General features: G+C 46.2%; 1 protein-coding gene across 1 annotated transcript; it reads right to left on the bottom strand.

Annotated features, from left to right (window-relative positions):
- Positions 1–19,519: 19,519 nt before the first annotated feature.
- UBE2H (ubiquitin conjugating enzyme E2 H) lies at positions 19,520–67,524 on the bottom strand. Its single transcript, XM_088141457.1, has 7 exons — positions 67,159–67,524; positions 35,747–35,823; positions 33,730–33,804; positions 28,041–28,080; positions 26,429–26,481; positions 25,585–25,713; positions 19,520–23,497 (listed from the first exon to the last, which is right to left on the bottom strand). The coding sequence occupies exons 1-7, from the start codon at positions 67,209–67,211 to the stop codon at positions 23,373–23,375; spliced, it is 552 nt and encodes a 183-aa protein (XP_087997583.1). The 5' UTR covers positions 67,212–67,524; the 3' UTR covers positions 19,520–23,372.
- Between the last annotated feature and the right edge of the window lie 4,352 nt (positions 67,525–71,876).

The raw sequence follows: 71,876 nt of genomic DNA, 5'->3' as shown, positions 1-71,876 counted from the left end.
ACTTCAGAGTCAAACCAACAATAAATCGCGAAACCCCGTAGATCGAGGAAGCCCTTGTTTTCGGGACGCAGCGGGGCGAACTCGCGGCTTGGAGGAAGCGAACCTCGCGGGGCTCCGAGGGGATTCTGGTCGGCTGGAGTTTCCTGGGATCGCCTCGGAATCGCCCCCTTTCCGGGAGAACGAGAAGCCGTGGAGGGGAGAGAAAATAGGAATTAATTAATTACTTGCAGAGAAAGATCGGGGCTCACTGTCGTATACATTTGAGTCAGTAGCAGGATCTTGGAAGAATAATAATAATAATAATAATAATAATAATAATAATAATAATAATAATAATAATGTGTTGTTCTTTCCCCTTGTGACCCCTTCAGATGTTTCTCCAGCCAATGGATTCCAATTTCTAAGCGAAAGTAGAGTTCCTATTCCGGTTAACATCCTGGGCACATTCCCACGTGCTGGGAACTACCCTGTATTTCTACCCCAGTGACAAGTGTCAGCGGCGCCCAAGGGAGCTGCTTGCTCCTCTGGCGCGGCGTATGCATGTACCTGGGTTGGTGCTTTCCCACGTGCGAGTCAGCCTCGGGAACCAGCTTCATTACCTTTGGAAAATGTGGCCGGCCCCCCGCCCCGCCGCTGTCCTGCGAAGGAAACTTAGCCATGTTATCCACATTCATGGAAAGACGCGTGTATATGTGTTCACACGTGCTTGGGAGTTTTCTCAAACCACCATCTGCAAGCAGCGAGGGAAGAGTGATCGTTTGGAAAGAAAGGGCGAGCCGGGCGGGGGGGGGGGGGAAGGCCGCTTCTATAGAAATGTGTCCAGGAAGCCACAAGGAATGGAGGATACCAAACCAGTTGGATCACTTGGCGGAGAAAGACGCCCCGCCCCCCCGCCCCCCCCCCCCGCAGTGGGATCGGATTGCTAAAAGCCTGGCCCGCCGGGGAGGATTAAAGCGGAAAAGCTTCAGACCGGGTGGGGGGGGGGCGGACAAGGGAGGGGGCCCTGCTGGGGGATGAGAAGGCTGGTCGAGGAAAAGAGGGCGATCGGGTTCTGGACCCCCCTCCCCCCCACCCTTCCTTGCTTGGTCCCCGGCGGCGGCTCTCTTCTTTCCTGCAGACACAACGTTCACCGTAATAGGAGGTACTTCTGCACAGCAGTATTTTAAACGTATTATTCTTATTGCTATGATTATTCCTCCTCCGCCTCCCCCCTTTTGTATAAGGGTTTTTTCGTTTGCAGGAAACCCCGAAACGGAAGAGAAGGAATGACAGTCCGGAAGGCATCCGCGATTTTGAGAACATCACAAGCAGCTCCTTCAGGAGAAAAGGCGTCGCGGGGGGGGGGGGCGAAGGGAGCCCCCGGGTAAGGTCGCCCCCTGAAAGGAACAGCATCACCTCCCGGCTGGCTGGCTGCAAGAAACGCCCTCCGGGGCCGCTCCCAGCCAGCCTGTCCGAAGAGACCGGCGCACACCGGCGCCTTTACTCCCGAGAAACCCCCGGCTTTGTACCCCCCCTGCCCTCCTCCTTTGGGGGCTCCGCTGCCTGCGAAAGCCACCTGTGTGGGACTCCCACTGGCTTACCTGAGCTGAAATGCACCCCCCCCCGGTGCAGAATTAAATTGCAACGGGAGAAAAATGCAACGAAAGGCAACTTGCGGGGGCGGGGGGGGGGCGGTAGGAAAGGCCGGGGCAGGCAGAAAGTCAGCGAAACTCCAAAGCCTAGTTTAAACTCAGACCGAAACCTGAATGTAAAGGTGAACCGTGTTTTCTGTCCTTCAATCCGTTTCTATTGCCTTCTGGCTTCCAGAGCTGGAACCCCCCGGATGTTCCTTTGGGAACCAGAATCTTTCGCTTGTATAATAAATAAATAAAGATAATAGCATGAGACCAAGACTGTGGTGCACTGAGGTACTGTACAGGGTTTTTCTTCACCCTATAACTAAATTTCAAAAAGAGAAGAAAACAAAGCTGAGTCCTGCAGTTGGCGAAAATCAGATTTTTAAAACATGAAGCATGCAAAATTAAACACACTTTCAACAGACACAGAATTACGGTAGTCAAATCATATTTATTTGCATGGTAAGCATTTTAAAATATGTTAATATTTTACTTATATAAAAGCGCAGTCTTCCACTCTTTCCATTTATTTTATCTGGGGCATGCAAGAAATTATTTTGATCGTTTGTAGCTTAAGGATAACCTCTCTACACATAGGATTTTAAAAGCAGTGCTTTTTTTCTACCTCTGTATTTTTAAATTGAAATGAGAAAATTTGCAATTGCAATTTAAAATTTAAGTTAAATAGGAGCAAAGATTTCCCAGCAAAAAAATGCAACTACCTTGTACTGCCACATCCCCGCCCCTGCCCCCAGGATTAGGGTATCACACTGGAGCTTGTGATGCTACCAATAGCAAAGAACCCTGAGCACGTGCAGAATGCTTTTAGACTCCCAGTTTTAGCTTAAATTATTTTTCTGTGAACAAGTTCCGCAAACAGCAACTCAGAAGAGAGAAGGTGAGTAGGTTTCGGCTGAAGACACACACATGGGGGAAGATGAGGGTTAGAGCAATCTTGGGCTGTTCACACGAAATGCTGAGTTCAGATTCGCATAGCAAGGTCTGATTCACACAAGTTGTTACGACAGTGATGGGGGTTCCCCACAAGACACAGTAGCGTGTCATTGTGAAATCTCTTTGTATCAAGCTAGCCTTCTGATGATGATGATGATGATGATGATATTATTATTATTATTATTATTATTATTATTATTATTATTATTATTATATAGCCCTGAACTTCCTCTTCCTCTGCTTCTGACAAGCAAGTAGATGCTCAGTTTTGTCAGCATTTGGGCCCCCTCCGCTTGCTCCAGTTCTAAGGATCTAGTCTTCATGGATGTGAGTCAAGGTAACTAACTCCTGTATTATATCCCTGGTCAAAATTATACCCTCCCTCGACCCTCACGTTCTGCCATTGCCTGTGCCAGCCTGGACGATAATCAAGGATGAACAGAGTCCCTTCTGGGGACGCCTGAACAGCGCAGTTAGGGTTTCCTTCTTTAAATCCATCCTTTTAATTTCTTCCATTTTCCAAATGAGCTGACCTGAAAGGAAACACGATTGTAGCAATGAACCACAGTTTATGAAATCAGATCAAGCCTGAGTCGAAGAGAACCTGGTATGGGTACTGGACTGTGGAAGTGGCTGCCATCTTGACTTTTTTGCCCGCTGCTGACACATCTGGGTAGAAGAGAATCTGTGTGTGTTTATGAAGGACAGTGTTTCTCAACCTTGGCAGCGTGAAGATGTGTGGACTTCAACTCCCAAAATTCCCCAGCCAGCCAAGCTGGCTGGGGAATTCTGGGAGTTGAGGTCCACACATCTTCACGCTGCCAAGGTTGAGAAACACTGATCCAGGGTCTTCTGACCCAAACAACTGAACAATAGCTAAGACTTTGGAAAATGCAGCCAGTGGATCAGACTAATGTTTGCTATTCTCTTGTCTGCAAGACGCATCTGGGCACTCAGAAATCAGGCTGGTGCTTCTTATCCAGCTTCTCTACGCACTGATAGACTGCTTTTGTACATGGAGGTCCCACTGAGCAGACCTCGATAGAAGCCCTTGACCACTCTGTAGGCCAAGGGCACCCACGTCCGTCCTCCTGCCACCCGGGGACTACCATTTCCCCAATTCCCCAATTTTCGCCCATCCTGGGGACTCCAATCCCAGTCCCTCCGCAGAGCACCCAGTTCAGGCAGGGAAAGGCAAAATTTCCCCATTGGTTTGCTTCCTGAAATCAGGTCCCTGCTGCTGCGGTAGGAGAAGCAAAACAGAGGCTGAAAGGGAAGAAGGGCCCTGTCTGGAGACTGTCAGCTGGTTCATCCGTTGCTGAGCATCCTGGCAGGTTTCATTCTCTGCCCCCCCAACACCTCCGCCCCCACCCCTTTCTGGGAGGCAGGGTGGGATCGTGTTTCTGCACTCCTCCGGCGAGCTTCCTGTTCCCCTGGCGAGGCCGGTGGCAGATGCCACAGGGAAGTGTTGCTGCTGCTGGCGACCCCGGGTGGGGGTGGGGAGTTCACCCTGTGCCAGATTACGATCGTGCTTTGCCCTAAGCCATGGTTTCCTTTAGGGCCAAAGGCCGGCCTTCCACTGCCAGAGCTCCGAGCGCGGAGAAGACGGTGATCTCATCCCAGCGAAGCAGAGAGTTGGAAGATGATATTGTAAAATAGGGGCTCGGCGATGCCATCAGAGGCCTCTTGGTCGTTCCTGGTGGACTCGCTTTCTTTGGAGGAGGAGAGCCGCGTTAGTCTGCAGGGGCAAAAGAGGAGGACCCTGTTGGCACTGCTTCTGACTCAACATTTTTATTCAAAGGCATCAGCTCTCGTGAGCTGCAACGCACTCCAGCAGAGGCACAGGGTGGCCTGACATAATACACAACTACAAAATATATATAATATATATATTTTATACAATATATATATATATATATTTTTACCTGATTTGCAAAAATTGGAAGGAGTCTGGTAGCCCCTTTTCCGATTCACACATTGTATGCAGAGGCATCAGCTTTCGTGAGCAACACCTACTAATGTGCTGGTTGTAGAGGAAAGATTATTCAAAGCACCCTTCTACAACTGGTCCTCGTTTAGCGGCCACAGTTGGGACTGGCCACTCGGTAGTTAAGCAAAGTGGTAGCTAAGTGAACCCGTGGTTGTGCTTACGATCTTCCTTCAGCTTTCCTTGGCTTTGCAGACCTGCGAAGGTCATCAATGCGAGGATTGGTTGCAAAGTGACTTTTTCATCACTGCTGTAACTGTGAACGGTTGCTGAATGAGGACGACCTGTATGTGGCTCTGCAGACAGAGGGGAGGCTGACCTGTTTGTGTTTAGTTGCAACCAAGCTCAAAGTGCCTGTGGATTAGGTCTTGCCTATTAATCCAATGGACCCCAGGCATGTGGAAGGCACAACAGGCCATCCTGGTCATTGAAAAAGTCAAAGATTTGCCTTATGGACTAATTACTTAGTTAGCAGGTGACCTCTCTTTGTCCACAATGGGTAGTTATAGAAGATAATTCTCTAAATGGGAGAAACATGGAGGCTCTCCTTGGGATGAAAACTGGGTGCCCTGAGAGTATCTTGTGCCCTCTGGATGGGTTAGACTTTAATTTGTTGAGTTCACCTGTACAGGTTAGACCAGCATAGGTGTTTGGGTTTTACTAACCAGGGTGAAGATGGAACGTGTGTGGTAAGATCCTCCTGCCTGTGGCTAAACACAGCAGCTCAGACCCAAGTTATTTCAGCTCCTGCGCTTTTGGGCCTGCTGCCATAACCCTGGTTCCCAACTCCCTTCCTCCTGTTGTGCCTTCAGGCCTCCTTCTGCAAATGAAGTATTATAAATATTTCACAACTGCAAGACTATCGCCTGGAAGAGGGAAAGTTGAGATGTTGGTCTCCTTTGGTAACAGCTGGGCGATTGTAGCATCTCATCTCAAAGAAAAAAGGAGGGAGGAAGGAAGGAAGGTGAAGAGAGAGAGGAGGGAAGGGGAAGGAAGGAAGGAAGGAAGGAAGGAAGGAAGGAAGGAAGGAAGGAAGGAAGGAAGGAAGGAAGGAAGGAAGGAAGGAAGGAAGGAAGGAAGGAAGGAAGGAAGGAAGGAAGGAAGGAAGGAAGGAAGGAAGGAAGGAAGGAAGGAAGGAAGGAAGGAAGGAAGGAGAGATAGGGAAGGGAGGGAGGGGAGGAAGGAAGGAAGAAAGTGAGCTGGGGGTGGGGGGAATAGGGGAGATTCACATGTTCAAGCCATCTGCTGGGGAAGTTTTAATTTGGATTCCTGCCCTGAAACGGGGCAGAGGTTGGACTGGATGTTCTCGCGGTTCCATGCCAGGAGCTTTTGAGACACAGTGGAGAGAAGCCACTAAGCCGTTAGCCAGGAGGGCTCCGGGCCACAAAATCGCCTCTCTTTCACTGGTGGGGCAGAGGGAGACAGCTGCTTTGGATCATGTGAAAGTGCAGCCTGATTGAACTGTGTCACAATTAGGTGGTTTTAGTTATTTCTTTATAGTGCCAACCGGGAGGGGCTGAGAGGTTAATTGGGGATTCTGTGCTATGGAGCAAGGGTTTGCCTGAATGCAAAATGTCTTTATGGGGGTGGAGGGGGGTGTCCGAAGTCCTATGGCACTTGGCAGCCTCCCTGCCCAATCTATCACACAGAGATCAAGAGCCCAGCCCGTCTATTTTACAAGGCTGGAAAAGCACGACCCAGAATAAACGTTTGGCTCAGTTTGTGTGATTTCTCCTAAATCGAAGCCTTCTCAGTGCATCGTTTGGGGAAAGTGGCAGAGAAAGTGGCCATTCGCCAGATGGCCTCCCTAACCCTCCCTTGCTTCCTAAACGGCCCGCTTGTCTGAATGAAGCTCGTCCCCTCCCTCCCCAGTGACCCCCTCCCGGCTCCTGGCATTCATCAGAACATCATACATTAATAATGGCCACCGATCTGCTCCTCTTTATTTTCCAGCTAGGGGAAAGGTTACCAAACGTAACCTGAACTGGTGGCACAGAGACGGGCTTGAATATCATGGAATGGTCTCGGTTTCCCGGCTGGTTCTGATCGGGTGGAGAGGGCGAGGGGAAGAGCGTTAAAAGTGAGCCTGGCACTTCACCAGCTGCCAGCCTTGGCAGAGAGAAACAGGCAGGCCCAGATCTGGCGAATGGTGCCTTGGGAGTAAAGAAAAGGCTGCCACTAGGAAGTTGCCGCCCCACTGATGACTGGGGGCACAGTTTTAGGGGGGGGGGTTAGGAAGGCTCCCTCAAAGAGCTTGGTGACCAGTTGCCAATCCTGCCCTACGTTTGTACCTGCATTGGCCAATCAGGTGCCTCCTGGAGGGCCCCTGGCAGAGCAGAGCAGGAGACCAGTTCTTCCCTCTTGCTTCTGCACTCCAGACACCCGCAGCGTTCACACAACAGGACCAACCAAACCAGCAAAACGCCCTGCAGCTGGACGTGTGCAACATGCCCAGCTTCATGAAGGTTAACCTTGGCTAGCATGTTGCACAAGCCCAGCCTGCATGGTGAGCGTGCGATTCAGTCTTTTGTGCAAACTCAGAAAGTGGGTTAATTCTGTGACCAAGATAATTGAGTTGTGTGAATATGGTCCATTTTACAGTCCTGTTTCACTGTTCCAGGCAGAGAGTGGTATCCATCTCTACAGTCCATTTGCTGCTTGGCCGTGAGAACTTCCATGATTTGGGTAAATGATATTATCAGACTAATCAATGAATGGTTGATGTCATGCAGCACATCAGCCTGGGTGGAACCATAGCTTGGTAGCGTAAGGAACAAAGCTGGTAAGGCTGGGACCAGGGATTCCCATGACCATGATGTCAACCTGACCAGGTGCTAGCCAAGGCCATCAAGAGAAGACCCAAAAATCCATTAACTCGGAAAGGAGAGAGGCAGAAGCATTGAATTTAAACCCTGGAGCACAAACTTCTGAACGCTGCAGCAGGCAAATTTTCCATGAGTTTATGGTTTAGTTCATGTCTGCAAGGAAGATTGGAACCTTGCTTGGCCACATCTTTAAGCCTTCTGAAAAGGGCCACACCTGGATTCAAGGTTGAATGTCTAGAGCAGTATTTCCCGACCGTGGCAACTTTAAGATGGGTGGACATCAACTCCCCGAATTCTGGGAGCTGAAGTCCACCCATCTTAAAGTTGCCACGGTTGGGAAACATTGCTCTAGGGGCTAAGATTCACAGCCAAGCTTGGTGTGACACGGAAAAGGCTGGGAATCACATGTTTGGTCAAGCTGAGGTGCCCACAGGGGGTGTCAAAAAAGAGTCAAGAGGTCAGCCTTGACCCTGCAATTGAAGTGACCCACCTTAGAAAGGGCTGGGCTTCAATGGTGCAATCACTACCATCTTGACTTATTTCTCCCTCCCCAGCAATGACTCTGCCTGTCCATATCTTGGTCAAGCTTTCTGCATAGCCATGTTGTCTGCAATGGGGCTCTTTCCAAGGAAGACTCACTCATGAGCACCTTCTCCTATTATGTTCAGCTCCTATAAGACCCCACTCTTGAGTCAGACAGTAGACACTTCTGTTATCAGCAATCTAACCATCCGTGGACCGCTGGGATATGTTGTGGAGGCCAGCAAATGGAGTCAGGTAAGGAATGCCTGCATAACGGATGCTACTCACACAGCAGGGCAGGCACCCTTTTCAAAGAATGGGGCGGGGGGGGGCTGAAGATCACTTTGGGTGAAGGTGCTAGTTTGAGTCTAGAAGGTCACGTGAACCTGGACCTTGTGGCTTGTAATCCCCAGTGGATGGCTTGCTACGGGAGGGACAGAGACCAATGTTTTGGTGGCTAGGGGTGTGGGTGGGGGGCGCCCAGTATTCTGGCAGAGCTCAGAGGCCACAATAGTCAGAGAGAAGGGTACACATGGAGAGGACTAGGCATTTTCCCATCATGCGCGGGGGCTTGGATGTGGCTCTTCATCTGATTTAAAAAAAAAAAACCACGTTAAGCTTGTTTGGGGGATTCCATCGCAGTTTTTCCAGGTTCCCTGCTCAGAATTGGCTGCCGATAGACACTGCCCCCTTTTAGTCATTGTTGGGAGAGGGAGGGGGGACTGGGAGCCCGAGAAGAGGAGGGCAGGCTGCTTTGTGTGTGGGGCACCTAGCCCGTGGTGGCTCAGCCAACAAACGGGTTTAGCAAGCCATGTGCAAGCCCTGGGGGGAGGCTGAGACAGGGTGCCACCACCCCTCCCCTCCCCCTTCTCATGTGCCAGGTTTGCTCTTGCTAAAGGATCAAGCCGACCTCTTGCTGAAGCCAGCCTCTGTCTTCCATCCATAATGGTACCCACTGCAGCATCGCCCCCCAGCCAAAGGCCCAAATGGCAGGGGGTTTCCCCTTCCCCACTCCTTCCATTACGCAGGCTATTCCAACTTTTTATATTTTTTCTCTTTCTCTCCCTTGCTCCCGAGGCCTGTGAAATGATGCCAGGGCTCCACTTCATGGAGCTTCATGAGTTCCCAGGGGTATTTGGGGATGGTAGTGGGGGGTCCTTGTTTATTTAGTTATTTATTTAATACCTTGTATGAGGCCACCTAATTCTGTGACAACCCTGGCCGGTGTACAGTAAAAGCAACCCTAAAATACAAGGAATATTTCTAGATCCCTGTCAAAAGATGAAGATGAAGCTCTTGTTCTCCCTGGGGAGATGCAGAGATACGCTTGCCATTTTGAAGAATGCTTTGCTCCGTCTTATTTCTCACCGTGATCCATTCAAAGAAAGTTCATGCCTTCGACACATCATTGTTCCTCCAGTTCCTGCACATAAATACAGTCTGGATGTGCCAAACCTAGATTCTAAGTAGCATTGCAAATAGCTAAAGGGGCTTTTCTTAAGCAATGGGGTGGGAAAAAAAGAGAAGATTCACATCTTTCTGGAGGACCTGAAGTGCATTCAAGGAAAAATGCAATCTTACTCTCCCAGAGGGGTTGGCTGAAGGCAAAGGAGGCCTGGATTATCCTCTAGAAGGGCAGGACAGTGAAGAAGCTGGATGGTGCTGGAGAAGACTCCTGAGAAGACCATGGACAGCCAAGAAAGCGAACTGATGGATCATTGAACAAATCAGCCCAGAGTTCTCACTCAAGGCACGCATGACCAGGCTGAGATTATTCTTTTTTTGGACACATTATGCAAAGACCCAGTTCTCTGGAAGGTGGAAGGAAAGAGAAGAGGATGACCAGCAGCAAGGTGGAGGGACTCAGTTACAGTGGCGATGGGGCCACCATTGGGAGACCTGAAAGACCAGGTTAAGGATGGATTCTCCTGGAGAAAATCTATATACGCAGTTGCTAAGAATCAACACTGATTCTGGGACAGGAATAATGGATTTAAATGTCAAGAAGGCAGATTACAACTGAATGTTCAGGAAAACACTTTCTAAGAGTAGGAACAGTTGAGCTATAGAACCAGTGACTTGGAGAAATGGTGAGCTTCTCTCTGCTGAAGATGTTCCAGTGGAGGCTGGACAGTCATCTGCCTGGAATGCTTTAATCTGGATTCTGTGTGAACAGGAGGCTGGATTAGATGGCCTCAGGAGTATCTTCTAATTCTATGATCACCAGCTACAGCTTTCTAAAGACATGTAAATTTGCTCTGCCAAGAAGGTCTGAATTCCCACCTTGTAGAGTCCAGAAGCAGGTGGTTGGTGACAGAGAGGACATTCAGTCTAGCATCTGGCTGAAACCCATATCCTCCCTCCGCCACCCAAGTGCTCTAGGAGTGTTCTCTTCCAAAGCTGAAAAGGGTCTCTGTTTCCTGTCACCCTCCAGACTGCAATCCACCCCCCATCATTTTCCTGGCCAACATGGACACTGGAACAGGAATGATGGATCCAACACATTTCTACATCCCAGGATTGGAGGAAGTTGTCCTTGACGTTCCAAGAACAATTTTTGCATGATGTTGCCTTGGGGGGGTGGGGGGTGGGGGGCATATCCTCCTTCATTCAGGCTTCTAAATTGAGGGATTCCACTGGGTGGGACACATTAGCCCACTTCTCAAGCCACTGTCCTCTTCTCTTCTTGATGTCCCTGCTGTGGCTTCCCCTGGCTCTACCTTCCTAAGTCACCATAAGCCACCTCCACACCACCAGCTCTTCATTAGGAATCAGGACTGAGCAAGGAATCAGGCCAATCTCTCCTCCTAGCCCCCCACCCCTTCCTGGTTATCATTTTCTGCAGAGGACTAATTGGCACCATATAGGTCCCAGCAGATGGCAACAGGGCTTGGCTGATCTGATCTTGAAAAAACTAAGATCCCCAGGAAACCCAAGATTTTAGCTAGACTGGGAGGTTGCAAACATATCCTGGAAGGAAAAAATCTTACATTGTTGCCTATGAAAATGCAGTGGATACATCTAGGAAGTCACCAGGACTTCAGCTCGCTCAACCCTAGGACTTCTTAGCCTTTCAAAAAGTCTTCTGGAGCAAAAGAAATGGGTGCAACAAGAGCATTATCACCAGAGGTAGAAGGAGCCCCAGCCCAGTCCTGTCTATCCGTTGCAGTGGAAAACAATCCAAGAGTTTCCCGAAGTCTGAACTAGGAGAGGTTTATTATGATAGAATGAGAAGGCATGTCATCTGATGCTTGAAAGGTTTTTCTCCGTTTGGAGACGATCTTCCCAAAGCCCCATCACATTTTGGGAGAAGAAGTTGCTCAATAACTTCTTGAGAGGAAGAAGAAATTCTCCAATCTTTTCTCTAAAGAAGGACTTCTCCTTTGAAATGACAGAGGGAGGGAGGGAGGGAGGAAGGAAGGAGGACATTGGAAGAGTACTTCCTTGGATTTCTTGGGAATTTGGGGGGAGTAGCAGAAGTTACAGTCCACAGACCACTGGAAAGGGGATGCCCAGTGAAAAACAGGGCATTTGCACATACCCTTTGGCACCGTGTAGCTAAGAGGCAAGAATGCCATGATTCATCCTGGAGAAGATCACCACATTTCTCTCTTCCTTTGAAATCAATTTCAAAAGCCAAATATTTTTCAACAGCTTGGATGAGCATGAGGGTTTGACTTATATACACGCAAAGGTGCACTGGATGGTGGGGAGGGGGGAGGAAAAAGAAGGGGTTTAATGACTGAGTCTTACAAGTATAATTCTCCAGGGGAATTCAGCAAGAGCAGAAATGCCTACCACCTGTTCTCCGCAGAAGCTACCAACAGAGAAATCTCCAGTTTGAGCCTCACCTTGCCATGAATATAATAGGCAACTTAGTACAAGTAGTGAGCCTTCTTTCTCAGTCTTGCTCATCCCCCCCCCCCAAATATAAAGAAGACCAATGTTGATCTACCTTACATGAAGGCTTGCAGCTAGAAAATCCATATGGAATGTTCTGAATGGTATTTCAAGCAGTTCACATATCAATCTTTGCAATAAAGATTATTTCTTCTTCTTCTTCTTCTTCTTCTTCTTCTTCTTCTTCTTCTTCTTCTTCTTCTTCTTCTTCTTCTTCTTCTTCTTCTTCTTCTTCTTCTTCTTCTTCTTCTTCTTCTCTCTCCTTCCTTCCTTCCTTCCTTCCTTCCTTCCTTCCTTCCTTCCTTCCTTCCTTCCTTCCTTCCTTCCGTTTGGTGTTACCTGTAATAACTAACTGCCACATGTTTGTTAGCTAAGGTAAGAAAGCCTCCACACTTTCTGAGACCCAAATACAATCAAGCTCCTTTCTTACTTTGAATCCCAGATAGTTTACGCTGGAGTCTCCCATTCAAATGTCCTTCTTTCAGATCAACAGCAGAGGGTCTCCTGGCCCTCTAATTACTACAAGGTTTTAAAAGCGACTACTATAAATGTTTTTTTTCATGGTTTGGAAAACATATGCATTATCATGCATATCGTTTTGAATAAAGTTCTCCCAGAGATCAATTAGCTTCAGTTAGGTGGTTTGGTCACAAACTTATCCAACTTAATGATCTTCAGATGGCTGGACTACAATCTCCCAAATTGTGAAAATTGTAATCCAACCCATTGTAAAATTGGAGAAGGCTGCCCTAGGACCTATGCCGTGTGCTCCAATTTAATCCTGGAGACGGCCGAGAGTCGGTCTTGTAATTGTGCTATTACTTCTGCTCTCTCCTCTGTTTTAATGAATTGGCCTGCAGCTTACAAAAGCTGATGTTCTGAGTAAAATTAGATCATTGGAAAAGGTGCTACCAAGCTCCTGACTTTTTTTTTTTTGCAGGTAACATAGTGATAAATATTTTGCTGTTGTTTCTTATCAGTCTAATCACTCTGTGCATTGACCTGCAGCTCACAAAAGCTGATGCCTTTGAATAAAATGCGTTAGTTGGAAAAGGTGCTGCCAGGCCCCTTCTGATTGACGCTCCATGCATGCCATCTGTCGACCAGTCAGAATATTGCTGGCGTTATTGGAATACAAAGAGACGGCATTCGTGGGAATCAGCCTCATTGTGCTCCCATCCAGCACGGCCTTCTCCTCTCCAAGGAGCCCCAGAGACCCTCCTGGTAGTGCAAAAGCAACGAGGGAGCAGTCCAGCTTAGGTGCAATCAATGATTTTCTCTATGTGCAATGCCAGGATGCCACTCGCCTTCCCGTCCACCGTTCATAATTTTGTCACTTGGCTGGGCAGCCAGCAGAGAGGGATTGGTAGAGCTCTAGGAGATTTGCAGAGGATCAACCAGGAGAACTTGTTCCAGATTGCTTAATAAAACCAAATCTCTCTCCCCCACCCCCCACAAATTAAATAACCAGTAAATCTTCTCAATACAAGCTCAACTCTTGGCGACGAGACAGAACATTCCATACATTTTGGTATCGTTTTCTTTTTAGATGCTTTTTGACTTTCTGGAACGGCCTACAGCCCTGAGATTTCCTGCTTGTTCTCCCATCCAAGGACTGTCCAGATTCAACCCTGCTTAGCTATTTGAGATCAGCTGTCCTGATGCTGAAATGAAGAAAATGTGGGTGGTGGTGAAAGTGGACGGCTCTTGATTTACATTCAGCTACAGTACTCTGAATTAATCCTTGGGTTCAACCTCTTTCAACATACTCCAAAACCTGCATTAATCCCAAAATGTTATCAGGACCACAAAAGTATTGCAAGAACTGTTCTATCTTAAAACATTCTCTGAGGGATCCAATAGATCTGGAAGAGATGTATGTACGTACGTAGGTATTCGCTTAATTAGCCAAATGTTTAAGTTGCAAAAAAAATCTCTACTGTTTTTAAAAATCTGGAGCTACTCTTTGGGTAATACAGGTTATTCCAATTCACTGTTCCAAATTGCTTTGCTATTACCCAAATTTATTTTTGAAATCTTTAAAACATTTTGAAGAGAAACAGCTGGTTTTCTTTCTATAAAGGCCACCTCCAGCAAATTTGCAAGAGCGGTTCTGTAGGTCAGACGGGATAAAAAAGAGGCTTTGCAGTGAAGTAGGGAGTGAAGAGGTCTGATAGAACTCCATTTTTTTCTGCCTTGCCCTGGGCTCTGGGTAGTTGTTCACAGAATTTAACAATATCAGTGCACATTAGTGATTACTATAAATCAAACAGTGCAATCATTAATGTAGCCTGTACCCTTTAAAAAATGCAATTTATGTATGTATGTATGTATGTATTTATTTATTTATGCAATTTGTATAGCCAATCTCAATCCAAGTGACTCTGAGCTTGTTCTGTCATTACAACTCTAAAAAACTGGCAACTCGCAGCAATTCCCATTCCTCCATTCCAAACCTGTTGTCTGGAGCAATAAAGAAGAGTCTTCTGCAGGACCATGTTTTGGTTACTTGAAAACCGCTGGTGAAGCACAAGAAGCATTTTATAGAAAAGAGACAGCGGGCGAAGAGAAATGGCTAACATATCAAGATTTGTTAGTACTTTTCTCCTTCTAATTTCAGGCAATGGGGGTGGGGTGGGCTGGAAGAGGTCTGCCTCCAGTGAGGGGGCTTCCATCTGACTCATTCAATAGGAAGCAGATCTTTAGGGTGACTGGAGTTTTAACAATCTCTCTCATTTGTCACATCAAAATGAGAACTCTGGAAGAAGTTTGGGAAGTCTGTGGGAGCTCCTTTCAAGATATGGGAGACTCTGAGCTTTGCGACCCTAATAGGGTGCCATCAGTAAGGCCCTGGTCCTGAGACCACTGTATAAATGGGCCACTAGTCAGCATCACCACTAGGTAAAGCAAAGTAGCCAGGTGTGCTCCTGAGAACTGGCTTGTCTTAGCAACCAAGCAGGGCCTGTTGCAATTTTACCCTTCTAGGAAGCCTCTAAACATAGTTCATTGCAAAGTGTGGGTCTACAGGTTGTCAGGTAGAGGAAAAAAGCACCTGTTGTGTGGACTGGATACAGATCTAGTCACAGGAGGGTCTCAAAGCAACGTCTTTCCCATTAGCACTGAACCGCAGTCTACCACCCATAGCTGATTTTTCACCTTTAACGTGAAGGACGCTCAGATAGGACCTACCGCTGCAGCATTCCATCCCAGCTAGGCTTAGCTCCCATCAACCCAAGCCACAATGGCAGCCCTGTTGGCTGGGGATGATGGGGAGTTGTAGTCTCCAACACACCACTTGAGGATGGGTGATCTTGGGAAACTACTGGATCCACTGGCATTGGGAACTGGCAATGGGAAAGAGATGCATCTGGGACAGAGGAGTAGGGATTGCAAGAAAAATAAAAATAAGAAGTCAGCCCTGGAGTTGGAAGGGCCCACTGCCGCCAGACTCCTTGCTCAGGGCCTAAATCCAAATTAAAGTCTCCTTGATGGGTAGCAGTTGCTTGAACACCCAGCGAAGGAGGCCTCCCCACCTCTTTGGGTTATGGATTCTACCGTCAAATTGTTCTTCTTGTTAGGAAGTTCTCCCTAACAACCAGAAACAGCTTTCCTGTAACTTAAATTATTTTGCCTTCCTGAACTCTGGAAGAGAGAGAATGCGGTACATCTTTTCTGGGTGCTATGCTATCATCTTCCCACCTCTATTCCCCAACATCATTTCTCAAGGCTAAACACGCCCAGCTCCTTCCACCTCTCTTCATAGGACTTAACTCCTAGTCCCCTGATCATCTTCACGCTTCTCGGAATCTGTTCCACCTTCTCTGGATCCTTCTTCAAGTGTGACATTGTTAGCTCTGCGAGGTAGTCCAGACAAGAAGCACAACCAGGAGGACTAGCTCTATCTTATTGTAAGGTTACATTAACAGAATCTTGCAAGACTGAAAGTATTTTCCCCCTCCTTTCCTTTCACTCTCCAGAAAACTAGGGAGGGTCCCTTCTGAAACGTTCCCCAGGCCCTCCCTCCTTCTGTGGACCTTTACATGAAGATTGTCCTGTCTGCAGCTCTTCCTCCTGTCCTCCAAGGTCATTCCCACATACCATTACAGATGTCCAGAACTGGACACCCTCCTTGAGGTGGGGCCCAACCAAAGTAGAACAGGGGGGAACGGACTTTCTGTGATTTGGAAATTCTACCTCTGCCGATGTAGCCTAAAACTGCATTTGCTTGTTTTGAGGCCACATCACCTCCAGAATACCCTGGAACTGGAAAACTTACTTGGGGCAGCTCACGTACGTGATCAGCACCAAGCACAAGTCTTATTTTCTCAGGTTTTTAACACATTTGCTACCTTGGGATCACCGAAGGGGATACCAAGATGATTATTATGAAGATGTCCCATTGAGTCATTGTCGACTCTTAGTGACCACAAGATAGATTTTGTCCATGATGATCTGTCCCTAACCTGCTCTTTATTCAGGTCTTCCAATGGTGCACCCATCACTATCATCACTGAGTCCCTCCAACTTGTTGCTGGTTATCTTTTCTCTTTCCTTCCACCTTTCCAAGCATCAGAGCCTTCTTTTCATAATGTGCCTGAAGTAGGATAATTTGAGCCTGGTCATCTGTGCATCTAGTGAGAACCTTGGGTTGATTTACTTGATGATCCATTGGTTTGCTTTCTCAGCTGTCCATGGTATCCTCAGGAGTCTTCTCCAACACCTAAGTTCAAAGGCATCAATACTCTTCCTATCCTGCTTCTTCAAAGTCCAACTTTCGCTTCCATAGAGCATCACAGGGAATACTATGGCTTGCACGATTCTGATACCAAGATGGGAGCTTGAAATTGCCTTGGACACCAACGCACACCCTCCTGGAGATGTAGCAGTATATTCAAGCCAGCCTTACCCAACCTGGTGCCATCCAGATCCATTGGGATTGCAACTTGTAGGATTCCAGTCTCTGCAATGCTGGCTAGAAATTCTGGGAATGGCTTTATGCATTTTAGTAAATATATATCGAGCTTAGGTTCAGCAGAACCTAATTAAAAAAGTGGTGTTTTTTTCTCTTAGTCCAAAGGACAGAATTCCTCCCTTTCTTGCAATCTGTGACCTGTGGTGTTCTGCTGCGTTCTGCGTTTCTCTGGAGATTAAATCAGAGCCCCGTCCCATCCAAGCCTCTGCATCATCAAAACTCACACTGAGAAGAGGACCTGTCAGTCTGTGGCTGGTGCTCATTGTTTAGAGCTACGAAGCTGCAGAGGAGAGGAAGGCAGAGACTCAGGCCCCCAAAGAGGGTAAGCAGTTTGCAAACCCCGAGGAGCAAGCAGGATTTCCAGGCCTACGTTACCAAGGGAACTCAAAGGCACATGAGGTGGTGCTGATGGCAGCTGGGCAGCTGGGTGGCTTTAGGGCAGAAGACTATCCACTGGTGCTTTCCAGATGTGTAGGTTTCAGATAACATAATCCCCAGCCAACGTAGGCTTTGCTGGTTGGGGAATATGGGGTTTGGAGACTGCTTCAAAGGCCATTAAGTGAAGAGCTTTATGAGTGTCCTACCAACACTTCTAAGAGAAAGGGTCCATTCGTTATGCAGGTGAGGCGTGGCTTAGCATCCACCGTGGATGACCTGTTTGTCCACACATTAACACTGCAAACCACTTTCAACAGAATGTTGCTCTTGCTAGGATAATACCCCCACCATTGACGGGGATGGGAGAAAACTAAAACGACTCCTGGCCCTTGGTTTTGTGGAGAAAGCCAAGTAGGGAAGGGAGATCAGAAGGGCTTATGTAACCCAGGCAAGACTCCCTGCTTCACTAAACTTGTTTGGCACCTTACCTTGGTTTGGGCCACCTGGTAGGCTGTGTTCTTCCAAACCAACCCTTTTGTGGTTTACTGTGATGAGCTGGTTTACAGGACATGCTAAGAGAGTGGCTAGATGTCCCCTATACAGATCACAACTCCAGCCCAGTTCCTTTCCCTTTGGAGCTGGACAAGCCAGTTCCTGGCCAGGCCTTGCAAATCACTCCCCCACGGGCTTCCCAAACTCCAGATTTGGCTCCTCTTGAAAACTGAGTTTGCAATTTGAGGGACCCTTGGCCTGATCCACTGTGGCAGTCCGGTCCAACCATCCTTGCAGTTGTGCGTGGGGCAGGGAGTGGGGGGAGGCAGCTGGTGAATCCCTAGGGAAGCACGCAGGCCTTCAATCTTTTTCTGCATATTCTGGAGTCACAATTGCTGGAAAACATTTTGAAGCAGGGAACTCTAAAAGAAGCAGTGGTGAATGCCCCCAGATAGGCTTAATGTTTAAAAACAGACATCCAAGCGATCCCAGAATCACTCCTATAAATGAGAGCGCCTCTGAATCACCCCCCCCAAAATGGTAACTGTGGAAGCCCCCCCCCCAATAGCCAGTTAATCCAGCTGTAGCACATCCCTGTTTTCTGATCTCCAGCTGACCTGGAGACCTCAGGACTGCTCACGAAGCTTATCAATCTGCGCACAGAAACGTTGCTTCCGTCTGATGCTGTGCGAAGGGACCGCCCTTCCAGACGCTTGCTTTTCAAGCCCTAATGTCATTCTCCGATCCAAAGCAACCTTTTATTTATTTAATGAATTTGAATTAATTAGCTGCCCAGAGTACAAAAAATCTGATCCAAAAGGGAGTAAGTTGGCTTCCTCCAAGCTTCCCTGCCAGAAGCAATTTTAAATCAGGGTCATTTATATATAATAATATATATATGAATGAATGAACGAATGATCCGGTTTCTACCCTCCTAACTGAATTTGCAGTTCTCTGGTGGGATTGTGTTGCTTTTTAATAACGGGACGCTTCCTTTTCCAGTAACAAAAATGCAGGGGGAGGGGAGGTTGCCAAAAAGCAAATGGCTGATTTCTAGCTAAAGAGGCTAATTTTTAACTTCTTGAGTTTGCCCCCAGTTCCCTTGGCACCAACAGCCATTTCTGCTCCTGGTCCGTCTTCCACACCTCCTTCACCTGCTTTCTCACTGTGTGTGCCAAAGCTCATGATTTCAGAAATATGTGAAGAGGCTCAAAATGACTGAAAACACCGCTGGGTGCCCATGCTGCACAAAACCATAGTTTGCTTCATAGTGACTTGTTGAAAAGAAACACCGCTTCACACAACTTATTAAGATAAAAACCGAATGAATTACATTAAAGCTCACAGCCTGGGTAATCTCTGAACTGCAGGTGGCCTCCGTGGACTTCTGTCACCCCAAGATTAGACTGTTGAAATCCATTTTGACCTGGGTTTTTTTTTTTTACAGAAAGCAAAGGAAGTAGGCTTGTTAAGCCTCTGCGAGATCTTTTGGAGCCTACTTTCTCACTCAAAGCAGCCAAATAGGTTAGTTCTGCCTCCTTAAAATTAAAGTCACCTTGTCTCTTGCAGGCCTGGCTGGCCTCGAATAAGAAAAATTTACAAGTAAGGTATTTGGCTGCAGAAAAGATGCCTCGCGGCCACTCAGTGCAATGGATGAAGCCAGCCGATCGAGAAATAGTCACAGAAAGGGAAAATGCACTCACAGCCCAAGCAGTGTACCACGGCGGGAGCTGCTACAGAATTTGGTGTGTGCGCACATGTGCGTGTGCACGGCAGGAGAACCTATTCCGCACTGTCACTCCGCCAAAGGGCCCTTAAAAGAAGAAGAGAGCTCAAGACTTAATTCCTCTTACAGTAATTACCAGTCAAGGGGCCAAGGTATATACATATTTTATTTTTTAAAAAGTTTACAGTTTCTTTAATTATACACAACTATTCTGAGAGGTTATAATTCTTGGAAGAGGCATTCGCCACAGGGCCTGGCCCCCCCACTACGTCATCGCAATGCAAAGAGGGGCAGCTCAGACGCCAATGGAAGGGCTGGACATCCCGTTTGACCTCTTCAAGTATTCACACAATGTACCAAATACACTCTGGGAAGTTAAACAAAAACAAAAAACCTGGCCATTTCTCACGTGGCACCCACCCCTGCTTCCAGTGCCAGAACAACACAGAGCTAGAGAAATCCATGTACTAGATCCCAACCTGGAATGGTGCACGTTGCAACGGCCACCCCGATTAACTCTACCCATTGCTACTCATTCCAAATCTAGCTGCAGAACACTAGCGTAGTCCAAAAGCTAAAATATTTTCCATCTTTCTTGTTCAAGCCTCCTCCCCACACCGAGGTAGGAAGACACCAACCAACCAGGGAAACGAGAGGTTACAGAAGCTGTCCCAGAACTCTTGATTTTACATCTTTCTTGACCCATCTACGCTCAAACCAAAAAATAAACACCTCCACGTGCTACCCACTTGAATTAAGGGGACAAGACCAGGGTCATCCGGTCAGTGTGAAGCGGGCCCCTGCAGCTTCACTTCCATATACTTTATTTAGCAACTTAAGATACAGGAAGAGCTGCTTAAGACACTGCTCAACAGGTGAATCGGGGAGACAGTTAAGAGAAAAGATGGAAGAAATTTTGTGTGCTTCAAGGAAAACTTTGAAAGCCTCCTGAAGACGGGGCTAGATTGCAAATCAAAAAGGATGCGGGAAGTTTCCCAGGCAGATGGCTTAGTGCTCAGAGGGATTCGCTCAGCAACAATTAAATCTGAAGATTGGATTGTCATCTCAACAGGCAGTCTGAGAAGGAACATCAGCACCGCCAGCGGTTGGCAGTTATGACGACGGTGTAATCAACTGAAGACTGCTCACCCAACAGCGAGCGAAGATCTTAGCAAGCCAGAGAAAGAAAGGAAAGGGGTTGGGGAGGGAAAAGGAACAGAGAGCAACCTGTTCCAAGATCAGTGATGTGAAGGAGAAAGAGCTGAAAATTGCTCCATTTAGCTAAATGCTTCCGAGGTGGTTCCTCACAAACTGTTTCTTTCAAGCTTGATCCCATGAAATCACAAACATTTGGCCAACCATGATCACTAGGTTAAGTCAATACATCAAAGAACGTCAGAATTGTCTGCAACTGTCTGTGTGTATAAGGCTGTGTGTGTGACACCTATGTTCAAAAACCAATTCTAGCTGACCGTAAACCTTCATCTGAGCCATGAACATTCAAGAGATGAGATCCAGTGACAGATGCCAAAAAAGGCCTTTGCGAACCAAAGACTTGGAAGGGAAAACAGGAGTCAGGGCTAAGTTTGGGGGGAATGTCGTGTAAACATGGGTCATCTGTTGGAAATCTTTTTTTTTTCTCTCCTTAATTAAAACCAGAATTGTGGCTTTGCTTGGGGGAAAAAAGGGTGTTAATTTACGAGTGCAGCGTTGTCAAAATCTCAAAAAAATATCAGGATTCAGACTTTATTTTATTTTTTTTTAAAAAAAGAAAGATTACCTGCATAAAGGGAATTAGAACACTAGCATTTATATATACAATCTTGGGGAGCAGAAGGGAACCATTTATTTTGTTTAAATTGGTACTCCTATCATGATAGATAGCTTGGCACTCAAGTCTAGGCCTAACGGCACCTAAAGGTCATTGCACAGGTAGACCAATTAGCAGCACATTTAAGGCAGACCATCCCCATCGTGCGCCCTCCCCCCCCCACCCCCTGGCTGTGCTGGGATGGCAACTGCAGGAGGGCACCAGGTAGGGGGAGGTAATCGAGAGGGTCCCGCTAAAGGGGCAGCCCCTCCATGTCTTCCATCAAGACCCGGAGTGACGAAACGCAGTCTCCTGTTGCACGGTCAGTTCAGCTACTAACCGCAGCCCAATTTCACTGCTTTTTCAATGTTTAAGGAAAGGAAAAGATTATTACTATTAATATTTTTTGCTTTATGCCCATAGTTCGAATACTTGGTAAGCTTTTGCTTTATTAAAGGAAAATAATCATGCCAAAGTTAAGTTCTACTTTACAGATCTTTCCAAAAGGGAAGAAAGCAAATTGATCACGGTTTAAGATTGTACTCTTTTGTTACCCCCCCAAAACACACACAAACTCCCCGACTCCAAACTCCGATGGCATTTAAGAAACAACGGGGGGAAAATAATACAATTTACCAAGCTTCTCTTGACATTCAACATTCTGCTCGAGTCACCCAAGTTCTGTATACTGATCCTAGAAGATGCACCAAACCCACCCCAACCCCCCCTTCTCAACATCCTGTCCCCAAATTTCTAGAAATGCAGAGGAAGCAGCATCCAGGGCGCAGCTCCATCCCACCGGACACTCTTGCTATGATCCATATTCAAGCATCATCAACATCCCAGGTAGGCGTTTCTGGTCTGAGGCTCTTTTCCCACTGGACGGAGGGGCGGGAGGGACCCATCACGCACTCAATTAGCCAAGGAAGGAAGGAATTCTCATTTGGGGCACCTCAGACACCGCCTTCGTTATCCAATTCCCCCCTTCTTTAAGAAGAGCACCCTTCCAGCCCATCGTGGTGGGATCTCTCAGACTGTCTGGCCTGCTCGCACAAGCACGGCAAACGGAAAGCAGAAGTGATGGCAAGCACGGGCACGGGGAGGGGGCAGGGTGGGGCGAGGAGGAAATTGTGACCAGGGACCACAAGCGCCAACGCAACCTTTCCCAGGCTCGGAGCACTTGGCCAAATCCACCCGGTCAGAAAGCTCTTATTGAAGTTCACCTTGACAGTGTTTGCAGAAACATCAAGAGAGCGAGAGGGTGTGTGTGTGTGTAGAATTACTACTGCTGGTGGTTTGGACAAGGGGACCAGAATGGATTGGGTTCAGTGTACTCCGAGTTAGCTACCCCACCCTTGGGCAGGGCTCCCTTAAGGAGAGAAGGGAGACAGACTGCGGATCCAGAGGAACGAGGCGACTATTCCTTGAGACGCCGGCTTTCGAAAGTTTCCCCAAGCAAACTAGATACCACCACCGCCATCGCTACCATCACCAGTCTAAGCAGACAGGAAGTCCATTAAAAGAAGCATCCTCAGAATCACCGCTGCTTTGTAAAAATCGGACACTTCGAGAGCTCCATGCCTTCAGTTGGTGGACTTTTTTTTTTTTAAAGAAAAAAAGATGAACTCCAAAAGTGTACGCAGCCAAGTTGAAATGAAGGAGCACCGTTGACTTCACTGCCTCATCTTTCCATCATTTATCCCCCCCCCTCCATATTTCTCCTTTACATTCTGAAAGTGCTGTTCCACGTTTGCATCCAAGGGTGTCTGCTGTCTTTGGAACGCTTAACTAAAAAAAAAAAAGGAAAGAAAAGGAAAGAAAAAAGAAAAACCAGGAAAAAAAAAAGGGAATATCCAGACCCTCTTCCGAGCAAAGCAGCAGCTTAGGGTTGACTCAGCTGAAATGGAATTATGAATGGATGCAAGCATGCACCCAGGTTCATATTGCTACCAAGTGGAATGTCGGAAATGCACGGCAATGCATTTTGGGCTCTGAGAAATGACCAAAAAAAAAAAAAAAATCAAGAACTAAAGGGTGATATATATATATGTATATATATCTCAATGCTATTATTCATAAAAACCTTGTTTAGTAATAAAAAATTGCTTTGTTTAAATATGAATATTATAGTCTGCTTCTCAGCGCATGGTTAGGAAGTCAGTCTTTCCGAAAAGCAGGACGCTGCTTCTACTACAATTCCATATCCTGGGCTTCGTCCTCTGAAAAGTCAGACATGGAGCTCTCTGAAGAGCTGTCTCCGGTCCCTTCTTCCTGCTCTTTTAGTGCTTCTTCTGTTGCATATTTCTGAATGTATTCTGAATGAAGGGTGGGGGGGAGGAAGAGGGGAAAAAGAGAGGAAATGATCAACTCAGACGTTCCAAGGTCAAAGCGCAGGTATTCTGACATACACGCAGTGCAAAGACACGCTTGATCCCTACTGGTACAAGGGGCATCCAACAACCCAACATTGTTGGATACTCCTTAGACTGACATTTGTTCAAAACAGTTACTCTTTGCCTTATTTGCAGAGTACAATGGAGTATCCACACTCTCACGTCTTCCAAGGCGATAAAACAGAAAGCCAAGTGGAATAGTTTTATACATCTGCCCACCCCATCAGATCTGGCAGAGAAGGCATGCTGTGGATCCCGTCTGCCAGGGAATGCCATTTGGCGGGTCCCAGGAGGCGGCCCTTCTCTGCGGTGGCACCCGCCTTGCGGAATCTTCTCCCCCCGGGAAGTGAGATTAGCTCCATCCCTCTCGACATTCCGTGAGTCCCTCAAGACCTGGCTGTGTGATCAGGCCTGGGGCTCCCAGGGGACCAGGGAGACTACGATGGCTCCCTTATTGATTTTATCCCCTCCTGTTTTGTGTGTGTCTTTACTGTTTTTTATAGTGTTTTATGTATATATTTTTTAATTGTTGTACACCGCCCAGAGTCACCTTGTGTGAGATGGGCGGCTATATAAATATGATAAATAAAATAAAAATGCAAAATGGCACAGCTGGGAAGAACAAGGGGACTGACGGGGCCTGCTCTAAAACTCAAGGTGGCAACAAAATACCGGAGCTACCACTTCGAGGTGGGGGCAGGGATATGAAGAATACTTTGGAATTGCTTCCAGATGCATCACCGTAATGTATGACCTAAGACAGGAGAGTCCTGGGCCTTAACCTCAGCTTCTGTGCTAAGGCAAGAGACAGAAGGGAGAGTTCGGATAAAGGGAAGAGGTGGTTAAATATAGGTTAGGAGTATGTGAGCAGCAACAAGACGTATCAGCAGAACGGGGAGACCCCTTGGATTTGCTTAGCGTGTTTGCCAATAGCGTTTCCCATTCTGCTCCTTTGCAGCTTCTTGCCTGACGGGATGGAGCATTCAGAAATGCAAATTTCTCTCCACGCGAGATAATCCAGCAGGCTCCTTCATGTGCAGAAAAGTTCTCGGACAGAGGCACAGAGGGCAGATACCTGCACACAGCTGTCCTGCCTGGCCTTCTCAAACATCGGGCAGGGCACAGTTATTTCAAAGCTCTATACCTCACAACCCTTTTAAATCCACCGGCCAAACAAAAGACCAAACGCTCCAGAAAAGCAAAGCTCAATTCAAGGATAAGGTGTAATTAAAAAAAAAAAAGAGCTTAAGCCACCTTGGCACGCTACGTAAGTGAAATGCTTCCATGCACGTGTGAAATGCAGCCTTTGAAAAGATGGTGAACTACAATTCCCAGCATCCCTTGCTATTGCCCACGCTGGCTGGTGCAGCTGGAAACTGTAGTTCAGCAACTTCTGCAGCACCACCAGTTGGACACCCAAAGCTTTGATGTCCCCAGGCCAAGAAGGGTTTAGTGGTCCCTTGGGGGACAGAAGGAAAGCTATCTGCTCTTCCACACACAGGGTGCCTCCATTCCTTCTTCCTCCCACCTTTCCTTTTCAAAGAGTGATACCTCAACCGCTGTTGGGGCTGGAGAGAGCGGCTTTAGGAGACAGGTAGGAGAAAGCCCATCTTTCTGCCCACAAATGGCATAATTTCAAGCCACCTCCCTCCAATGCGGATTTCACCAGTTTCAGGTTATGCCTCGCTCATCCCAAAAAGCAATTCCCCCTGTGGGAAAGGGATGGGAGGTAGGAGGAAGAACTAAAATGGACTGCACACTTCGGAAAGCCCGCTCTGGGACTGTCAGCTGGTCCGTCCTGGGGCCAACCCTGTGAACTTTAGCCACAATTCATGGTCCGGGCAAGGAGGTTTAACCTGACTGGGTTGCAAGATTTCTAGAATGGCCACCCTGGGAGAAATGCCACATTTGCCCTGGAATGAATAGGATAGTTGGGTACGTGTTTTCTCTTTACTAGGTAAGACCCCATAACATAACCCTCTTCCTTCGGCCTTCCACCCAAGTCTTACCTTTAATTTTCTGTTTGTATTCTTCTGGTCGGTGAAGGTACATGGCTGCCGCGTCACCATTAAGGGGATCTATGGGGTTGGGATAGGCCAGCAACTGGGGCAGGAACGACTCAAATATATTGGTAAGATCTGAAAGGATCAACACAAAAGATCTGAAAAACGACGTGTTGTATCTGAACCAGACGGTCAAAAGAGTCTTCTATTCTTATCTGGTTATGTTTACATTGCTTTTCCCACCTCCCTGTATGGAGTCCCAGATGTTCTAGGATGGTGGTTCTTCAACAGACCCAATAACCCTTTTCCTGATCTTGAATAATGTCATGACCTCCACAAAAGGATCAGAGTCTGTTGTTTTACATAAGTGTCTCGACAGAGGCAGTCCCCAACTGATCCCCCACTCCCAAACAAGCAGTTACAAATTGCTCCATTACCCCCAGGATATGCCCAAGTGACCCACAGTGGTTTAAGAACCATTGCTCTAGGAGCTGTGCAAAAATGAATGGGAGGCCCAGCACACAAAAACAGAGGAACAGGAAAGTGGGCAACATTTGCTTAACCTAACGTGGGACGAAAAGCTTTTAACAGAGCACTCACATTAGAATAACCCATTTGGGGAGAAAGATCTGTCTCTCTCCCCCCACCATAGTCTTTTTAGTAGTGCAAAGGTTTACACGCTGGCTTCCAAGGACGCCCCCAACCATTTCACCCAAAGGACTCAAGTCCCGCCAGGCTTCAATCAGTGTCATGCAAAAGTTGTTGGCCACGCCTGCACGCCAAGGGGTGGACACGCTTCTCCACTGCCTTTTACAAACCACCCCCAACTTCTTCTTGTTTTTAAACTCACCATAGAGAGCTGTCCAAGTCTGATTAATTACATCTAGACATACAGTTCCTGACCTGGAATAAACAGACAAGAGAAGTGGTGGCTTCAGTTATAACTAAACCCTGACAATACAACACAGAAACTAAGAGGAGGAGCTGGCCAGTCCTGAGTTCAGATCCTGCCTCACCAACAGCGTAGCCCAGGGGATGAACGTGGACCGTGCGACAGGTTGTGCAAAAGATTTCTAGTCAACCATTTTGAATTTAAAAGCCCCCCCACTGGAACTCTTGTGAGCTGGAAACACTCATTCAAGATACTCTAAGCCAGTGTTTCTCAACCTTGGGAACTTTAAGATGTGTGGACTTCAACTCCCAGAACTCCCCAGCTGGCTGGGGAATTCTGGGAGTTGAAGTCCTCAATCTTAAAGTTCCCAAGGTTGAGAAACACTGCTTTAAGCCATTCAGGTGGCAACATTTTGCACAATACTCTCTGCCTTCCATCTGTGGGATCAAAGATTCGGGCCGTTTCGAAGTTTGAAGTTTTGGGGGCAACCTAGATGACTTCAGCCCCACAGATGCTTAAGGTCTCCCTTGTGCTCTGCCCAAAGGGGCCTAGTCTCACTCATCTTTGCAGTGTGACTCTCCACACACCAGGAAAACCTGGTGGGGCCCTCAAGCCAACGACTTTGGGCACATCTGCACTCTTGCAACAGCAGAAGGCGAGAGATAGCTCACAGCCCATGGGCTGGCCTTGGGGTGATCTACAATGAGCCAGTAAGGATTTTCAAGTAGCAACCACCAGCTTCCCAACCCCAAATTAAGCTGCTGAAATAAAACATGGGCAGGTCAGGAGAGGTGTCTGCGCTGGAGACCACCAAATCAACAGCAGCTTTGAGGAGCTGAACAAAAATTGACACACCCATTCCTGAATTCCAGATGTGGGCATGTTTGGAAGTTGGAGGGCATTTGATGAATATTCTGCCTAAATAGCTCATATATGGAAATGGCTAGTTATACACCCAACCTACCAGAAAGGCTGTTTCCCACCACAGCTTCTAGACCTCAGGAAGCTATCTGCCACCCCAGCTTAACCATAACTTCCAACTACTTAGTTTTCAGTAAGATATATGGAAATAAACACAATGCCAAAGGTGGCCGCTGCTACGGCTCTGCTCGATGCCAACGTCCTCTTAATGTCAGAGAAAGCGAGGGAAACAGCAGGCATTGGGGGCTGTCTTTAAATCGACTCAAGATGAATTAATATATGGCGACAGCTGCACTCCTAGCTGGGTTTTTAAAAAGAACTCCCATTCTAAGCCAAGTCACTTCCATTACCTACCTAGACCAGCAAGGTTTATCCAAAGCCAGGCTCGGCCCTGCTAGCCCCCAACCCAGAGATAGCCACCCATCAACCAAGCAGATGCAGAAGATATTCCACGTGAGACTGGAAAAGAAAAGTTGTGAAAACTGGGGCTCACTGTCTTCCAGTTTTCTTTTAAGGGTTTGTGGCCACTCTTCTGCTTGCCTCCTATTGCAGGACTGGAGAAGATGGCAAAATGTTGAGGCCAAAGGCCTCCTTATTCCCATCCCATGTAAGACGCATCTTTCAGTGCAAAACAGCTTAAGTCACTTACGCTTCATCAATGTTGGGATGGAAAATTTTATTCATGAATCCTACAAGGAGAGAAACACAAGAGTTGTTAGCAGCTAGGTACCATTCTCATGGGTTACGGGATGAACACATTAGGTGGTAGGTGGAACTCCTCATATCAAGAGAACATTCACCATTTGCCAAAAGGAGATTCTCTCCAACTGAATCCTCTTAAGTGATTTCCTTAACTTTTTAATATCCACCATTCTTATTTACGAAGTCAGTCTACCCAGTCTGCTTTCCAGTCTTGCATTGGGAAAAAAGCCACAGGCCCTTGAAACCTTGACATTATTGTTTGGTAAGCAAAATACCCCCCCAGGACAGCAAGAAAAAAATCCAGATGCCACTTGAATAAAACAGACTTCAGAACAGGAGGTGTCAAAGGGAGGCAACTGGAAAATTCTGCCACTCAACTCCCCCAAAAAGGATTGACAGCAGTTTTCCAGAGGTGAATTCCCTGGTTAAAGAGAAACTGAACACATCTAAAGAAGCTCATCTTAGTCTTTTAAAGCAAGTATTCAAGATCTCCAACAGTGAAGAACAGTGTTTCTCAACCTTGGCCGCTTGAAGATGTGTGGAGTTCAACTCCTAGAATTCCCCAGCCAGCCCTGCTGGCTGGGGAATTCTGGGTGTTGAAGTCCACACATCTTCAAGCGGCCAAGGTTGAGTAACACTGGTGAAGAAAGTAACTCCAGTTGGTTGAACCATGCAGTCATGCCGATGGGGCCAAGCTATGGAGCTCAGCAGATGATCAAATATCTTGAAATTAGAATACTGGGCAATGAGCAGAATCAAAGACTTGGATATCATGTTAAGATACCCAGGTTGGAGCTGCTACACCTGAATAAAAGAATCTTAAATGAAATGGTTAATAATCACCCACATATTTTAATAGCTGCTCTCCAAAGCTTCTAAGTAGCAGCAGAATCAGTGTCCATTCCATACAAACACAAAACCTTGATTCTGCATGCTAAAAGCCTTCTCACTGAGCTATGGCTGTGGTATAAAGCACATGCTACATGCCTTCTGTATGAGATCAGGGACACATCCAGCAAAGCTATAAAGGTCGAAATAAGTGTGAATAAAAAACATTATACAGCCAAAGCAGTTCTGAAAGGAGGGCAAACACCACATTTCTTTTCTTGCCCTGCATCAGTCAGCTGATGATTCACCAATAAAACTTCCCTCACCTGGTCACTTGGTGGCAACATTTACTCGCTACTGATAATATGGACAGTGTCCTTGGGGAAGGACAGCACGCATGTTTTTCAATGGAAGATCAAGAATTTTGTTCCGTAGCCTGGAATGTAAATGCAGCGCTCCCAGCCCCGGAGACAAAGCTTCATTCATCCTGACAATGGCCATGCACCAAGGATACTTCAAGTCTCCACAAAAGGCATGCGTGCACAGTCATCCTGTCTTTAGGAGACAATCCAAGATCCTGAATCTATAAATGGACACTGCACTAGGAGCACCAGTTTTGGACTGGACAACTTCCTAAGAAGAAGAAAGGTCCACATTCTATTTCCAACAATGACCAGCCACAAACTCCTACGCAGGGCAGGAAGAAACCAAACGTTCTGATACCCCACCCCAATGTTCAAAGACGCCTCTGCCTTTTTCAGTACAAGCATGTCTTCCATAACTTAAGAGTAGAAGAGGTCTCTTCCATAAATTTATAGATTACTGTTAAAAAGCCGTTTTGTTTGTGTTGGAAACAAACTCCGCAGCCCATATTTTCCTAATCTAGCAGTCTCTAAATGTGTTGGGGTTGGTAACTGAGGGACTCAGGGTATTACAGCCCCAAGATGCCCTAAGGCAGTGTTTCTCAACTTTAAGATGGGTGGACTTCAACTCCCAGAATTCCCCAGCCAGGTTGAGCATCAGGGAAACCGAGCCAGCTGTCCTGATTCCAGTTCAAACCTTTTAAGGGTATGATGGACAGGCCATACCTAAGCCTCTTCTTAAGCGGATCATTCAGCCTGCAGAGAATTTCACGTCTGTACAGATTAGGTTTTGATTTGGCTCATTAACAGGAATATGTCCTTTAAGCTTCCCAATTATTCGTCAGTCCTTGAATAGGCTGAACTCTAACCTCAGGTGGAGCCGAGTTGCTTCAGAATGCAGATTTGGACAAATTCTGGAGGGCTAAGAGGTCATCTACTTCAACAAGCAAACCCGGAAAGTGCAAGAATCCAACAGATTGGAAACAGATGCTATCCAAAGATTTATAACACAATCAACATTCTCTGGCTCAGATCGGTCTGCGGGGGACAGAAAAGCCTGGCCTTGCTCAAGCTTAAAAACAGTGACAGTCCCACACATCCTCAAGCAGAAAATTATTCCTTTGGATCAGTGTTTTTCAAACTTGGCAACTTTAAGATGGGTGGACTTCAACTCCCAGAATTTCCCAGCCAGCATGAAAAACATTGTTTTAGATAGATATATTTCATTTTTTCCCTTCAGGCTTAGAGCCTCAGCCACTATTTCAACAAAAACCTCTGAAATAAGTGGTATGTAGCACCGGTCTACCTTAAGAGACTTTTCTGCAATTTTAAAATCACGTAGGTGACAAGGGTGACCCTGGAGTATCCTTGGGGGGCCAGTGTAGGAGGAGAGCCGTGTTGTCTATGGTGGCAAAAAACCAGGTAGAATTTGGTACCACCTTTTCTGGCTAACTTTTAATACAATTTGTTAGTTGCCAGAAGCCTTCTGATCTTGGGGAGACCTAGACACAGAACCCAGCATGGATAGATCCCAAGTAACTGAATCATGACCTGCTGCGTGTTACCCCCAGATGGACTCCAATCACTCCCAACCAGCATGAACGTTCCACTAACAGAGGGTGGGAGCCAGTTTGGCGCAGTGGCGAAGGTGCCGGCTAGAAACCAGGAGGCTGTGAGTTCTAGGCATGAAGGATGGCTAGGTGCCTTGGGGCCAGTCCCTCTCTCTTAGTCCAACCCACCTCACAGGGTTGTTGTTGTGGGGAAAATAGGAGGCAAGAGTTTTAGGTAGGTTCGCCGCCTTGAGTTGACCAAATATTAAAAAAAGACAGGACAAAAATCTGATGATGATGATGATGGGGCGGGGTGGGGTGGGGACTGGCAGCAATGTTCCTCAAAGAAAAGGCAGGCTTCTGCTCAATCCACTTTAATAGCTTCCAGTCAGAAAAAGCAGGGTGGGTGTCTTGCCCACCTCACTGCCAGCAAGTATTCTTCTCTCCATTACTGCATGAAAAGATTATATAAAGGTAGAAAATACATATTCGGCATTACAGAATAGTGGTCTAACTACAGAAAACCTGCTTGGAATGGTCAGCATTTGAGTCTGGTGTTGAGGGTGGCGTGTCTCAGCTGGACATTGTGTCTTATTCTCTATAGAGATAAATATTACAAGAATCGGCCTAGAGAAATCTGAACGAATCACAGAATCCTATACTGTAAGGGCTGGGAGGGACCTTGAAGATACATTAATTTAATCCAGCCTGTAGCTGGAATCCACTATTACAGGACTTCCAAACAGCTCCACTGAAGGAGAGTCCACCATCACCACCAGAGGCAGTCTTTCCACTGTTAACAGCTCTTATCATTAGGAAAACTTTCCTGATATTTAACCGAAATCTAATTTAAACCCTTTGCTTCTTATCTTATCTTCTGGAACCACTCTGAACAATTCTGCCCCATCCTACATGACTGCCCTTCAAATACTTGAAGACCGCTCTCATGTCCCCCAGGCTGAACATCTCCAGTTCCTCCAACAGTTCTTTGTAAGTTTATCCTTCTGGGCCCCTTCCCATTTTGGCTATTCCCTCTGGACTTGCTCCAGTTTGTCCATGTCCTTCCTAAAACACAGTGCTGAGACTTGGGTGCGATATTTTAGGTGCTGTCTGACTAAAATACAATGGAGAGGCACAATTTCTCACAGCACTACTGTCAGTCAAGCACTGCATTTGCTTTTTTTCCACGGCCTCACACTGTGGGTTCCTGCTCACTGTGGGTTCTCGTGTTCTCTCCCATTCTATACTCATTCCTTGGTTTTCCCTACCCACATGTAGAAATATTCACTTGTCCCTGCTGAAATTCATTTCTTTGGTTTCTCCCTATCGTTCTGGTTTGTCGATATCTTCCTGGATCCTGAGGGGTTCTCTAAGCAGTTTGCAACTCCCCCTATTTCTGTGTAGTCTGCAATATTGATAGTAATTTTATCTCACCCTTCATCCAAGACATTAAGTTGAATAGCACAGGGCCTAGAATGGGCTGCTGATGCACAATAGTTTGGCGGGTTCACTCAACCAGCTCTGTGTCAATCTACGGGTACCACAGTCTAGCCCTCTTTTATCATCTTCTGCAGATAGAGAAGGAGGAGACAGAAAGGCAAATCTTCTCCCCACTCCTGAGACTCCAACCAGTCAATGAGAACTGATGCAAAAGGGTGCATCAGTGAGTAGTCATGATGAATTGTCACCACTTCTGACACAGAGAACATCTAGCGACCATCCCGAGTCATCTAGCAGAGTAAATCAACCAGGTCCTCATTACCAAAGAAGCTATCAAAACCGGACAATTTCGTATCCTGCCTCAGAAATCTGGCAGCAAAGCCAAAAGAGTGTCTACATTCACTTAGAAAGAATACAAGGAACACACCTTTCTACTGGTCAAGCTTACAGACATGTACTCAGGTCAACTCTATCTCCTGATACAAAAGCAGCTGTAAAGAGGACCTTCCTTGCTGCTATGATATTTCTGGGTTTAAGGAATACCATAGCAACATAATACTGGCACTTAGGGGGGACCACATTTATATGCCTTAGAGCAATGTTTCTCAACCTTGGCAACTTTTAAGATGTGTGGACTTCAACTCCTAGAATTCCCAAACCAACATAGCTGGCTGGGGAATTCTGGGAGTTGAAGTCCACACATCTTCAAGTTGCCAAGGTTAGGAAACACTGCCTTAGAGCCCCGGGCCCAATTGTGTCCTTCTAGAGCAACAGTACCTGTTCAGCAGCAATGTAAATTAAAGACAGCACCCCCACAACCCAGATTAGATGGGAGGCACCAAGCTGAGGCCCAAGAAAGATCAAAGCATAACTCAGATCAAGGATGGAGACTGCTAGTTAAGGTAAATCTGGACTATTTCCTTTTCTGTCCACTCTGGAAATTTGCCACTGTTTCCCCATCCTCTGGAATGAGACTACTCTGAGAAGGACCAGATCCCAAGAAAGGACTCCCTATTTTTAAGCCATAAAAACAAACAAACAAAATCTCTATTGCTAGACTATTTAGTAGCTTTGAAGTAGCATTTTCAAAACACAGCAGCCCCAGGTGTGATGTAATGGTAACCTGTATATTGATTAGGAATTGTCAGACTTCCAATCCTCACGTGTTTATTTATTAAGCTTATATGACCACCTAGCTTACCTAAAATAATCCTAGATGGCTCACAGCCACAGGCAATAAAACAGGAAATAAACAATACTCACAAAAACCCTTACCAAAAAAAAAGAAATAAAAAAAACCCATACCCCCCACGGCGCCACAACATCCCATCAACTCCACCTTTGCTGGGCTCACTTCCATCCTAGCCCAGGGCTTGGGGGAAGAGCCAGATCTTGACAGCCTCCCAGATGTCTGCCCTAGATGGAAAACAAAAGATGGCGATTTTCAATCTCTTACCTATAGACGGGGATTTGAAGGGGTATTTGTCAGGAAGGTCCACTCTAACTTTCCACACGCCACCTTCATACGGTGCTGCAATTGGAGATTAAAAAAAAAAGTTAAGAAGCTGAGTTGTACATTCCCTTGAGGCTTCCGGTATCACGTTACTTAATTAGACACGCAAGACAGACATGAAGGTGAAATAGAACACTCTATTCCAGGGTTTCTCAACCTTGACAACTTTAAGATGTGTGGACTTCAACTCCCAGAATTCCCCAGCCAGCATGGCTGGGTGGGGAATTCTGGGAGTTGAAGTCCACACATCTTAAAAGTTGTCAAGGTTGAGAAACACTGTATTCAAACAAGCAGGTTCGTGAAAAAAGAGCTTCATTTACTAGTTTGGTATACTTCTTGTTTAGAGGTTTTAACTATTGTCAGTGTAAAGTGCAAATCTTAAGATTAAGAACTACTGTAAATGTAAAGCAGCCAGAGAGGAATATTACACAGGGATGTTAAGACTGTAACTCCTTAAATTCCTTGTCAGTATGGCCAAGGAAATCCTAAAAAGATGGCTGTAGATTATTAATTTTGGAGGCCCTAATCTATTTTAAAAGAGGTATCCCTCCTGCATAATGCCTTTTCCACACACACACACACACAATGAAATACATATATATTTCATATATATAAATGATATATATTCCCCCCCCCATTTTCTAAGCATTGCATTCTTGGTGAATACACATTTATTTTATTTTTTCTTCCTGACTTGCTGTTTTGAAATCTGCTATTAAATAATCAACCCTAAACAGGCCACCACCTTTTTTGGCCAAGTATCTGCTGTACAGACTTAAAAAATGTTGCTCCTGAGGAAATCTGTGTTCCCATAGCACTGATTTAAAAAACAAGAAACTTTTTGTAAAAGCTTCTTAAAATGCAAGTGGAAGGAGGGCATAGCTTAATGAGAAAACAAGTGTTTTATATGGAGAAGATGGCAGGTTAACTTGGGGTATCTCCAGTAAAGCAAGGTTCCCAAGGTTGCAGAATGTCTCTGATCAAGCATTTTGATAGCCACTGGCAGTCAGAGAAGACAGTACAGTGGAACCTCGAGTTCCGAATTTAATCTGTTCCGTGACTCTGGTTGCAACTCGAATTGGTCGCAACACGAGGCAAATTTTCCCATAAGGTTCAATGTAATTACCGTTAATCCATTCCGGCGTCCGCAGACCACGCGTCAGGGGCGGAAAAACGGCCGCGGACCACGCAGTAGGGTGGAAAAATGGCTGTGGACCCACATGTCAGGGGCGGAAAAATGGCTACAGACCATGTGTCAGGGGCAGAAAAATGGCCGCGGACCACGTGTCAGGGGCGGAAAAATGGCTGCGGACCACGTGTCAGGGGCAGAAAAATGGCCGCGGACCACGTGTCAGGGGCGGAAAATGGCTGTGGACCACGCGGCAGAGCGGAAAAACGACTGCGGACCACATGGAACAGGCGGAAAAATGGCCGCGGACCATGTGGCACGGGTGGAAAATGGCTGCGGACCACGTGGCACGGGCGGAAAAATGGCCGCGGACCATGTGGCACGGGCGGAAAATGGCCGCGGACCATGTGGCACGGGCGGAAAATGGCCGCGGACCATGTGGCACGGGCGGAAAATGGCCGTGGACCACGTGGCACGGGCGGAAAAACAGCTGCGGACAACGTGGAACGGGCGGAAAATGGCCGTGGATCCGGTTCGTAAGTTGAGGCGAGTTTGCAAGTCAAGGTAAATTTTTGGGGCCGGAGCTGGTTGTATCTCGAAAAATTCGTAAGGAGGGGCGTTCGTAACTAGAGGTACCACTGAGGGATTTGGGGCTAGGCTTAACTTAGCGTAAAACATTCCATGTATCTTAAGAGGCATGGGAGACATGGGTATTCATCATCTTCCCAAATAATCTCTCATTTTTCCCAACCCTTCCTCTACCCTCCAGTGACCAATTACCAAGAAAATGTTTCCTTTCAACATCTTTACGCATCTCAAGAGTATACATACTTCCTTGTGGTCCATAGAACTTCACTACAAATTCATTGAGTCCTCCTAGGATTGTGACTTCATGTTTACTCTCAATACTGAAGGCATCGGAGTCAAGGAAACACTCGATGTGTAGATGATCTACTAAACTTGTTAACTAAGAAATGCAGCAGTCCAGAATCAGCCAAGAACTGAATTCATTAAAATACTTTACAGTCAGCCTGAAATAATAACTGAAACCCAATGATACTCTTAAAGCAACTTCAACCGCTTTAAGTGGAGCAAAGATCCTGCTGGATGGCACAACTAACTCTTGACCGTTTATAGGCTTGTAACTTGTAAAAAACATTTCTGGTTATTGATGATAATGTTTCCTTTATTGCTCTTCAAATGTGCACCAGCACTTCACAAAACAGTAGGATGGGAGGTTCCTGTCCCAAGGAGTTCTCGGGTTAAAATTCAAGAGGGAAAAGAGAGGGTCAGAAAATGCATTTATTTCAAGTATAAATGTTGGCTCCAATAGAGCCCAGCACACACTTATCCTGCAACTTTAGGAAACTACAAACAAGGCCACAAAGTCTGTAAACCACCACAGTTCTTGCAAGACTGCAGGCCCCTGGTTGCAATCCTGAAATAAACCAACAAGCTGGGCTGGGCCAAGCTGACAAAAATGACACCCCCTCCCCAAACCCTTAAATGCCATTTGCACATCCTATTATTTCTGCTTGGCCTATGTAATGGGGATATTAAAACTCTGGACCTACCTGATGACCCTGCTCACACCAATTGATTGTCCAGCACGTTGCGTTTACTCCTCATCTCTGACCTCAGAGGCCTAATATATCAAGGCTTTGCACAAGATGCTCCTGGTGCAAAGACTTGTGGCTTTGCTCTGCTCCCTCTGCCCGTACTTCACACTGATGCAACTAACGCACCCCTGAACAGAGCACAGTCCGGATTTTATCACCACCGGAGGGATGGCATAATGGAGAACACCACGGGCAAGAATTTGTTAGAGAAGACCTGGGTACAGTTCTTGGGGAGAAACAGAGAACAACTACATTCTGACATGGCTGTTAACTGCACTTCCCTTAACTGGGAGGACCTATTTATTTATTAAATTTATGTAGCCACCCATCTCTGGGCAGCTTACAAATTGAAAAATCCACCCCCCCCAAAAAAACGAGCCAGCCAAAAAATAACCACAAAAAACCATTAAAAATACCACCACTATTAAAACCATAAAATTGGGGGAGAGCACCATTCATTTCCCTAAAAGTGCAACCACTTAGCAGCCTCTCCACCAGCGTCACCGGATCCCCAGACCAGAGGGCAAAGCCGCGTCTTCCGGATGCCGAGGTGCAAGAAATGTGAATCTTTGCAAGCAGACCACCCTGCGCCGATCCCAAATCTGCTCTGGGGGACAGAAGCCACATTTGCACAGGGGCCGGGCAGGAAGGCAACCAGTATTCCCCCAGCTTCAGTTCCCTTCCATCAAGAGAAGTGAAGGGGAAGCCTACCAACTCCCGTGAATGTTAACTTCAGTTAAGGCCCATTCTCGCAAGGCACAATGACAGCGTCAACGTCCCAAAGTGCTTTCATTGCTAGCTCTACAGCACGCTGTAGCTGCACACTGTTTCTGGCGTGACCGCTCCGATAACAAGCCTTTCCTTTTGTCCTGATACAGGCAGGCCACCGGGAGCTCATTACCCCAGCGCTACAGGGCTCACAATGGCTTCCCTGTCATTTGCGCTCTATTCAAAGGACCGCTTTAACCAAGTGCCAGTGAAAAACTGGGCAACTGCTCAAGTGATTCCAGCCGTTCGGGACTGACAGGACTTCCAGAGGTGCCCAGTGGAGCTGCACACAGCTCGACAGATACGCCTCAGAGGGAGGCTGGGCTGCACACAACCCCCCCCCCCCCCCAATTCCTCAGTGCTAAAGCCTATTTTAAAAAGAAACAGAAGATGGCTTTTAGGATGCAACACTCGGGACCCAATTCTGTGGGCGGGCGATTAAATTAATTCACAAACAGGCTTATTCCCCGCAGCGACTGGAGATGCCCCAACCAGATTCATGTCTGCTGTCGTGCTCAGAGAAATACAGCTCGGTTGCTTCTCCTGACAAACAGGATTCATGCTGGAAAAGTGGTGGACTAGGACTGGGAGACCCAGCTTCAGATCCATTGCTGGCCATGGAAGCTCAGCAGGTAATTTGGAGCCAGACTCAAGGGGGTTGCTGCGGTGGGGGAAATGGGAAGAGGGAGTAATAATAGTAATTTATTAAACTAGGGATGCTGTCTTGTGTTCTTGGAGGAAAGACAACATGTAAAGCTCACATAGGAAATCCGCAAACAAGCAAGGCCATCTGGGAGCTCCCCCTTCGCCTGAATTCTCCAGGTCCCTGAATACTGAAGAACTTGCCCCAGGGCTCTTTACTAAACAGCAAGGCAGCCCTATATGGGTCACCAAGAACAACTAATCCTTAACAGTCACGGGGAGGTGGTGGTGGGGAGAACCAATGAGAATCCTGAATAGATAGACTGCCTGTGAGGTAAGTCCTAGTGTCCTTTATTAATTTGGATTTAGAAGGCCACCTGACTTCCAGTTGATGCTTGGTGGCTTATGTAATTAAAAGAGAGGAAAACAATAACATAGGCCCCTGGATGAAACATACTTTACATCAGGGTTCCTCAACCTCAGCAACTTTAAGATGGGTGGACTTCAGCTCCCAGAATTCCCCAGCCAGCCATGAAGTCCACCCATCTTAAAGTTGCTGAGGTTGAGGAACCCTGATTTACATGACAAAAAGTCTCCTAGGGGCTCCACAACCAACTTAACCCCAGGCCTGGGAGCACGGCCCCCTTGAGAAAGGAATGGAGTGTTTATTGCCTGACTGATGCTGGGAAGAAGCTGGATTAAAAACAAGGATTTGAAGATTGACGTGATTCCATCAGGACCTGAAGGAACTGCCTGTATGCCAGCAATCTTAGTCATGGCCAAGCTGGGCAACAGACAATACAGAACACCCGATATCAAGATTCAGCTGCTGCTTAGGGTTGTCCTGTAGATGGATTTGAAACCAACTCTCAGGACCAAAGCTGACGTGCAAAGCAATGGGGTGGCACCTCTAGTGCCACAGTCTGCAGCTCCAAGACAAGCAGAGAAAAGATTCAAGCTGAAAGCAACGGAACTGTCACTGTGATTCAGAAGGCTCCCACAGCATTGTCCTCCTAAATAAACCTTCTCCAGTCCAAAGCCTTTCAGACATGCTAGTCTTCAGTTTCTTGAATTGCACTGAGCACTGGAGTTTGTCAGTTGACTAGGCTTCCACATTTCCCTAAACAGATATTTTTAATCCTGGCTTGTTGAATGAGCCATAATGAACAGGTTCTTCAATAATGTTGAGCCACAATGGTTAGGCTCATGCATGGTGCTAAGTCACAAATCAACTAATGAGAACTTTCCTTATGTGGCCAGTCTAGAAGCAGAGTGCCTTGTTGACTAAATTCCAAGAAGCCATGCAGGGACAGCCTTGTAGTAGTAGCCCAGAGATTACCATGTTCCAGGAGAGGCCTTGAGGCGGTTGAAAGTCAGTGGAAAGTAAATACTCAGCAAAATATAAAGGTCTTAGGTAAGGTTGAGAATTCCATTTAGAGGACACCGTATCTCTAATCTTTTCTTCTAAGATGGAGCTCTTAATTTGCTTCTCTTCAACTCTACAGAATCTTATCCTGGAACAAATGCCAAGGGAGGAAACTGCTGTTTTAACTTCTCCAAGACTTGATGGTGCATAATTATAGCTTGAGTCACAGGAGAAGAGAGAGTTGGAGGTTTGGTAGAACCTTGGCAAAGAACTCCAGATCTGATGCCTCACTGCCCATGGTTCTCTGAGACACTGGCCAGCACCCAGCACTTCTCAGAGCCAAGACAACATTTTGGCACATTCATCTGATGAAACACACTCTTTCATCAAGACAAGGGCAACAATAGCATTTGGGAAGGTTAGAAAAATTCTATGTTGCCACAAGACTTCCATTTGCAGAAAAAATGCACAGGGTACTTATCAGTGCAGACTGAACCAAGGCAAGAGGAAGGGAAAAAAGAAACAGAACACGAAGTAGAAGAGATAAAGACAGAAGAATGAAGGAGAGGACCAGGGCTTCTGCTAAAGGGGTCAAGAAATCACTGAGGAGAATGGCAAAAGCCCTTGGAAATGGATCATGAAGGCTGAAGGTTAGTTTCCCACTAAATCAGCATCTTCCCTAGCTCAGAATCCCTTTTTTGAAACTATTGAGCAATAATAAAGAGACAATATTCAGCCTCATTCACACTGTCTAGAGTAGTGTTTTTCAACCTTGGAAACTTTAAGATGGGTGGACTTCAACTCCCAGAATTCCCCAGCTAGCAATTAAAGCTGCCAAAGTTGAAAAACACTGCTCTAGAGTACAGTAAATAAGGCAGGTAAATTGAAGTTGGCATTATGTCCTGGACTGGGGTGATATCTTGGACGACTGCACCAAAGCTGAGATGGTATGCAATGCTGTATTACTCTCTGAAGGGCGCAGATTCCAGAATTTCAGGGATTCCTGGCTGGCTTCCATCTTACTCAAAGGGATTCATGGTATCTTAAGAAACTCTACCTGCTGGTATTTCCTACACGATATTCGTTTTTCTAAATTCTCCCTATTAATTTTCCAACTGGCTCCACCTTGTGTTACAGCAAACAATTCACTGCCTGATAAGAGTTTTCTGCAAGAGCTATCAAAATTCACTGAGAGCCTGCAGAAAAGCTGAATCGGAACATACAAAAAGTCATGCAAGTCGCCCCCCCGCCCCCATTACCCACAGGAAAAAGTGGTGCAAAAGCTGAGTTACAAAAAAATCAAGCTTGCGAGTCTAAAACATTCCTTTGCCCTCAAATAACCTGCTGAAAGAAACATCTCCCGAAGCTCAGATTGTGCCAAATCTGAAGCTATGCCCTAGACAATAGACATGTTATTTTCAGAGAGGGCAGCTGCCGATTTCAGTTTCCTTGAGACAATTTGGGAGGGGGGAGAATGCAGAAGTGCATTTTTTTTTAACAAGTGCTGTAAGACTGGTCCAAGCTGGCTTTCAATGACAGGACTGAAAGCAACGAAGGCAAAGAGGGGAAAAACACGTTTCTTTTTGCCAGGAAAGAATGCACGTGGCATCCCCAAAGATCTTGATAGAAATTTAGCCTGGGAACCGAAACTTCCCAGCTATTTAGGGCTCCAATTCTTATCATCCCCAACCAACAGAGCCATCCAAAACACCCAGTGGGCACCATGTTGCCTATTCCAATCTCTTTCCATTCAGACAAAAACATCAACCTCTCCTTCCAGTTTAACTGCTCTGGCGCGGGTGATTTAGTTTGCTCCTATCCAGCGTCCACCGTTTCAGAACTGTCTTCCACCTGGCGAGGAGTGCACCTCGGCGGGCGCATCCCAGCATTTCCCATTCAAAGGTGCTCAGGGCAAAGACCTTGGAGAGTCACCAAGGGTCAGAACAGGTCTAATTTAGGGCAAGAAAGTCTTGGGCATTTACATCTGCCTCAGGCTGAACTGATGGTCAAAATTAAACACCTGAATGGTGGCACTTCTCACAACTGTCTGCAATTCGCTGGACGAGACCCAGAGTCATCTAGCCTTGCTATACACTAGCATCTAGTGTTATTTTGGTGCCAGGTGAAGACCCTTCTATTTTTCCTTTTAACTGTATTTTCATTCACATTGTTTTAGATTCTGAATGACTGCCCTGGCACTGCCAGGTTTGTATGGTGCTTTCCTTTTGCATTTCCTTTGATTTTACTGCATACGTTTTTATTCAAATTGTGTATTTTAATGTGCTTTATTTTAAACCACCTAGAGAGCTTTGGCTATTGGGTGGTTTAAAATGTTTTAATAAATAAAGATAAATACTTTGTATTTGCAGTTCAGCACAGCAAAGCACTGGCACAGCCCTGACAAATTTTACCCAACCCTGATTGTCAGCCTTCTGATCTAAAATGCTGGCTTTTGAATGTCTGGCATGCACTGCAGCTAACTGCTTGTGCAAAATGCCCTTCCAGCCACCACACTGAATCTCAAGAAACAGACTTTCCAAAAACTGCCCGAGAGGCCACAATGGCAACACACACACAGACATACTCTGGCAAGATGACAAATCTGGCCATGCTGACATGATTGTGGGCTCCCACTTAATCTGACAAGGAGAGTAAAAACCAGTATGCCCAGTTCAAATATCCTAACATTAATCCAAATGAGAATCAAAGTTCAGCTTGAAGCCAGGTCTGGAAATACTCCAGACACCTTGCTGTCCAGAAATACAGCACGGGTTCCTAGGATTGTGAAATGTTTACTCAGGCCTGTGCAGTGCTGGCAGCTTCAAATGGGAAGTATTGCTTTAGGTCTGATTAAAAACCATTCATACTGCCATATCTAAGTGAAAAACAGGATGTCTGAATAATTAAGATGAGGTTTCCAGCAGGTTTCCTGTAGGCAACTCTTTTTGGTGTTCCAGTTTAAGTACTGTACTATCATATTCCTAATCCTGGAAAATTTCTACCTCTCTAGCTCCCAACTTGGCAACTTTAAGATGTGTGGACTTCAACTCCCAGAATTCCCCAGCTAGCTTTTAAAGATGTGTGGACTTCCACATGCTGGCTGGGGAATTCTGGGAGTTGAAGTCCACACATCTTAAAGTTGCCAAGATTGGGAAGCGCTGATTTAAAAAGTGGACAAAATCAGGTTTACCTCCTCCTCCTTTGCAAGTTGCATTGTACTGATGAAGAATTGGCATACACGTTGCCTGTACAAGTGGCTCTTTTATGGAAACACCAGGGTAGCTGAACTCTCTGAGATCTGAGGAAAGTACATCTTGTTCAAGACAGGAAAGGTTTACAGGCAGACTGAAACTGCATCTTAACCCCCCTGACAATACTTGTTCCCCAAAGGAGCAAAAAAACGCAACTGAAATAACTTGCAACTTGAAAAGAAAATGCGATTAACAATTAAGGGATGCGGTAGCCACCGGCCTGCTGTATTCTGAGCAAACCGTGTCAGCTCAACCGACTAGGAAGTGGCTGCATGCAAAGGATTACAAATGACCCAAGCCCCACTTAAACTTTCTATATAAAGTGGAAATGTGCTTCCCGGGATCACATCCAAGTGTTTGAAACGTGTTCTCCTGTGTAGAAACTATGCAAAGAGACAGAGGAAGATTCACCATCATTAATTGGGGATTGGTCCTTTCAGCTTTAGCCAGGGGAGGGGCATTATGATGGAGGGTCATGCGCATCCACCAAGCCAAGTTGTCATAGGACTCAGTGGATCTGGGAAAGTGCAGTATTCATGCTCCACAGCCAACAATATACGGGTAGTCCTCACCAACCACAATTGGGTCCAGCAACTCTGTCACTAAGCAACATGGTCACTAAGCGAAAAATCATGTGACCATGCCCGACTTATGATGTCAGTTCTGCTGCAGTCGTTAAGCAAATCACCTCGGGCATTAAGCATGACATCACATAAGCATGACTTGCGACTTCCTACCGGCTTCCCCATTGACTTTGCTTATCACATGACTGCAGGATGCTGCTGCTGTCTTAACTGTGAGCCAGTTGCCAAGCACCCAAATCATAATCATGTGACTGGGGGGATCCTGTGATGGCTGCAACTTTGAGGACCAGTTGTAAACCTACTTTTCCAGCACTGTCATAACTTCAAATGGTCGCTGAATGAGGCAGTCAGTAAGTGAGGACTATGTGTCATAGCTTTCTTAGGCGTCTTGATCCAGATTAACCAAAACAATTAAACAAGGCATGCAGCCAAGGCCAGGTGAAAAATATTTTCCTGAGGACATTTCATTAGCAGGCTAGGAACATCACTGTACCTTACACTGATATTATGCTCAGGGAACATCAAGAACCCTACAATTCAACCCTGAGCTACCTCTATTCCCTGGTACAGCCAGACACACACACAATTTTATTTAAAAAATTTAAGAAAGAAGATAAAAACTAACAGAAACTAATATAGAGAAAGAAGAGAAAAGAAAAGAAAAAAATAAACCAAAGAAGAGCTATTCGCTGGTATGGCCATATAGAGAACCAAAATGCTGAAAGAGAGAAACAAAACGTATTTCCTTAATTTGCATGTTTCTATATAAACACACAGAACTAAACAAACACAAAATCCACACAAACAAAAAAAGGGAATAAAAGGATTTGCCCAGTTAGCCCGAGGCAATTATTTTTCTGCCAAAAATTAGGCACGACAGACATATTTGGCCTGGACAACCACCTTGTCTTGCTAGTAGCCGGTGGGGGCTTCCCGGTCCACAGAGGCAAAAGAAGGCAAAATTCAACCCTCTCTTGGCTTTCCAAAAACGCAGCTGCGTGTGGGGGGGCAGAAAGTGGCAGCAAGGTAGTGGCTTGATGCTCCCCACCATAGGCCATATATCAAATTAAGACTACCCTATTGTGCTGCCCCTCCCACCAAGGAAGAAAAGGGAAGCTTTAATTGGAAAACACTGCCTTAAATGCTTTTATAAATTGGCAACTTTCAGATGGGTGGACTTCAACTCCCAGAATTCCCCAGCCAGCAATGCTGGCTGGGGAATTCTGGGAGTTGAAGTCCACCCATCTGAAAGTTGCTGAGGTTGAGAAACACTGAGTTAAGGGAAAGTTTAAGGAACCCCTCTCCCCTCAGGGCCAAAAGCTGCAGCCCACTGTCTTAACATTTCAGTTTTAAAAAGCAAAAGACGCAAGATCATTGGGTCTGACAGGCCACGTGCCAATTCTGCAGCCAGGCCATGGGCATATGCATGCCCTGGGGAGGGGCAGGGGGAGAAGGGGGTCAAGAGGAAAAGGAGGAGCTGAAATGAACGGCCTGATTTGCTTCTCTCATTCGTAGCCCCATAATGCACGCCAGATACCACCCTTTCAAGAGCAACACACGCTATTTCCCAGCAGTGTGTAAGCCAAGTCGTGACATAGTTTGGTTTTGAATTAACAAGATGTGCCCATCCATTGTTACGGTTTGGGATCAGACCTCTGGGACCTTTCAACAAACACGTTTAAGAAAAGCTTGAATTAACCCAGTGCATGAACCCAACCGCCGCCTTCGTTTCTGTGGGCAAGGATTTCCCCTCAAGCCATAGGAACAAAAGTTCAGAACATCCCAAACTTCAGCAGCACCCATGAACACCTAGCTCTTTGTGACAACTATTATGGCCGAATGCTGTGCAAACTCCGTAGAGCTGAGGCTAGGACAACGTGAATGGTGTAACCGTTGCGACGTAAACACAGCCTGTTTTTATCTTGTTACTCTCTGGTCAAACAGGTCTTACAGGCTTTGGAAGCACAGGGGGTGGGAGAGGAAAATTTGCCAAACTCATTTCACCACTAACAATAAGAGAGGGTGAGCACACCACAATTTCTAGCCTTTAAAAACTCCTTCCAGTGCCCCCCCCCATCTTAAAGTCTAATAACTGAAAGGTTGGTTTCTGCTTTTACCTCTGCTCATCTGGGGTGGAGAAACTTTCTAAGGTTTTCAATTTTGCCAACCAGAGATGCAATTCACCATCACAACCACTACTGAAACCACCATTAACTTAAAAGCAGGCTAGCTTGGGGAGCCTAAGGAACAATCTCAGTGAACAGAGTCATGCTTGAAACAGCCATGAACAACCGGTAGAGAATGAAAAGAATTAGCTGCATTATGCCAGGGCAACTGACTGTGTAAACAAACCCAGAAGTATGCCTGATGCTGAGAAGAGAAAAACACACCACTTTTCTACCTAAGCTAGAATCCTCCTGCCATCTGGAGGCCCACTTTTCCTCCCACAATTCCGTCACACTCTTTTTGGAGAACAACCAAGTAGGATCTGCCCTGACCGCTGCTCCTTAAACGAAGAACCAGAGGTTACATTCATTAATGCAGTTGAAGGTTTTGTTTCGGTAGCTGGCTAAGAGCTGTTGACCGATGAATCCACAGAGGACTGACTCCATTCCCCTCTGAAGGAATCCCTTGGGAAAACGAAGTTCTCAGGCTGGGTGAGGACGTCCTCCATGCCACTTGCTGAACCAATGCAGTGAGGGATGAGGTTGGCAGAACGTGAGACAAAGCCACACAGCCATCTCAAAGTTACTGAACTTCCAAGATCAGCCTAAATGCCGGGACCAGACCACCTTCTTTCCTTCCTCTTTGGTAGAGATATTGACAAGACAGGAATGTTTTCCAACACAAGTCATTAAAGGAGGAGGCCAAGTCTCAACATATCCATATCCAAGTAAAATGTTCCTTCCAGGTGAGCCTGACTCCTTCAGATTTCATGGTCACATCCACAAAGCTTTGTTGTCAACAGAATGGAAATAATTTGCTGCTGCTGCTCTCTTCTGATTTGTTTTACTTTCTAGTCTAGTCTATAGTTTTGAGATTTCGCATCCAATATTAACCAGGACCAACTTTGCCTGACGTGTTGCGATTAGTCAGGTCAACTAGGCACATCCACCTAGCTGGACATCCACTTGACCGCAGGCAGGCAAGGACTCATTCTGTCTCTCTACCATACTGGATCACCTTAGACCAGTGTTTTTCAAGCTTGGGGATATTTAACTGGAAAACACTGCCTTAAATGCTTTTATAAACTGGCAACTTTCAGATGGGTGGACTTCAACTCCCATCTGAAGTCCACCCATCTGAAAGTTGCCAAGCTTGAAAAACACTGCCTTAGACAAAACTCGAGACACAGGAGACACCTGTGTCACTGAGCCTCTGCAGACCCAAGGGTCAGTGCTGACCTCCTGATTGCTGAAAGACAGCCGAATGCAATTGCAAAGTTCATGAAGCACAGGCAGCCCTGATAACACTTCCCCACTGCCCTTTTGTGCCCCCACTGCCCCCACTCAATGAAAGGGGCAGAAAATACATATAAACCAAGGAGCAAGAGGATGAAGGCCAAGCACACATTTCTCCTGGTTTCCTGCTCTACTGGACTTTAAGATCCTCTTGAGTAAAACAGAGTTTCCAGTAGCATAAAAGCAGAACATCAGCCTCCAGTCTAGCTACACAGTTGTTTCCAAGAATTTATTTCTATAGACGTTCTTAGCATTTTCTTAAGTGGCTACAGCCCAGTGCTTTATTTAGAAAGATGTCCATGATCCAAACAAGTAAAAGAGGTTGGAAGATACTGTTTGGGGTGTGTGGGTGTGATTAATAACAAGCGGCAGAGACAATCACATCTTCTGCTAAATGGGTGTTTTGCAGCTGGTCATATCCAGGAAGACACTCCGTATTATGAATGGCAAAGCCCCCGCTCTCCAAGCAACCATTTCGAGAGCAATTTATACAAAGTTCTCAGGATTCCACGCATGCCTAGATACCACCAAGGTTGCCTACCCCAACTTAGGTTCGGCCTCAAAAACTCCGTTTCTGAATGAAAGAGATGAACATCCTCTGAAAAGCTTTGCAGCCCATCTCAGGGAGACACTCTGCATTTGTCTTTCTGGTCTTCGCAGCTCTGCTAGACGGGTGGGAGACAGTGCAAAAGTTCAAAGCAGGCCAGACTGGGGGAATGGAAACATCTGCAGCAGAGCCCCCGGGCAAGGGATCCAGAAGCAGGTTATTTTTAAAAACAAAAGCCGAGAGCCTTCCCATCCTGGTCAGTTCCGCACCAAGAGCGAAAGAAGTATTGGGGGAGAAGTAATATTACTGCATTTTTTATAGGATTACAGTTTTAATACCTGGACTGGAAAACTCTGCTTCTTCCCTCTCTACCCAGCCCTCTTTCTTGCTCTTGGTAACAACATTAATCTCATTCCAATTCTTGGGCACTCTCTATTAAACCACATTTTTATGGGAGTAAGCCACACACTTCTGCCTAGCCTAGAGACAGACGACTATTTTGGAAATCAGGAGGGTTTACAAATCCTCCCACTGCCGTTTCATAATGCTGGGCTTCTTGCAATTGGGAAAACACAAACCAGCAATAACCTGCCAACTCCAGCTCTGCTCACAAACCAACTAGCCCTATATCAAGCTTTTCCCCAAAGCCTCACTTGTCAGCAGCGAGGGTCCCTGGGCGCTGCTTTTCCTGCCAGCGCTTCTCCCCACTTAAAATGGACCCAGGAGCATTGGCAGATGGCAATTTATGAGCTATATTTGCACAACGTAATTAGACGTGGTTAAGTTAACCATGTCTAACTCAGTTAACCTGGTTTTCTGGGTTTAATCGAAACAGTGAACTGTTAACCGGGCTGAGTTTGCACAACACTCTAGATAGTGTTTCTCAACCTTGGCCGCTTGAAGACGTGTGGACTTCAACTCCCAGAATCCCCCAGCCAGCCATGCTGGCTGGGGGATTCTGGGAGTTGAAGTCCACACGTCTTCAAGCGGCCAAGGTTGAGAAACACTGGAATAGGGCGTGTTTGAAAAGAATGTAAAGGGCTTTCTGCTCAGCCTCCAATCTAGCCTGAGTAAAGGGCTGGCCGACGCTCCAAACGGAGCACAGCCTTGTAAGTACTGAAAGTGTGCTTACACATTTGACCAATTGCAATATTCTGCAGTTCCAGTTAGACCCCAAGACCGAATGAAGGCATCTGGGTTTTGCAGAGAGAAACTGCCAGGCGATTCTGAGAAGGGACCTACGTCACGCAGCCGTATTTCCAAGCCTATGTTTGTTCTAGGTTTCAAGCAAGGCTACCGCTCTGAGAACCGTCCCCCGGGCAAAAGCTTCACGTTCGCCCTGATATCAGGCTTGCCTGCTGGTTAAGCGCACTGAAAGGCACCTGCTACCTAATGCTGTTTGTGAACTAGCCCAGCATTAGCCCTTCCCAGCCCAGGGGCCGTTGGGGGTGCTGCGGTGGGGATTGTGAATGAGGAAGCCCAGCACATCTGGGAAGTGCCATCTTTGGGAAGGCCGCGTTTGCCTTCAGACAACATGCTAAGCCATAATGCTGTTGGTTTGGTTTAGCCTTATTGAGAGATGCGAACCCAGACTGAGGTTTCAATGGCTCAGTGGGTCATGGGAATTCATGTAGTGGTGGTCTAGTCCACAAACTACGGTTAAAAGAAAGCAAGGCTCATGCAGTTCTATTTCTCTGACACTGGTTTTGTTTTGTTTTTACAATGCTTCAGATTACCAGGTGAGTTCAAACTTCCAACTTCCACAACCTGCATGCAAATTGGAATGAAAATGCTCACTTGCCCCTCTTAGAACCCCTGAATTCAAGAGCCTCTCTTCTCAAGAAATCCAAGAAAGCATTTCCGTTGCGCTATTAGGCCTAGTCTTGCATCCAGCGCGTGGGGGGTGCAGCCTTCCAAAGTGAACGCAATGGGCCAAGCTGCCTTTCTGTCAGTGACAGACCGGTGCTGGCAATCAGAGGCAAACGTAGCAGCTCCTGAAGCTGAATTATTACTTGGTGCCAGACAGACTTAAAAAAAATCTTATTCAAAAAGCTCACGGAAATTATTCCTTTTATTCTGCAATAGCTGCAAGTGACAAGCCTTCTAGTAAATTTTATGAGAAAGGCGGCACGTTCTTTCCAATGTTATTTTCATTCCCAATGAGGGATCCAGAATGATCTCCCTCTGAGCTTTTTCTTCTGTCTGATTACACTTAAATTGATCAAACGGCCCCATATCCAAGGGCAGCCTTCCATTCCCGACCGCAGGCCTGAAGTGCAGAGAGGAAGCGCCACTTAGTTCACACCCAGACCCAATGAAACGCGCCACCTAAAAATCCCTGTCGCTTGTCACCACCTGCTGACTCTGCAAATTACCAGCAGAACAGTGATACCCAAATTGAAAGGTTGATCAAAAGGGACTGCAAAGGGGGCAAAAATGCTCCTTTGAACTCAAAAATGCCGTTTTGCTGAAAGACTATGAATGATCTGGCTCAAAAATCACAGTAAGCCATGATTTGCTAACCATGTGCGTTGAATAAACCACAACTGCACTGGCTTGCATACAGATCCATTTACCATGGTTTATAAACCACGAAGGCTGCCTTCCCATAATGCAACGTTTTTCAAACTTGGCCACTTTAAAGATGGGTGGACATGGCCGGCTGGGGAATTCTGGGAGTTGAAGTCCTCCCATCTTCAAGTGGCCGAGTTTGAAAAACATTGCTATAATGCTAAACCTCATAGCCACGCAGGTTTGACAAAGCGTGTGAAGCTGCTAAACTAGTTTGTGTGCTTCAGAGTAACAATAAACGAAACCTTTCATTTCCAATGTTTTTTTTCCTTCATGAAATAGGGAAGGAATGTCAGAATTGGTAGCTTTCAAGCTCATACCGCTCTTCTAAGTTAACCTCAAATTATGGCTTCTGATCACAGACGTCGCTTATCTTACTTCCTTATAGAAGATACACTTCTGGTTTTTTCCTCCTCCCCTCCTCCCCGGCAGCCTTCCATGCAAATAGAGCAACCAGTCCAGAGATGCCTATTTCTGCTCTGGGCAGAAAATCAGCCCCAAACATTAGCTAAGCAATTGAGAAGAATGCCGAGGCGCTGTACTGCTTAATTCTCTCTTTGCAACTTCGTGTAATCAATACCTGGCTGGTGTAATCTCTGGCACAGACAGATTTAAAGATTTTCAGAAAGGTCAGCAGGATTGCGTTTCTCATGGAGTCATGCTCTCCCCAGCACAGATTTAAAAAAGGAATCCAGTTGGGTGGGGGAAGGCCTGAATACAGCCGAAAAACTTGGGGATTCAAAAGCACTAATCTGGTATAGGCCAGGAAGGCCACCACCGTTGTAGGGGTCAGACGTCCAGTAGCTGGCCCTGGCAAGGATCACGGGGGGGGGGGGAACAGAGGTCAGAAGAACAGCTGAGAATGTGCTGTGGCCCCAGTTCAAGTCACTCGTGAACTTACTAAAAGGCTATATACCATTATTCTCTCACTCACCATTTAACTTTTATCAAATGACAAAAACAATTTACAGATAGGCTCAAAGTGAAAGAATTCCAAGAGTTACAAGGATAAACACAAGGCAGCAGAGTGCAAACTTCATCCAAGTCTTTGTCCGCTAAATCTGCCCTAATCTTTTTGGTTCTACTGACAAGGATAGAATATGCTGTGCCCACCTCGAAAGGCTACAATGAACTCTTCAAAATTATTCTTTCGGCCTTTATCTGTCAAGTTGCATCCTGTTCCTGTGGCCCAAACAAGTAAATGCTGTACATTAAGGCACTACAAAGGTGCATGGAGACATTTCTGTTTCTTTAAAACCTAGGCTATTTCAGAACCCTGGAGACCATGGGAAACTTGTGTAGGCTTGGGCAGGACACTGCGGGTACTTCTTGCTCAGCCTCAGTTTACCACCTGAAAAATAGGAACACTGACCTATTTTACCGAGTCGCTGCGCATGAAACCTAGATGGAAAAGCAATCCAGCGCACTGGAAGCTCTGTAATTAATGATGATTAATAGCCTCACACAAGTTCTCCTCCCCTTCCATTCCAACTCTGAAAATATTTTGCTTTCCTTGTTTGTAAATCAAAGTCATAGAAAAGAGAAGTTAAGGCTGTAGCACTATTGAAGGCAAACAGGTGTTCGCCTAACCAGCTGTGGGGCTGGAGATGGATGCTTGTCATACAAAACACATTTGAGTCATGATTATGCAGACTTTTTACAATACATTCCACTTCCATTAATATTGAGGGGAATTCAGTTTTCCTTTATCCCGTACCTTTTAAAAAACATAATAAACATCAGACTAATCAGCAGCCGCTTTCTCTCACTGAAAACTGAAAGGGAGATCTAGATTGGCTGAAGCCACTCCACTGTATTTCTGTCTCTCTCATCTTCTATGGAGCACTTTTTCTTGAAACTTTTGCGCGAGACTTTTGAATTGGCTCAAAGCCTCTCTTCTAAGAAGCCACGCACAGGACGTTCTTCCCCTCATCTCAGGACAGACTATTCCACAACGTAATAATCCGAACACGGAAATTGCCCATTAGCATCCTTTACAAACGGTACTCGAAACTACTTAAAGCTTTGTGAAAGAGGAGCAGAACACGACTAGGATCAAACTTCATGCTAAACTATGGTTTAACTGTTGCTCAGGAATTGGCTCATTTTGTATGATGCACTAAGCTATAAATAATAATTTATAGGCTGGCATGATTGGGATTGCATAACACGCTAAGCGATACTGTGGTTTGCTTCATTCTGGCTTATTAATATGTGTGAATAAAGCCTTCAGGGTGCACTTCTCCGATTTTAAACAAATGAATCTCACTTGCTTTCATGCACCACTGAAGTTCAGTAGTTATGCATACCTAGAGAACAGTCCTCTTCTAAATATTATTAGTGGTGTCAGAAACCAATGGGGCTTATTTCCTAGGAAGCATATGCAGCCTTTAAAAATAACTCACAGCTATCTCCAAGTCATGCTGAATCCACTTAAACAAATGCTTACCCGGCGCCCTCTTTTCCCTGTCTCACACTGCCCTGCGCTCAAGAATTGTATCCTGACGCTAGGCTTGTTATGATCATGTGGAACTAGTTTCCCAATTCCTTTAAACACAAACATTCTTACAATCCTGAAAATCAAGGGGAAGTCTGTGGAAGCCAGCCTGCTGGGAGACCTCACTAAGAAGCAACAGATGAATTTGAGAGAAAGAGAGACCCTGAAAAACGCGAAGAATGATTTCAGGAGAATGACTATGTCCTGGACTTCACCATTCATTTTTCCTACTGGAGACAAGTTTGGAGTGTGGCTAGGAAATGAAATTCATGAGGGAAATTTGGAGAAACTTGGAACTGTCCAGTCTTAAGACCCAGATGCTCTTTTAAAATGGGAGCAGAGAGGAGGAATGATGATTGAAACTGCACAAGCATGGGGTCTCCTTAAACAACTAAAACTGATTTGGTTTAAATATTAAGCAGAAGATTAATGGTTTTTTCTGGGTAGCATATCTGATCGTCTCCTTCACATACACAGTATCTGTGCACAAAAGATTGGAAAGGCTACAAGGAAGGCTGATTTCTCTGACCTGGTTCCAACACTCTACTAGCCATGGCATATAGCTCAGATGCCACTTTAGTTGTGACCGACTCTAAACAGAGTGCATCCCATGTCAGAAAAAAAACAAAAAAGCACATAGCAAAACACATAACATCATCTTAATTCAAGGAACACACTCTCAACAATATCAACAATTCTCTCAACAACTCATCGCAGGGGTGACTCATATCTACCTTCAGTCTCCAAAGTCTTCCTAGAACAGCAGCCTTCCTAAATCCCAACATGGCTGGAACTACTCTAAGCAGGGGGAATGCGGTCCCAGAGAAAGGGGGCCCAAAGGAGAAGAACCACCTTTGTGGCCCCTGAAGGTGACACTTCTCAGAGTAGGAACCCAGAGAGAACAATCCCTTCCAAATCTCACTAGGCCAGACACTACTAGGAGCAGACAGTCCTGAAGAAACCCAAGCCCTGAACCATGTAGTCTTTTAAAGGTGACAACCACCACCTTGAATGGCACTTGGGAGTTTACTTGATTATGATTCATTGAATAAATTTCAGTGGCTGGAATCAGACTTGACACTAAGCTGTACACCATAGTTCACAATCCCCAATGATTGCATTCATACAATACACCAAGCCCAAATGGAAACAAACCACATTATGAGTTTAGGATGTGCACATGCACAGATCTTCCTTTTGCATTGGAGGACATTCAAACACGCCAACTGCCATCAACAGGCTGAAATGAGTCATTTTCACACATGCAAAGGGGCTTCTGAAACTACATCTTCATTTGCTCCTTCGAGAAAAGGATCACACAGGCTCCTCTTCAGAGAACGTCAATGCCAAGTATCCTGATGAAACGAACAGGAGTGCATGAAATCACCCTTCTAGGTTCACAGTCTTAAGACCCACTCAAGCTCTGGAAGGACAGCCAAAAAACCAAGATTCAAAATTCTAAAACAACCAGGTTACAACATCACTTTTCCATCATAACTCTGTTGCTGTCTAATGTTTAGGAAACGTATTTTAAATTGGAGTTTCAGCACAACAAAACTGGTCATGTGCAACTCCATTTCATTCTGGTCATTAAATTTAAAATAATGGATACAATCCACTGAAGTTTTCCTGTGCAAACCCTACTGGAATCATTATGACTGACCTTCATTTTATCTTGGTTTAATAAATCAGGTCAGAATAAGCTTCATGCACTCACATGCAGCCACTCTACACTGAGTGAAACAAACAGTAAGTTGCCACTCACCCTGGCTCATTACATCCAAAAAGATTATTTATTTTCTGGCTATTTGGAAATCATTAAACAAATATATATATATAAAAAAACTTTTAAAACATGTTTTCACATTCTAGTTTTTTTAGGACCTTGAACACAGGTTGACACTATGGCTTAGTTCATGGTACAGATCCAGTCAATGGGTCATCAGCTGTCCTCCAAACTCAAAATAAATAAAAGGCACTGTTAGATACATGAAAAAAAAAAGGTGGAGATTAGGCACAGTGGATAAAATACTAAAATCAAAGAAATCCTGTCTGCAGCAGGACATAATACCAACAGAGCAGGTTTTCCAACACAGAGATGGTCCAACTCAGGGCATTTTCTGATTTCAAATGCTCTGCCTGGATTGTCAAGGCACTCGGGCAGCTGAGTAACCTAATCAAGGCAATAAAAAGGCAGGATTCTTTAGGCATACATGCCAAGGGCTTGTGTCCTCAATGTGTACAAGAATCTACTCGAAACAAGGGATAATGGCACAAGGGGAGCTGAGCACACTATAATACAAGCTATACAATGTTCAAGTAGAATAAATACCTACTACTCTATGCACACCCAGCTGCACAGCCACATTCACAAGCCAGTAAATAGAGGCCTTTCATCTTTCTTGGCAACAGAATAGGCAGGATTCCAAAAAAAGGGGAAAAAAGAAAAGAACCCCCCCCCCAGAGTCTACTTAGTACTAAGTTGGTTCCCCTAACCCCTATTTTAAAATAAACTTTTAAAAAGTTGCTGTCTGAGGAAAACATCACTCCCCAGAAGTTTGGGATCAGAGTTCCCCAAATCCTCCAGCTATGTTGACTAGCAATCCTGGGTGTGGTAGTGCCCGCACATCTGGAGGAGGCCAGATTAGGGAAGGTGTTGCAGTACATCCTGTGTATTGTCAACATGGATACTTGCGGTCAAGCTGACTATGAAATATGATCTAAAATTGTTTCAGGTATACACAAAGGCGCACAAGGACAAAGAATGCAGGCAATTCACAGGCACCTGCTGTGGGACCGTCACAAAGTACCCCGTTTAGATATTAGTAAGGCCTCTTCTGTTATTGTTTTGTAAATTTCATAACCAGAAGCCAAGCTGGGACCACAAAACAGCCGGAGGGCTTCTAAGTGTTTCAGCCAGGCAAGGCAATAAGAGAGCCAAGGTGGTACCTACAAAATTAATTTACAGATCCAACCATACACAGACTGATAGGTGAAACTTTTAAAACCTGTTCAAAACCATGTTCAGCCATCCCCAAACTAGGGGCCTCCAGATATGTAGAGATTGCAGTTCCCAGCCAGCATTCTGGGAAAAGCTGGACTGTCAGAAATAGATCCTATTTTTCTGAAGCATCTCTTATATTCTAATGGAGTGTTTTTCAACCTTGGCAACTTTAAGATGGGTGGACGTCAACTTCCAGAATTCCCCAGCCAGCCAGCAGGAATTCTGGGAGTTGAAGTCCACCCATCTTAAAATTGCCAAGGTTGAGAAACGCTGTTCTAAGAGGTTGGGAACAGACTGGTACCTTGGGAGATCTTCTGGAGAATCTGACTAGCTGCTCCTGGAGGCCAAAAGCTAGACTGGACAGTCTCTTCTCTGATCCAGGAAGAGGGACTTCTTACACTCTGAAGCCAATCCTCTGCTACTGAACACCCCATCTTTTAAACATAAACCAGCTGCCTCCCCCACATAATTACCAAGTGGGTGAATGCAGTAAAGGCTTCCAGCCGCAAATCCACAACTTCCACTTAGCCAATTAGGAGTATATAAATGAATGAGAGGTAGGAAGTGGTTGTAGCAGTTATTAGCTAGATCACGAGGGTGGGAAACCTGTAAGGTCCTGAACCATAGTGGCTGGTTTTGACACCTGGAACCCAAGGTTGGCTCCTTGGCGCTCATTTCTAATTCTCACTACCTTACTTGAGAAGAGGGCTTGCAGGAATAAACCAACACAACCAGAGCACTTGGGTGAAAAAGGAAAGTCTAGATTCTAATGTTCTGGGATCTCCTAGAAAATATGAGAGATCAAAGCCTGTTTCTAAAATAAGCCACCATCTAGGCGCACAAGGATTTTAAGTGTCTTGAACAATGTGGGAGTTCTGATATACACAACACATACTTGTCAACCGTCAAGACAAGACGTAGTGCCCAGTGGGATGCCAGCGTCTGAGATTCGTGGGCGGACTTCTTCATACAACTTCCCTGCCATCCTCACAGCTCCTGTTCCCCCCTCCTCAAAATAACTCAACCTATTTGAAAGAAACCTGAAAAAATCCAAACAGCCCAGGATTACGCATTTCTATCAAGTGCAGGCAGATCAGTCTGAATTCTCTGAATTGAAGTCCACACATCTTCAAGCTGCTAAGGCTGAGAAACACTGGCCTAGATTGTCCATGGCACTAAGCTATGACAAGGGGTGTACAAAACATGTTGAAACTGAACTGCTCTATATTCAAAAAGGCCCATCTTGAGGGCAAAACAGGCCATTTCAAGTATTTTGGAAATGCTTCAAGCTCAAAACAGCGTGTTCGGTGCTGATTCAAGACAGAAACACTCCCTGAACATTAAAAATAGCCTGTTTCATGCTCAGTGGCTGTTCTGCCCTCAAAATGAGGGGTTCCAGACTTGGAAGGGAATGCTTCAAATTCAAAATGGCCCCAAATGCTTTGCATAGTACTATAAACCATGATTTATAAAATGCACTGACAAGAAAACCACATTCTGGCTTAGCAGGATGCATAAAGACTATGTTACTTGGGGCATCCTTAAGTTTAGAATCAATTTCCCCAACCTGATATATCCCAGAGATCTTGGGACTACAATATCTAATATTCCCAGGTAGCGCTTGCGGGGAGAAGCCCGGTTAGATATTCCAGCTTGATATGACTCTTCAAGAATTCAGCAATGTTTCAAAAGAATAAGACATGAGTCCTTATTTAGATGTTGTGGGAGGAGGGCCACGTTAGTCTACGGTGGCAAAAATCAGGAGTCTGGTAGCCTCTTTTCCAACTAATAAATTTTATTGAAAGGCAGAAGCTTTCATGAGCTGCAGATTACTTCATCAGGTGCCCAAGCTTTGCTCACAAAAGCACATGCCTTTTAATAAAGTTTGTGGGATGCAGGATAACATACCAAGACTTTAAAGTTTTTAAAACTTATCATAAATGATAAATATAATAAAGAATGCGTGTCCACATCTTCACATTATTTCATGGTTAAGACTAGGCTCCAAGTAACTGGTGGGACATGAGAGAAAAAAGGTAATGACCACTAGCAGAACCAACAGCCAAGAACGCCTTGCTTGTTCATTTTGCCTGGCCTGCAGAATTTGAAACCACGCACGTTCCTGAGACCTATGTCTAACCTCCTAAAATTTCACTGCCCCTTGGCAAACTCTCATTCTCTAGAGCAGTGTTTCTCAACCTTGTCCACTTTAAGATGCGTGGACTTCAACTCCCAGAATTCCCCAGCCAGCAAGGCTGGCTGGGGAATTCTGGGAGTTGAAGTCCACGCATCTTAAAGTGGACAAGGTTGAGAAACACTGCTCTAGACCAACCCCGCCACTTGGTTTCCAGACTAAGCCTGAGACTACAGCATTAAGACCTGCAGCAGGCATGAGGCTTCTCTGGAAGCTTCTCCCACTAATTAGCGAGAGCCAAGGGCATGCGACGCTTGGAAGAAGTGCTCTTCTGGCACTCGGGCTTTCAGATTAATGATCAACCGGAGGCCCCAAATTACCGCCAGCAGAACAATGGCCCAGCTTATACGGTCTGGCAGAGACATCCCCATCGTAGGGGGCACCCACCATCAAGGGAGTCTAAGCTGTTTTTTTTCTTTCAGACTTCTTTCTCCTCCTAGCCTCCAGGAGCTCAAATCTCACCGCGCTGATGGCCAAAGGTCACTCGGTGCGCCTGCTGAGCAGACACCCTAATTGATTAACCAGCAGCACAACTTGGGCTGGCAATTTGGCATCTGTACATCTCTGTGTACAAGGAGTTGAGGCCCTGAAACAAGCCACTTCAGCATCATGACATAAGCCATGGGAAAAATCACTGTCACAGTAACAGGACAAGGGGAAGAAATCGTCAAAGCTTCTCTTGTATGAATGGCCCTTTCAGAAAGCTTTTGGGTAAGCCTGGCTATTATTTTCCACTTGCCTTACGCTCCTTTTTTCTCTCAACCATAAGACAGAAGCAAGCAAACTCTGCCATTTGTTTTGGGCCTTACAGCCTTGTCCTCTAACATTTCATAGGCTGAGGGCACGGGGCAGCGTTGCCCAGTCGTGGCACCGTTGGGTAGGGATGAAGACAGATGCTCTCCACACAGAGAAACCTTTCCAAGATATGAGCCATCCGGAGAGCCGTATACATCTGGCTCCTTCCCAGGGTTAAAGAGGATCTTATAGCCAACCTTTCTGTGGCTCCACAGTTAACTCAGAACTGCTCCAGTTAACACATATTAAATAGCACCTCTTAAGAATGAAGAGTGATCTTCCAAAATCTCTTCAGAGACAGGTGGGCATGTTACACAGGTGGGCATGTTACACACATCTGGGGCAGATGGTTCTGGTTGCCACATTTGAGAAAACATCTAATGGAGCTTGAAAAAATGCACAAGAGGGCAACCCTAATAATTGGGGTGCTTAAACACGTTCCTGGCAAGAAAAGACTAAAACGCTTTAGCTTGGGAAACAAGGTGACGGAGGGGGACATGATCAAGGATTCTAAAACCATGGATGATCTGAAAAAGGGGGGGACAGAGAGAAATGTTTCTCTTCCACTCCGAACACCAGGACCTTCCAAAGAAGCTGAATGAAAGGAGATTTAGAACAGACCGAAGTGTGAAACACTCCTTCACACAGTGAAATTAATTCCCGCAAGACACAGTTTTGCCCACTAACTTGCACAGCTTTAAACGTAGGTTGAATAAGTTCATGGAGGACAGGTCTGCTAAGGGTGGTCAGTCTTGAAGACTCCGGGGCAGGGACGATTATGCCTCCAAATACCAGCTGCAAGAGAGGGCTACGTTTCCTCCTCTCGCTTGTGGAAATCTAGAGGCATCAGGTTGGCTGCTGTGAGAAGTGAGACGCTGGATTAAGATGGGCCTTGGCTGATCCAGCAGAGCTGTTCTTGTGTTCTTGACATCTGAAGAGTCTCATTCCTGCTCTACAGGTATAGAGAAAAGAAAAGACAGCACAAGAGAAAAGTTGGGACCAGACTCATAAGCAAGGTAATAGGGAAATTAGCAAGAAAGCCTTCTCTAGTTTTCATATGGAAGCTTAGGAATAAGCATGAAGCAACGCTCCCCAGAGTCTGTTTAATCAATAAGCCTTAAAGTACAAACAATTCTGTTCTGAGCTGATATATTCTACAGCACCTTTCCCCAACTTGGCACTCTCCAGATGTGTCAGGACTGCAATTCCCAGAATTCCATGCACCACATTTAGAGGCCAGGAGGTTGGGAAAACCTTACTAAAGACTTTTGGCTGCAATCACAGGCTAGTTAAATGTTCCAAAGCTTCTTTTCATTACTCCTGTTCTCCCTTAGCTGACCTTGAAAAAACTAAGCAGGAACAGACCTGGTTAGTACTTGATAGGAAACCATGAGGACTAGGATGTCTGATTTCTTGGGCAAACCTAGCCACTGTAGCTTGCAAACCATAGTTTTTGGCTTATATTGTGTGAGCCCATCCAACTAGTTTATTCAACAATTCAACCATGCTCACATGAAGTATGAACTAGATCTCTTGTGATCTTTCCCACCTTCATGCCATCTACAATCAGGGATCACTAGCTGAATATCTTGAAAAAGACAGTTTGTCCCCATATTTATCCTGTTAATGAAATTAACAAACAATGTTCAAATTGAGGTCTGCATTTATTTTTGAGAGCAATGTCTTAGCCTTTCAACCCAGCAACATTTAAAAAAAAATGCATTTCATATATTTGAAATCTGATTAATGCATTAATTGCGCTAATTCAATTCCTGCTTTCAACTTAATGAGGCTGAACCCACACACAAACAAACCCTTCTTATAAAACAGATGAGAAAGAAAGCTTAAAAAAGCTTCATACTGCAAGCTGTTCTAAGCCAATTCTTATTAAGCCATTCTAGCCCCAACTATCCATTTTAATGATATTATAAGTAGATGCAGCCCTGTCTTCAAGTCTGCTTTACAAGCCTAAGCTTCAGGGGGACACACAATCAAACTGACAAAGCAACAATGAGACAGTGAATTTAAAATCAAAGCCGAATGCCCTTCCAGCAGGCAAGAAACTCGAGAGAACCTGGTAAGTTCATTTTTGAGAGCAACAAGGTAAAATCTTGGAAAGCTGTAATTCATGCACAGCTGAGATCACATAAGCAATTAATCAGCATGCTCAGACAACTCATTAATCGCAGATTAAAAATATGAATTTTTAATCAGAGCTGCCCCTCTGTGAAATGATGTTCAGCACTTATATTATTGTTGTAAACACTCTTCTTTACTATCCAGACAATAAAGATTTGCCACATCATCTGTGCTTTGTCAAAAAAAACGAGGGAACAATTCAAATTAAAATTAGGGGGAAAAATCAACTTGGGCCAAAACGGATAATTAGTTATAAAATAATCCATAAACTGGTTGCCTACCCTGTATTGTTCCTCAATAAATTCCAGCTCATTTAAACACCCTCATTTCCAAAAAAAAAAAAGGGGGGGGCATGTGATGTTTAGGGAGACTATTTGTTAAGAAGCATACTGAATTTAGGAGGTGTTTGGTAGCTACAGATTGTATGACTATTTTGTTCTGCAAAGAGAAAAATACAGACAGAATTTCAAAGCGTGAGTCACATAAGGGTATCCTGTGTCACCAAAAGCAAGCACAAATAATCATCAAACACTCTAAACATCTCAACTGTGACAAAGATGCTTCACAAAGAGGTGCCTCTCCCACCCCCAAGTTTGCATCTGTTAACCAGGAAACATCAAATGCGCAAGATACAAGCGTCCACCTATCTTCTAACTTTCCATCCCCGTTATGGACCTGTCCAAAACTAAGTATCCTCTAATAAGTATGATACATTCTCCTTTGATAAATTAACGTCTACTCCCTGGCCTGTTTTTTCAAGTAAATAGCCCAGAGTCTCTTTCTTCTTAGATTTTCAAACAAAAATACATTTTTACCATTTCCAAACACTCAGAGTTTAGAAGTCGCCAATTGCATGTAATGACCTTCAGGCAGGGATATAACTGTAATGCACGGGTCTCTAGCAGGCAGGGGATACTTTTATGAATCTCTGTTTTCAGTGCAGCATATTTGCATTGCTCCACTATTTGTATTTTTACTCTGCTACATAGTGTGAATTGAAGATAAATAACAGAGCAATTAATACAATTGTGATTGGGTTAAAATAGCCCATTCAGTGCTCCAGGACAGCGGTCATCTTTCAGATTAACCCCAGTGGATAAAATGGAAGGCAAGGCCCCTGACATGCTGAGCTCCACAGAGGAAAAGCAATCTATAAATATAACCAACGACGTTGGGAGACGTAGTAGTCACCAATAGTTATCATGGACTTTGTTCTCTCTAAATCAATAAACATAAGTTTTATTATTTTCAAAGATGCATATTCGAAGCAGATCTAGGCTTTATTCTGTACCTTTACAGACCTGGGATGAGGGTTCAAGTGACTAAATTCCCCTCCGTTAATTAATTATTTTAATGGGAGACAATTTCAGGCTTAAGCCTGTTTCCTAAAAAGATTATTCTCTGTCTCTTTCTCTGTACACATACACACACATATACATTTTATATATATATGTAATTTATATGCTGCCTAGAGTCATTGGGAGTGAGGTGGCATACAAATTTAATAAATATGGAAATGTAGCAAAAGAGACTGACAGAGAAGAATCTTTTTGGGAAAAGGGCTTAAACCTGGAATCGTCTCCATTAACACGTGGGTGAAATCTCTCTACTATCCACACAGACACAGAACTACAGGTAGTCCCAGCGTTACGAATGCCCCAGTTACAGATGACCTATAGTTAAGAACGGAGCCTATTGTAGCAAAATTCGAGTTAAATACTCAATGGTTCAAGTTAATTACACAATACTATTTATACAGTATCATACAATAATGCTGTTCCGGCTTACATACAAATTCAAATTAAGGACAGACGTTGGGAACAGAACTCGCTCTTAAACTGGGGACCACCTGTACCAATCATGCAAAAGACTTCATGCCATCTACAATGGTACAAGTGATAGAGTGTGGTATAGGTATGTAAGATTTAGGTCTCTGCCAAACATAAAAAATGCTTACGATCTTCCATGAAAGTTAACTCCTGTTCCAATCGTCTGCCCTGTTTTTCAGGTTGCAGACATTTTATCTAAGCACACTGCTAGTAAAGACAGGGCCTTGGAGAAACTGTACGAAAGAGTCCAATGAAATCTTGCTGGAGTTGGGTGGACACACAACATGGGTTCATTCTGCATAATAAAAGATTCCATTGCATAATTTCCTCTGCAGAAAACTGGAGAAAATTTTTTTTTGGTGGGGTGTTAATCTACTATCTGAGAATACTAACAGTGAAAAATATATGCAGCCTTTTAGAATCACAGGGTAAGTTCCAATCTTTTCTTCTTCTGAATAACTGGCAGCCATTCTCACCCCCATTCCAGAGACGAGAATATAAAGAATGAAAAAACACGAGTTGCCTGAAACGGCTCTTTCCAAGAAACATAATAGACTCAAATAAGTGTCAGTTTGGTTACAGCCTGGATAAGAAAACACACAAAAACTCCACACCACCAAAGAAAGATGGAATTGCACTAAGCCAAGAACAAAATATTCACCCTGAGCCCAACTCTCCTGCCACACATCTAGCTGTCTATAGCCCAACTTTTCTGACAGATATGATGCAAAAGTCCTCTGAACCATCAGGAAGACAGGATTCATCCCAGACACTGAAAAAGTAGTTCAGAGTAGGATGCAACTAAGTACAGCACTGGACAGCTTATACCCCTTTTGACTCAAGGTAGAAGATGGCCACGCTATTGTTTATACCCATGTTTTAAAAATTTTAGCAGAACGGCTGCCTCAACATTCTAAATTCACCATGGTGTGTGGTGTGCAGGGGAACCATCAAAGCTAGTGGTAAAGTAGAGGTTTCACGAGCACACCCATCTGCTTGCAGGCCACACTTCCTGGGCCCAGCTAAGCCTTGACCGGGCACAGACTGTTCTGCTCTCGCTGGCTTGCTACAACCTTCAGGCAGGCCTCCCCCTTCCCAGCCCCCTGCTTTGGTGTATAAACACCCTCTTGTCACACACTCCATCAGCTGTTTGGGTTGTTCCGCCCAAGCCTCAATTTCCGGGTAGTAACAGAACAGCCAATCAGCTGATTTGTAAGCTCAGCCCAGGGCCTTTTGCCTGCAAACACTTTTCCAAAACAAGCAGTTCCCTGGGCACTTCCGGAGTAGAGAGGGGAGGGAATCCAAGTGCCATGGGGCGGGAGGGGGGGAGGAGACAGGAGATTCCTCCACTCACAGACCTTCAGGGCCAAGTCCCAATTCCCCAAACCTCTCAAGAAAGGAGCGGTGGAGACTTGGAACTTAAGATTGCATTCATCAATCCCTGATCTCCATATTAAGAAAAGAGACAGGTATGGGAAAGTAGGCTGTTTTGAGCTTAACTCTGTAATGCAAGAAGAGCCCTAACAAAGAGGGGAGGGGGGACCGAAGCACACACAAACACCGGCTTCTTTCGAAGGTTTGCACAATGCTTAGAGAAGCGTCCAAAAAAGCAGCTGAATGACTCAGAGCTTCAGATCATGCAATTACCAAGATGAGGTTTTCTTTAAACATGTGAAGAACTTACCCCCGTAATACAGGAGGTTGGTTAACCAACCTCGCCCTCTGGGTTGCAGAGAAGGGTGTACACAAGGCATTGGCGAGCCAAAGGCAAAAATAGGAAGGCAATGGGAAACTACACACTCATCACACCAAACTAGCAGAGAAAGAGACAGCTCCCAACGCTTGGTTGGCAAGGCCACGTTTGCATTTCCTACCCACACCCCGTCGCAAAGTCAAAATACTGGCACGCCAGCCGAAAGTCAAGATTATAGGGCAAAAGTACTTTAAAAGCAGAAAAGGTAGAATGAAACTAACAACAAAAGAGGAGGAAGCAGGTAACACCTAGAAGTGACAAGATGATGTCCCACGTTGGCAAATATTATCCAGAAATTAAGTGCATCTAGGAAAAGAACGTGACTTGGGAATAAGCCTCAGTAAAAATCCACGGGACTTCCTAAACATGGTTAGATTTAGGCTGTGTCACAGTAGCCAAGGCCTGGCTAAACCAAACCGTAACTGTATAGATAGAAAAGTGAACTAGGCAAACCACAGACAACAAAAGAGATCTATTTTGTCATTCCACAGACACAAAAACTTGCAGACACAGGAGAAATTGGTCTAGCTCACTTAAAATACCAAGAATTATAGTGAGAGGTCTGGTCTGAGAGCTTTTTTGAAAAAAATCTCTATGGTTCTTTTGTTGAACAGAAAGACCAGCAGCTAATCATGCACTGGAGAGGAATGCCAAGCTATTTTCTTTTCTCCTATCCACCATTGAATTAAACAGCGACCACACCACCAATAAGCCATATGAAATCTCACGTGTACATATTTAAAGACCCCATTCTTTGTCTCAAAAAATACTGTGATCTTTTAACATCACAAGCAACAAAGTGATCAGAAACTGGGGGAAGGTGGATGAGAGAGAGACTAGGTCACAGTGGGGCTCATCTCCCCATAATCTAGCTGCCTTTTCAAAATTTATATATAATGAGAATTTTTGTCACTGAACAGCTGGAGTTCTAGCCTTCTCTCAAATCAGTAGAAATTAACCATCAAATGCAATTTGTATTGGAGGGACGACATGCATATGCAATTCGAGGATAAAAATAGCTTTGATTCCAGAGCAATCACGAGCCACTTCCTATTTATTAAAAACAACATTTTAAAAAGAGGTCTATGCACATTATCAAAGACTGGTTTTGTTTTTCAAACAAAACAGAGAGCTAAAACAGGAGGCTGAAAACACCATGCACTGTCATATAATAACAATCTGACCCCAGCAAACCTAATCTAAATAAGTTTGTTTTACAGTATCTCTCAAAACTAAATGCTATTTGTAACCCCCTCACCCCTCTACATACCTAATTCCTTCACGATTAAATTCTCCAGGGAGAGGTTAACACATTCAATAAACATCTCGGAGTGTATTTCGGCTGACTATGTCAATTGCAACCAATCTGTCTAACCCTCCCCGCCACCTGATAAACAGAACTATTAACACAACAATTCCATAAACAAATCCACTATAATAATTCAGAAGCTTCCCACTCCACAAGCATATAGAGAAATACACAAACACGCAGACGGTAAAATCTTATTAGGCCAAGAAAGAAATACGATATGGAGGGGGGAACAGATCCTTTAGAAAGGGGCAAAAGAAATCTACTGTGAAGTGTTACATAAACAAAAACAGCAGCAGGACGATGGGAGAAGGGGGGCCACGAGTTTCGGCATCATTTCAATCCTCCTTCACCATGGCTACCCTAGGCCCACTGACCAGGTTTAATTTCTAGCCCCCCCCCCTTTTGCTGGCATCAGAACCTTCCCGAACAGCAGCCTAGAACTAAACTGAGTAACTAGTAACACACCACCAGAAGCCGATCACTGGATTGTAACTGTCAACAACCTGCCCCCCCACCTGGTCGTCCCCAACTAATTCTGGTCCATTGCCCACCCCTCCCCAATCAGTCTATATTCGAGCTAGCTGTTGAGGGTGGAACTGTGGGAGGGGATGCATCATCATCATCATCATCATCATCATTATTATTATTATTCAATGGCTGTCATAATATCTTTGAATAATAGCTATTCAAAACTGTGACGGAGGCAGTCAGAAAAAGGCCATATTTCTCTCCCCTCCCCATCCATGCTGTGTTGTTTAATATAAGAGAAATTCTTTGGTCATACCTCTACAAGGAGAGGATATGGAGGACAATAAAATGCCCCCCCAACCCCAAAGAGACTGCCTCTGCCCTCTGTGCAATAGGGAGAAGGTTTCTATTTTTCTGTAGGGAGAAACTGATGTTGGGGGGTGGGGGTGGCAGCTACTGGCTGGGGAAGGTGACTATAGGTGGGGTTCCATTATTTGCTCATTTGTGAGGAGGGGGTATTGACACCTCAGCAATTTCCACAGCAAAGGTGGGGGGGAGGAGGAAAGGGGGAAAAAAACCCAACCCTGTTTTTAAAAGGTCTCTATTTGCCGGCAAAGCAAAAGGAGGTGATTTCCTGCAGGAACTGAAGTGTTGTTGACACCGAGCAGAAGGGAAAATGTCTCCCATTCTGTCTGGGGAGGGGGAAGATAGTTTTAGCTGTCCCCCCAAAAGGGGGAAATGAGTTAAGAAGATCCCCACCGATCTGCCCTTCCTGGAAAGTGGGGAGGGGTCTTCCAGCAGGGCTGGCTGTCCCTCTCTTAGAACTTGAGGCCTCCCTGGGTTTACCTGACATGGATATTCCTGAAGGGTGTTGGGGGGCGGATTCTACTCTCTCTCAAAGGATTTCTTCTGGACTACCCTAGCAGGGACCCCCCATTTTAAAAACCCTCCCAGGCCAAGGAAAAGTTACCCCTCACCAGCTCTCTGCCTCCCCCTTAAACACCAGCAGGACCCCCTTCCTCAGCCCCCTTCCAAACCTGACCCTTGCCCCCACCAGGGCAGCAGGCCCTCCTCTGCAAAGGGGCTGGTTCTCCCCTCTCTGAAGGGTATCTCCTGGGGGGCACCCAGGAAATGGGCCCACAGCTTCCACCCCCAGAGCCAGGAGGGTTGGCATGGCGGGGGGGAGGCAGGGCCTGCCCCCCAGCCTCCAGGTGGGCGATCGAGTAGTTTTCATTCATCCCTAGCAACTGGACCCCCTGCGCCAAAGGTCTCCCCGAGACCCCCGGCTGCCCCTTCCCCTCCCGGCCCGTCTCCCTTTCATTGCTTCTGCAAGGGGGGCTTCTCCGCCATGCCCCGGGGAGGGAGCTTCCCAGCTGCCCCCCCACAGCCACGGGGGGCAAGGGAGGCCTCTCCTCCCCCCAGGCGCCCCTCCAGGAAGGATACAGCTTGACCACGTCGGTGTCCATCCGCCTCTTGCCCGGGCTGGGGGAGGACATGGTGCCCCCCCGGCCGGCGGCCCCTCCCGGGCGGAGTCTCGAGCGGCTGCCTCGCTCGGCCTGTCAGGACCCCTCGGCGCGCGGGGGGGCGCTTCGGCGGGGAGGGGGCCCGCGGTGCGCCTGCGCGGAGACCTCCCCTCGCGGCCCCTCCCTTCGCGAGCCGGCTCTTCCTGCCCCGCGGCTGCCCCCTCCCCTCCGCCGTTCGCTTCCTCCGCCGCCGCCGCCGCCGCCGCCGCCGCGTCCCTTCAGGTTCCTGCGCCCGCCCGCTCCCCAATCGCTGCTTCTGCCTCGGCCGCTGGCTCGGCTCTGCCAAAGCCTCTCGCTGGGCTCCTGACGTCACCCACAGTGACCTCACCGCCCGGGGCTCGCCTCATTGGGCGCTGGGGAGCCCCGCCCTCGTCTGGGCGGCCGCCTTCCCCGCAGGGCATGCCGGGAGAGGTAGTCCGCCGCTGCTCGGGCGCGGGGCCTCGGGCAGGCCTTTCCGTCGGACGCGGGTTCGAGTCCGGACCTTGTCCCCTTTTTTGCCGGGGGGCTTCTTTAACTAACTCCTGCTCCAACTGCGAGCTCCTGAACGTGTTTGGACACAGCCCTAGTCCAGGAGTTAACGACCAGTCGGTACCTCTGGGCATGTGCAGAGTGCCCGGAACCCGGCAAGAGGGGGAAGTCCACCAAGCTGGATTCCAGCACTGGTAGCCTCGCCGTCGGTTTGAAACCTCACGATGTGATGTTCCACAGGCTGGCAAGAGGGCCTCTGAGCATAGGAGGAGCACCAGCCCTTCTCCCTCCGCCTTGAAAGCCCTCCTCCGGCGTGGAGACAGGGGGCAGAGTTCCCTTATTAGCAAATCAGGCTGCAGACCGGCTGGAAAATTTCACAGGGGCTTTGGGGGAACTGGACGAAGCAGGAGACCCATTTCTGGGCTACAATGACTGATGGACCCCCGGCAGAATTGCCTTTCCTGACCCCAGAATGCAAAACCTTAGCTGGGCGAGGGGGCTTGGTGCCCCCCAGGCCGTTTCTATCAATCACCCGGAGGTTCTAGCTGCAGAGCAACACACAGAAAGCAGGTCCTTGGTGTTCCTGTCGATCCTCCGGCGGGCACCGCTGGGCCCCTTTTGTGCAGGACACACACACCAGTCCAGCCCCGGAATTCCCATACCTCCAGCTCCCCCCAGAGCCCCCCAATCTATGGGGAGCCCCAAGGCCCTCTCCCCCCAAATCTTGGCATTCTTTCACTGGCTTTATCACTCCAGCCACTAGCGATGCCAGCCACGCAAAACGATGGCCATGTAAATCAGGAGGGCCAGCCCTGTCTGGTCAAAAAAGTCAAGAGGGCAGCTGCTGCGATGTGATGGAAGCTCCACCTGTTTTTATGATCGATGCCTCCATTCTATTGCACTGGTGGCCGCCATCTTGACTTTTGTGACCACACCCTGCTGATGGAAACGTTGCCCTTTTGGCCCTATTCAACGCCACACTTTTTCTAATAGCCAAATCCCCTTTGGCCTAATTGGAGCTTACTGGATCCCGAAAACGATCGATTATTTGAAACCCAAGGCAGGGAGATTCGAGACTGGTAAAACGGATCACGTCTTTGCGGAACACGGAACTGAACTCTGGGACTCGCTGCCCCTCGACAGGTTTGGCTGGGCAGACGAGGGGCTGCGCCGGTTCATGGCGGATCATGGCTTCCTCGCAGTACCGGTATGATCCCCAGACATCGACCTTCTCGGTGAGTGGGAGCGGATATTATCTTCTTCCCCGTGTTGGTGGATTTCTGACATCCAGCTGGTCAAGTTGGAGTCCACACGTCCTGAGAAACACTGCCTTAACGTGTTATATTCACGCACCGTGCTGAACCAAATCAATTACAGCTGTAGCAAAGTTTGAGGAGCATTAACCTCCATTCCTCTTTTCAGGGTCATTGGCTGTTATGAGAACGCCTCTGCTTGGTTCGCTCATGCGTCAGTGCACGGCACAAACCCTGAAAACCGGTGACGTCAGAAACCAGGTTAAACACGTTGCGTGAATGCAGCAGTGTGGAATCGGGATGTTTCCCTCCCTCCTGTCGTCGGTAACTCCTATTTTTCCCAGCATAAGAGCCGAGCATCCCTTTTTCTCTGCCGGGAATTCGCACGAATCGCTTGGCACCTGTCAAGCGGAATCTAAGATCTTAACTGCGTCGCAGTTCGGGGTCATCTGCAGCTTTCCTCACTTGATCCACATAATTTAGAAAGCGGTTGAACAAAGACAAGACTCCCAGGACGCCACGCGTGTCACTCCTAATTAAGTGGTAATGAAACATGGATGTACAGTATTTGTCCATGTACCCAACCAACAGGGCTGGAGAAGGCTGACCTCACTGGAAAACCCTTCCTATTTTGAAGACCGATTTAGGAAGCCAGTTTCCTCACATGGCACCCTGCTGTGGCATAGTCTGTTTTGACCAGGCTTTTTTTGCACCAGCCCTAACAGCCTGATTTATATCACCAGGGTTTCAAACCATGATGGCTAGGTTTCACGTACCCCTTTGCCAAAATGAAGCCAACCCAAAATGGGTTTTGGGTGGACTATCCTGGGCTGTTCCCTGACTCTACTGAAACTTGGGAATGGAGAGATGCAAATTGGATAGTCCTGAAGCAGTTCTCCAGCTTAGTGCCTTCCTGGTCAGTTGAGACTACAATTCCCAGAACACCACTCTCATTCTTGTGCTGCTCTTAATGTTGGTCAAACAAGTTTTGCAGATATTTAAGCACTCAAAAAAAAAAAAAAAAGCTTGTTTTCTGTATATGGGATTGAGGTTTCTATACACACCACATCTTAACCGTCGCCGTTGCCTTTTTAGTGAAACTACACCCAACATGAGGCGGAAGGGGGCCTATCATCAGATATTTTTGACTTAATAGATGAGTAGTGAATTTGGATGGGCTACAGCAGAGACGAAAGGAGCACAGCTTTTCACTTGACTCAGTTTCCCCAAAAGTATCCCCTTAAGTTGCTGTTAGTTGTGGGGAAAGGTGGGAAGAAGTCACATAAAAAAACAGGTATCTGTTTTTCCCCTCCTCCTACCCTTCTTTACCTCAACAGGGTAAAGAAACAGGTACGTTGCTTTGTGGCTCAAATGGTTTACAAAGGTGATCCAACCCAACTGCTGCTTTGAGTCGCCTAAACAATGCTTCAGCTTTACTTTTTACTTTTTAAAAATGATTTAGTTCAGGTGGGCCTTGATTCTCTCCCTAAACGGCTCTGCTTGTTTTAAAGAAGAATGGAATAGCACCCCAGCCGGGTCTGGACCTCAGCGCTATCTAGCCTATGACTTGTGTGTGTGCTTTCAAGAAGCAAGTGGAATTAGCTGTGCAAAAAGCTGGTTTAGTAAGCAGCCCTTTGTGGAAGATGGGGCTTTCTGCTTTGAAAGCCAGCGCTCATCAAGAGGAACCCAGCTGCATGACGCGAGCAGAAGGAACGTTGCTGGTTCTGCGGGTTGCAATTTCCATTATTCCTGTTTCCTGCAGGGTTCTCCTAGCATGGCTCACAGGGGAGTTTCCTTTCCTCTCTGGCATGTGAAGGTGGCGCATGAACACCTCCCGGGCTATGGGCAAAGCTCCAGCCACTCATACTTGCACATCTGCCTGGCATGCCATCTGCAGCTAGGTGGCCAGGTCAGGCTGGTCGTGACCTCATCGTCGGGCAGGATGTCACGGGCAGGTTGACGGTGGAGATGTGTGTTCTCCAGGGACCAGAATCCAGGTCTCGGCAGGTAATTGTGTAGCTTGAAAGACAGGCTGTAAAAATGATTGGCTTCCTTGAAGCAGAAGAAAAGGGTTATCATCTGTTCTGTGGCCGGGCCAAACCTCACGGGGTTCCCATTGTGTGCGTTATCTCAAGCTTATTTTGCGTGTGTTATCTCAATCACTGTTGGAAAACCCCAGTCTACCATTTGTGAACCCCGTCCAATTGTGGTTTGTTGAAGAGATCACAAAAATGTGGCTTAGGTTGATAGGCACCAAACCCTGCCATTTTCGCCCAATTGTTAAGGGGGTCCCCAGCACCCCACTGTTCTTCTGTGCCCTTCTTAGGTGGTGTCCTTCATCCTAGCAAGGCTGGGCCTACAATACCATCTTTGCTCTTATCCCAAACTCCCTGACTGAACTCCTGGAAGTGTACGTTGCAGGTGGAGCTAACCTTGGGTGTTGTTTCTAACCTTGGGTGACCTCAACAAACCACATACTTAGAAACAACAGCCCAGCTTTTCTTTCAAAGACGTTGTTATGCTAAAATCTGGTTGCTATCTAAGCAGACCAGCCTAAGCACTTTCTCCCCTTCCTTTAAGGTCCAGAAGTAGAAGTCAGCCCATCCATTTAGGACAGGGTTTCTCAACCTTGGCAGCTTTCAGATGGGTGGACTTCAACTCCCAGAATTCCCCAGCTAGCCAAGCTGGCTGGGGAATTCTGGGAGTTGAAGTCCACCCATCTGAAAGCTGCCAAGGTTGAGAAACCCTGATCTAGCGTTCCAGCTGTTCCCACAGATCCCCATTCACTTTGTTGGACTCTTAGCTGCGATCCATGTGGGCAAGGTTCTGCTGTAAGAAAGGGGCTTGAGTTGTCGTTCAATGTCGCATGTGCCCCAGGGATGGCAGTCTTTGATGTCCCATGGAAGACGAGTCCCAA

Source organism: Python bivittatus, unplaced genomic scaffold, assembly GCF_059951505.1.
Source record: "Python bivittatus isolate LINGU-HERP-01145 unplaced genomic scaffold, Pbiv_v1 ctg000330_np1212, whole genome shotgun sequence".
NCBI lineage: Eukaryota > Metazoa > Chordata > Lepidosauria > Squamata > Pythonidae > Python > Python bivittatus.
Note: the sequence above shows the minus strand (reverse complement) of the source record. Positions and strands in the feature narration are given on the sequence as shown.

Excerpts from the sequence above, each read along its gene's own strand:
- UBE2H (XM_088141457.1), bottom strand. The coding sequence starts at position 67,211 with ATGTCCTCCCCCAGCCCGGGCAAGAGGCGGATGGACACCGACGTGGTC. Across the intron at positions 25,714-26,428 it reads GACTTGGACAGCTCTCTATG|ATCTTACCAATATATTTGAG; the intron begins GTGAGTTTAAAA and ends TGATCCTTTCAG. Across the intron at positions 23,498-25,584 it reads ATACAAACAGAAAATTAAAG|AATACATTCAGAAATATGCA; the intron begins GTAAGACTTGGG and ends CCCTTCATTCAG.